This window comes from Gobio gobio (assembly GCF_949357685.1).
Source record: "Gobio gobio genome assembly, chromosome: 20".
Classification (NCBI taxonomy): domain Eukaryota; kingdom Metazoa; phylum Chordata; class Actinopteri; order Cypriniformes; family Gobionidae; genus Gobio; species Gobio gobio.
Window position 1 is genome coordinate 41,636,696 of NC_137113.1, and position 54,805 is coordinate 41,691,500.

At 39.0% G+C, this 54,805-nt stretch overlaps 3 protein-coding genes across 6 annotated transcripts; 1 reads left to right on the top strand and 2 right to left on the bottom strand.

Annotated features, from left to right (window-relative positions):
* Positions 1-236: 236 nt before the first annotated feature.
* pde6c (phosphodiesterase 6C, cGMP-specific, cone, alpha prime) lies at positions 237-23,470 on the bottom strand. 2 transcript variants are annotated; one of them, XM_079845414.1, is made up of 22 exons: positions 17,978-18,601; positions 15,676-15,828; positions 12,502-12,591; positions 12,284-12,424; positions 12,127-12,201; positions 11,986-12,050; positions 7,989-8,055; positions 7,638-7,685; positions 7,267-7,416; positions 7,038-7,181; positions 6,890-6,955; positions 6,655-6,801; positions 5,972-6,079; positions 5,780-5,889; positions 5,605-5,692; positions 5,425-5,525; positions 5,232-5,339; positions 5,083-5,146; positions 4,920-4,994; positions 4,742-4,825; positions 4,394-4,547; positions 237-2,411 (listed from the first exon to the last, which is right to left on the bottom strand). In XM_079845414.1, exons 1-22 carry the CDS (start codon positions 18,443-18,445, stop codon positions 2,356-2,358), a joined length of 2,562 nt encoding a protein of 853 aa, XP_079701540.1. In that variant the 5' UTR covers positions 18,446-18,601; the 3' UTR covers positions 237-2,355. The 2 variants fall into 2 exon arrangements, with proteins under 2 accessions (XP_079701540.1, XP_079701541.1); XM_079845415.1 differs by lacking the exon at positions 17,978-18,601 and adding an exon at positions 23,431-23,470 and having other exon boundaries at positions 238-2,411.
* A 2,915-nt stretch (positions 23,471-26,385) lies between these two features.
* Positions 26,386-28,767, top strand: rbp4 (retinol binding protein 4, plasma). 3 transcript variants are annotated; one of them, XR_013818680.1, is made up of 7 exons: positions 26,386-26,431; positions 26,508-26,627; positions 26,708-26,844; positions 26,931-27,037; positions 27,112-27,324; positions 27,502-28,161; positions 28,466-28,767. XR_013818680.1 is itself a non-coding variant. In XM_079846189.1 (6 exons), the coding sequence occupies exons 2-6, from the start codon at positions 26,526-26,528 to the stop codon at positions 27,519-27,521; spliced, it is 579 nt and encodes a 192-aa protein (XP_079702315.1). In that variant the 5' UTR covers positions 26,386-26,431; positions 26,508-26,525; the 3' UTR covers positions 27,522-28,766. The 3 variants fall into 3 exon arrangements, 1 of the variants encoding a protein (XP_079702315.1); XR_013818681.1 differs by having other exon boundaries at positions 27,502-28,299; positions 28,359-28,766; XM_079846189.1 differs by having other exon boundaries at positions 27,502-28,766.
* Positions 28,768-36,028: 7,261 nt separating this feature from the next.
* Positions 36,029-47,107, bottom strand: cep55l (centrosomal protein 55 like). The gene is made up of 9 exons (XM_079801760.1): positions 47,041-47,107; positions 46,658-46,860; positions 44,861-45,121; positions 38,851-38,895; positions 38,625-38,775; positions 38,263-38,525; positions 37,392-37,463; positions 36,758-36,883; positions 36,029-36,658 (listed from the first exon to the last, which is right to left on the bottom strand). Exons 2-9 carry the CDS (start codon positions 46,841-46,843, stop codon positions 36,449-36,451), a joined length of 1,314 nt encoding a protein of 437 aa, XP_079657886.1. The 5' UTR covers positions 46,844-46,860; positions 47,041-47,107; the 3' UTR covers positions 36,029-36,448.
* Between the last annotated feature and the right edge of the window lie 7,698 nt (positions 47,108-54,805).

Consider the following 54,805-nt stretch of genomic DNA (forward strand, 5'->3'; position numbering starts at 1 on the left):
ATTTTGCTCTATATTGTAAGATGCACCGAGAGAGAAAAGTCGTTCGTCTCGGCTGTCAGCCAATTACCTGAGCCTCTTTACCTGGGGATGATCCAGCTTTATTAGATAATCCACTGCATGATAGAAAAGTCATGAGAGCTTCCTGGCATGCCCTCTAAAGCAACCTGACAGAACTGTGCGGTCACCGAGACCTCAAATAAACAGCAGTGGTGGTCAAAGACTACTCGAAACTCCAGAAAGCTCTGAATAATGTGTTTATTTGTTCACATGACATCATTTACAGTATCGTATATGTGCAGTAGTATTCAGTAAATCAGAGGATCGGATATCAGTTCCACGCTCACGGCAAAAAATGCAGTACATATTATTATACACAAGCCTAACAAAGTGTACAAACCATTAACCTGAGATGAGATTTACTCACTTTTGGCCTCTTCCGTCTGATCTGGATTTAAAGGGTTTGACATTTTAAATGCAGTCACTAGTTCCAGTGAAGTTATTTAGACCGCCGTGGCCCCTGTGATTGGATTAAAGGCCTTAACTGATTTTTCTAACAAGCGGATGTTGCATAAGAATTTGATTTGTCAGGACATTTACTACATCTCTTCGGTGGTCATTTCATATAGGCTATATACACTTGTTTGGTTGGTCAAATCAGGAGCCTAGTATTTTTCCTAAAAGCAGAACGACATCAGGCGATATCAGTGTGCAGCTACCCGTCCATTTACTAGTTCAAATGTGACCGCCGTCATCAAATTCTCAAAGAAAAAGGAGACTTTGACCTTACGAACTGGGTTAGTGGCTTCTGCCAGAGGAGATATCTAGAGGCTTCAGCAGTCTGCTTTAAATAAACATGGTATTTAAAGATTAAAACTGAGTGAATCTCAGGAGCTGCTCCCCCATCAAACTCACTTCAAATCTCCTTATAGGTTTACACATGTTCAAGAACTGACCGTTCCCTCGTCGCAGCATATGATGTACTTTCTGTAAATATTCCCTGACATGTCGTACCTCTTGCTCGTGCCTCCATAGAATACCACTTAAAAGTAATTCAAACGTTTGGTATAAACAAATACCTCTATGTTATCAATTGATATTCTATGTAATACACTCAATGTTATACTTTCGATAATACATTATGGTTGAAAACTATGTGCAATGCTTAGGTATCAATAAATGGTTAAAGAACAAACATCAAAGTTCTGGTCATAAATGTTTCTCCACAGCTGGATTGTTCCTGAATACATAATCCATTGACCCACAATTAGACCGTTTCACCTTCTCAGCTTCATTTTCCTTGAAGAACAAAAAAGTAGAAAAGCGTTTGTATCTTTTAAGAATTCAAACGTCCCGTGTCATATCCATCCAAGCACAAATGCAACAAGTGGTTGACGATGTTTAGCGTTAGCAGTGCCATCGTCATTGTAAAAGACACTTGCTAATAAGCCATCGGCCACAACTTCTAAAAGCTCTTATTCAAATGAGTTGGTCCTTCACCTTTAAACTACTGAAAAACATTTGAATTGCTTTGTTTAGAGTTGAAGTGTGTAGTTTTATGGGATGTTTAATATGCAGAAAAAGGCTATAAGTTAATTTCACCAAAAAAAAGGTGCTATCAAAACAATAAACAGCCTGGCAACTGCACCAATGGCGTTTGTTTTGGGGGCAGGGCTATCTGTTTGACCAATTGCCGATGGGGGTGTGTTTAGGAAACTTGTTTGAAAACAGCAAATCTTCATTTGGTGGCACAGACATTACACACTTCACCTTAAAATGGTAGTGAATTCATCAAAATTAGAGAAAAATTCTGGAAAGATTCTGGAAAAGATTCTGAAATTATTTGAGAATTTTGCTGTTTTGATCAATTAGTTACTGTCAAGAAAGTTATTCATTTTGATTGCTCTAATTCATAATGCCACAACTGTTATGGACACCAAGTAAGCTCTGTGAACTACAGCACATTAAACATTCGTACAGAGTTGCGTTTCGGCCACCATTGTGTGGCAAATGTAGCGGTTGCATGCGCATTACTTCCTCCAGCGTAGTTAGATGTTAAAAGGTACAGTCAAGGTGAAATCAACGATTAGGAAAAAGCATGAAGTTGTCTATATGGTGAAAATTAGCTGGTGCTCTAGGCTGGCACCTCATCAGAAAGAGAATCTGACAGGTACAGTACTTCCATTTCTGGTGAATGCCTACGTGTTCACTTGGAGAAGGTACGTCCGAGGAAATGAGACGGAAAATGGAGGAATCTGGTGAAAATGTAGTGATCCTAGGAGCACGTTTCACCTCCCTCTACATGTTTGCCAGCTGGCCCAGACTTCTCTGTGGCTCTGAATTTCTGGCGGGTGAAGTTTAAAATATGGTGCAGGTTTTGGACTTTCCTCCCTCTCCAGGTTCCTCACCTCCGGCTTCAAAGAAAAGCAAAAAAAAAAAAAATAGGGTAAGAGAAAATTGTTGTAGTTGATGTAACAGGTTATGTTATACACAGGCTTTCAACCTTAGTCAGTATTGGTGAATTGACCTATCGGTAAGCCCCTCCCCTCGAATGCAGATGAGCCAATGGCAGTTGAGTATCAGTTGCACAGGGACCGGAACTCTGAAATCTTTAGGTTTCAGCGCCATAGAGAAACACTGAAAGATCTGAAGCTCTCATCGTTTTGATGGTGTGACTGGGGTAATGTAACACGGATTCCAGGTATCCTGAGAGGATTTTCTGGCTCTCATACTCTCATTAAGTTGCGATTAAAGTTAGTGAGTCCATGCTAACCTACAAACCTAAATAGCGCACTGTTCTCACATCATGTAACATTAACAGTATAGGTCAAAAATCACATATATGAAGGTCTACTTTTTAGTGCCTTTCCTTATTAAACTGGTTAAATGAAAAATTATTTAATCTTACCCTGCTGAGCCTGTACATGAACAGTGTAGATTCCGGATGTTGTCATCTGCGATCGTGATGACCGTAACATGAGGCTACTCCCACATGCATTGTGATCTAGAAACCCTCGCTTCCAAATGAATCTTGAAACCCACCATATTTATTTTAACATATTTTATATATCCCTCCATGGCATATTTAAGTCCCACTTGAATGCTCCTCGACTAGAGGTGGTCATTCTGTGTCCAAAAACATCTTGAGGTTTTCACACTGACAGCTGTCATTGTAAGAGTTATGCTGCGTCCCAATTCGCCTACTTATACTACGACCTAAAAGTATGTACTCTTTTTGTGAAGAAAAAGTACTTTTGAGTGTGTAAGCAGAAGAGTATGCAAGCTTTGGGAAATACTACTTCGTCATCTGTAACGGACTCTGATGCTTAGTTACGTGCATCCCGTCACCGTTTAAACTGCCCAGTCAATCATCGTCAAATTCAATAATGATGCATTTAAAAGTTAATGGCCAAACGTATCATTACAAAAGTTCACAATGCTGCTGCTGCAGGTGAAATATAATGTGGATAATATTGAATAAATATCTTTTCGTCAGGTAAAATACTGATAATTGCTCACTCAAACCCCTTTATCTAACCCTCTCTACTTAACCGTCGGACTCGCATAACCGTCATGTTTGTAGTTTTTTAACACTTTTTATCCGCGTTTGTAGTTCTAATCAAATCCTCGTCCATCTCGCAATGGGTTGTGGGCAATATCAGCCGTTAAGGCCTGTTCACACTGGAACGATTTTCGCACGCGTTTATCGCCGACGTTTAACGCCTCGGGACTAAACAATGGGCGCCAATGTGAGTGTGCACACCGACGCGCAAAACGGCAGGCGCAAAAACATCAGTTTTTAAAAAACGCCTCGGGTTCGTTTTTTTATTTTGACGCAGCTCGTCAAAAACTGGCCGACCAATGAGATCGGGGCTTTTGTTCACGTGCCTGGAGCTGCTGAAGTGACAGTAAAACACGACTGGGTGGCGCTCAAGCACAAAACGCTCTTGTCGAGCACACATTGATACGACGAAGAAGTAGTAAGTAGACAAAGAAGATGATGAGCAGCTAATGCTAAGCTCAAGACGCACTGAAAAACGTCACGAAAAACGCTGGCGATAAGCGCGCGCGATATTCGTCCCGGTGTGTTCAGGCCTTTAGACTCTTTTCAACATACTACGATTTGGGACATACTAATTCTTTTTTCGAATACTATTTAGTACGGATAGTATGCGAATTGGGACGCAGCGTTAGCAACTACATTTGGTTGTCCGAGTTAGCAACAGTAACTAAGGGGAGCGGGGCTTACCGATAGGTCAATTGTGTGCAGATGAAATCAAGGCTAGCTTTACCCTAGCAGACAATTCTTGCCATTTTCAGATCCGGTTCCCTCATCATTTCCTTTCCTTTATCTACTATCCCCGTCTATAAAAGTGGCAAAAACTGTCCTACGTACCTTTTTTAGCCTGCTCTTCTTCTAGTCGCTTTCGTTCGTTCTCCAAAGCGTCTACTTTTGCTTGCCAAATATCAGCCAGTTCCTTCCAGTGGACCCTGTTGTTGTTCAGGCCATCAAACATGGGAGTGATCTCTTTGTGGAACCTTGAAAATTCCTGTTTGAGAAAAGAGGCATGTTACTGCAAGCACTCACAAGCCCACCAGTAATTGCTGATCGATCATTCCCTGTCAGAACACTTTTGTAGGCAATTTTGTGCTGACATTCCAGGAAAAGCCATTATGGACAGTTGCCCCATTTTCTGCTTGCAAAAACCAAATTGATTCCAGCTTGACACTTTGATGGATTTACCTTGTACACAAACGAGCACACAAAGTCAATGAAACCACACTGCATCTTCGGAAGTTCGTCCGACTTGTTTCTGTCCATCATGGGCTGAGAAGAGATTCAAAAGATATATGTTCTTATTCAGGCACTAGTTTTCTTACAACGCAACCAATTGAATAAAACCAAAAACAAAGTATCTTACAATGGGTTGTTGATCTAGCACTGTCCTTTCCAGATCTCCCTGCTCCCAGAATTCAGCTGCCACCATGAGAGCCACCTTCAGAAGAAGAAAAAAAAGCGCCATTAGTTCACAATGACCCACGGACTGGATAATCCTGACCATGAATAACCACAGTTGCACATACTTTGCTCTGGACCTCCCATGGCTTGGTAATGGCAGACAAGTCGCAACCGGTCATCATCATTGCCCTGTTTGGAGTCAAACAACACGTCTTCAAATGCTCAATTCAATATTTTCTCAATTAGCATGGTACCAATGAGAAGTGATGCTTACATTATGATTTCCTTCCTAATGGGGTTGTTGGCCACATAGGCGACCATTTCCTTCTCATCAGTCATTGCTTCGGTGGCATCAACAATCTTCTGGAACATTGTCCTTTTTCTGTGTTGGGAAAGAAAATTGGACCATCATCAGTGTATGTTCAAGAGTGGCTCTACTCGAGGTGACGAGATGCTCGAGCGCTTACTTGAAATACAAGGCCAAGTCAGTCGCAATGATGCAGACATCGTGCAAGTGCTGCACGGTCTCAAACTGCCGTTTCTGCAGACTTTGGAAAATATTTACATTCTGTAAAAGAGCAAAACATAATGTTGGCCTGGTTACTGCATTAAACTCTGGAACACCTGTGCTTTGTGTCCCAACAAACCTCTTCTGCCATCAGCGTCTTGCTGTAGTCAAGATGGTGCCTTTCCAAGATGGAGGACCCATGAAGCTTGGCCAGAGGTGATCCGCTCCTACATTGGAAATGGATTGTGAGCAAAATGCCTTCCTTGCTTTATTGGAAAATGTTAGTCGTAAAAATGATATATATGCTAAATTACTTTGTCTGGTAGAGATTGTTGGTACCCCTGTGGTCAATATCGTGACAGAATGCAGCCGCTACCATCGCAAAGGCATCAAGGTCCGTGTAGTATCTTCTCAGCTTTCCGGTCTGTTAGCCGAGCAAACAATATTCAATTTTATGTCCTCTTTAATGGTAAATAGCATGATGTGAAGAAAAAAGAAAAACTCACTTGCAGGAGACAGAACATGGTCTGGCCCACATTAAACCCATGCCTCCAATTATGGTAGGTGATATCTCTGTAGCCCTTTCGTACGGTGTACATCCATCTGGTTAGGACCTGGTGTAAGTGTAGACAGCATTGAAGTAGTGAAGGAACATGCCACAAATCATGCACACGTGTTGCGTTCATATATGTTTTGAAGTCCAGGGAAATGCATGTATAAATGTGTGAATGGCGGACATTTGATTTCTGTGGAAATCTGCTAAGCTTTCTGTGTAGGTCTGGTTATTGCTAATCACTTGCTAAATAAACAGAGGCTTAAGTAATAAGATGAGTGCTAATTGAAAAATCAGCTTTCACACGACACTTCGCTCCATTCATCGCTTCCATTCATACGCATATGAATCCTGGAGACCGGAAACGCAAGCTCGTGGAGAAGTGTCGCATTTCGTAAAGTTCAAGTGTGGTGGACCAAAAGAATCTGAATTGAAAGAACACAAACTTTAAATCTGCAGCGTTGCAGGAAAGTGGAATAGTTTGTATATGTTTTCATTTTGGACTTTTGTTGAATTTATGTTTTTAACATAAGAGCATGACGCCATATCACGACCACCATTGCAGTGTCCGAAGAAATTGTGTGTGCTCAAAGTCTATCGTGTTGATGTGGAAATGCTTATAAAGTCCAGTCTCACCTCTGCTGGCACTTTGAACTTCTCCACCACTCCAAGTTCAAAGAAACAGCGAATACCACACTTGATGAGATCAACCTCAGTGAGAGGAAAGTCACTAAAACTAAATTCCAGCAGATCAACATCTTTGGCCACTGGTATGTTGGCTCTCTGTGTGTTAAAATACATACAGATATATTACAAATCAAACATCAGATGTTCACTATGATAATATATGTTTGGTTAGGGGGAGTCATACCAAGAGTTTGTACATTTCTTTCTGATCGCAGTCCTCTGGGATTTGGTCAAACTTCTCCTTTGTGTTCTAACAAGACACAAAATGTTTAGCCAACATGATAAAACAGACGGATAAACAGAACAGAGAATAATCTCGTACGGTGCCTCACCAGAATCTGTTGGACTTCAACTGGAGTGGCTTTGGTCTGGTACAGGACCATTTCCTGTGCGATTTCTTTTCTCCACTCCACCCGATTCAGTCTGTCATATGTGTCACAAACAAGTACAGACCATCCTAAGAATTGTGTTAGGGCCTGAAACAAAGTCCAAAAAACAGATTTTAGTGTTGCTGCGCAAGATTCTTGGAGCCAAAAGGATGGTGAGCATCTAAAGACTCACTTCAGTAATTTGTTCATCCTGCTCATCGAATGGCTTGCCATCTTTTCTATTGAAGAAAGTGGCAATACCAACAATTTCTTCTTTTTTGTTGACAATGGGAAGGGACAAGACGTTTTTGATGACGAAACCCAACTCGTCCACAGCTTCTTTCTGAAAAGTTGCAAAGAAAAAAAAGTCAAATTATAACAGGTTTTTTTTAACAGTGTGATGATTGGGGAAAAAATTGTCTCCGTGCCCGATTAACTAATCAAAATTAAGACTGTTTTCCAGCTCAGTTTAAATCTAGGGTAACAGGTTTGTGTCTATTTCAGGTGTGGATTAGGAATAATATGAGCTCTGGGAAGGATTTATCCTGGGATGGCTTACAGTACCTGGAATGTGAAGTAATCGTCAGCAGCAACATTCATCATGTTACAAATCTGCAGAAAGAGAAATAAGATTTTCCCCGTCAACATAGGCAAGAAGATGGTAAGCAGTCGGGTAACCCATTAAGCATCTCATCACGACCTGGGTTAAGTCGTTATTTATCCTGGTTATAAAACAACTTTCGTCTAAGTGCTTGCTTAAGGGCACAATGATGAAAAATCAAACCAGCCCTGAGCTCTATCCATTTTGCCACACTAACATTATGGAAACATGGTTTTAGGATAATGTACTTTCACAACTGCATAGTTGGATTTTGGATTGGATGAATTTTGTTGAAGAAAATGCTTTGGACTTACAAAGCCGTTTTCAGCCACGTAGGTGGGGAGGCCACTAACAAGTGCCCAATGGTCTACAGGAGGGGTCCTGAAAGCAGTAACATTCAAATGAGAGAGACTGCAAGCTAGTACATTATATGGGCAAAAGTATGTGGACACCCAAACACTTCACCCATATGTGCCTGTTGAGTATTTCACTTCAAAACTATAGGGAGTAATAGTGAGTTGGTCCTTCAGAACAGTTTTGACTAGACCACACTTGTCTGGACCGCACTTTGGGCCAGATTTACTAACCGCTTGCACCAACGCAAACTCTCCTTTGCCGTTAAAAAACTACACCCAGTGAAAAATGAGCACTGAAAAGGCATGGGTACGGTTATTTTTGCGGTTGAACTTATTGCATATGCATTTGTAGTTTGAGTTTCCCTTTCAGACGCAAAATTTATAGGAGAGTATTTAAATGAAAGATTTGCGCCTGTCAATTCACTGGTGTTTACCAGATGCTAACTGGTAGATTTATGCTAACTGGTAGATTGTGTTGGTCATTATGGAAATGATCCGGCTGCGTCTGTGTTCATTCATTTGCGAGTCGTCAGTAGATCATTCAGTAGAACTTTCCTCTTCCAAAATGGCTCTCTCGCACTAATTTGCCCTGTTTAGTAAATCTGGCCCTCAGTGTTTAAGTTAATTAGATATCAACCGATATAGTGTTTTATAACCAATCCTGATTATTTGTATGTCCGATAACTAATGTGCAGAAACAATATTTATTGTTGCACCTCTGTTTCTGCATAATTTCATCCAATGCCAACAACAAAAACAGCATTTTTAAAATAACAACAGCAGCAACAATATTAACAACAGGCAAACGAAAGAATAATGTTTTCAAATGGTGAACATAAATAAATCTATCAACTTTGCATAAATGTAATAATTTGTTTGAAAGTATTGGATGGAAACCCAAGAATAAGAATTAGTTCACTCGAGAGATTTGAGTGTTTTGGTTTGCCACCCGTGTCTCTAAAATGTGCAGTAACAAAGACTTTAGATACAAAGACGGCGCACTTTTATTACCATGAATGGGAGAAAGTGCAGCGCACAATATGGCGGAATAAGTCCCGCCTTCTAAATAAAAGAACCAATTGCTAAAAGGGATAGTTAAAGGGATAGTTCACCCAAAAATGAAAATTAGCCCATAATTTAATAGTAATATTACAAAAGTCGAGGTTAATCCAAGCATTAGAATTGGATTTATAGTTGCTCTGTTTTTGAAGTCCATAAAAAGTGCATCTGTCCATCAAATAACTGCTCCACGCGGCTCCGGGGTGTTAATAAAGGCCTTCTGAAGCGAATCGACGCATTTGTGTAAGAAAAATATCCATATTTAAAACTTTATCAAGTAAACTTTCGGCCGACCGCATTCTGTGGAAAAGTGTTGAATGTTGAAAGTGAAACTCAAGATGCGTACGTGACGTCATGACGAGCGGACCTGGTCACGTTAGTCTTTCGATCGATTGTTGAACTTTCAACAATTTTTCCATATATTGAACAGGGAAGGCGGTCGGCCGAAAGTTTACTTTATAAAGTTTTAAATATGGATATTTTTCTTACACAAACGCGTCGATTCGCTTGAGAAGGTCTTTATTAAAGGTGAACTATGTAAGATTTTTGCAGTAAAATATCCAAAAACCACTAGGCCAGTGTTATATATTTTGTTCAGTTGAGTACTTAGAATATCCCAAATGTTTCCAACTATTTGTAAATCGTGAGAAATTGCTATTTTAACCAAGGAACCGGGACGTGTGATCTATGCGTTTGAGGGAGTCGCCTGTCGATTGCGTCATATCTGCGTTACCCTCGGTTTCCGGTTTTATTTAGCAGAAACGCTGTACTCTCACTGCAGTGTGAACAAGTGTCATTGCAGCCGCAGAGCGAACGTCATAACTTAATTTTCAACACACTCAGATATATCTAATACGATAAACAGAGTTGTTACCTCACACTCATGACTGGAAAAGAGGAAGTGGCGCCGGCGACTGTGGCATAATAAAAGTCCCGCCGGCGACTATGCCATAATAACAGTCCCGCTCTTCAATCGCTCCAGCGGCCTTGCTCAGCTCCACAACACTCGGTACTGCTCTGCTTCAAACTACAGTAATGTTAATAATCGCATCCATGAACATGATTTCTGCCCGAGTCCTATCCTGACTCTTTTCCACCGGCTGTGAGGTGAAGACCACATGTCCCAAGATTCTGCGCTCAAACGTGGCATCATCAAATTATGCCTTTGTTTTGAACAGGCGACCTCTAGTGGACGGAAAAGTTACATAGTGTAGCTTTAAACGCGTGGAGCACGTTATTTGATGGGCAGATGCACTTTTTATGGACTTCAAAAACAGAGCAACTATAAATCCAATTCTAATGCTTGGATTACCCTGGACTTTTGTAATATAACTCAGATTTTATTCGTCTGAAAGAAGAATGTCATATACACCTAGGATGACTTGAGAGTGAGTAAATTATGGGCTAATTTTCATTTTTGGGTGAACTATCCCTTTAAGTCGTGTCACTGCAGCTGCCGTTAGGAGCTCAAACGGATTCAAATATGAAATTGAATCGGAAGATTGGTGTACAGCTTTGGAGAAGTTGATGTTTCTCCATTTAAAAAGATAGGAGCTGTACTTGCATGACTGACACAGCTGCCAAAGACTATAGATATAGAAATCACTCTTATTGCTTATGAATAGAAGAACCTGCAATCCGCAATATCTGCCTTCTTATTAAAAGAGCCAATCACTGATTGGTAAAGTTATTGCGTCACTGCAGCTGCCGTTAGAAGCTCCGGTTCCTATAGAAACCTGAGACTCGCACTTAGGACTGCACATGTGCATTGGCTCGTCTAGCCTGAAAAATAAGCATTTTTAACGCTATTTATGCATAAGGAACAACATTTATGGGACAGCTCACGTCAGATTTTGTTGCTGATTTGAAAAATGTAATTTAATTGAGAGTTCGGCAAGCAGTTTATGCTATTTCAGGATTCCCCCCATTCAAATAGATAGGACTTAGATGCCCTAAATAGCAGCCCGGAGGCGTTGCAAATATGGCCGCCAAGTGAAATGATTTGCCTTAAAGGGACTTTGGTTGTAAGCCTCATTGAGTTTAATAAAAGAGAGTAATGACTAAAATGAAAGAGAAAAAGAAATGCCCATGTGTCCCGGCTCTTTGTTGTCCTTAGAAGCAACAATGAAAACGAATTAGCCAATTCATGTTTTTGTCGCTGTCAAAAATAAGTTAGCACTTATTTAGCTTAGCACTATTTTGAGTCTTTTAAAGCAGGTGTGTTTGCAGCAAATGATACGTGCATTTCATAAGCAGTGCTACTCTAAAAAAGTCATTCATTACTAGTCACTAATTACATCTTCAACAGTGTAATGCATTACTTATAACAAATGACTTTTTTAGTTGAACAATACAAGAATAGACATGAAACTGCTCTTTTAATTCTTTCAAATAAATAATATAAAATGTCAAATTATTCTTGAACTGACCAAAGCATTTAAAAGGAGATGGTTACATTTCAAACATACATTTTAACATTAGATGATAATTCCACTATTGTTTTATATAGAATTGCTCTATAGTCTATACAGTATTTAATGCAATTACATCAGAAGTAACTGTAATTGATTTACAGTAAAATGAAGAGTAATCCCTTACTTTACCTTTTCAAGGGAAAGGTAATTCAATTACAGTAATTAATTACTTATTAATGCATTACACCCAACACTGCTCATTGTCACCCGTGTATTTAAACTCTCTGAAAAATGCGGGAAAATGATTGGTTGATCTCTACAGTTCATCCCAAAGGTGTCTGGTTTGGTTCAGGATTTGTTCTCACAGATATTACTCGATTAGCCAATCTCGCTACAAAATGGTGTCCATATAGTTTTGCCCGTGTGGTGTATGTGTGGCAGAATACGTGACTTTTCATAATACGAGTAAAAAAGATGCTTACGGTATGACTTTGATCTCTTCTTTGCCTTCTAGCAGATAATCAATGATCTTGTAGAAGACGACTTCCTGTTAGAAGAAACAAAAAGTTATAATAATACTAGACAGCACTGACTTGTTAACCGAAGAGAAAGAAAGTTGTTACCCTGCCGTCAGGTGTCTTCGGGCCTTTGTACGGTTCCACGTCTCCCAATTTAACCGGCCACTCATCGTAGAACTCCTAAACAATCGAAGCAAAGTCAAGCGTTTTATGAACCACTGCTCAACGACCAAATGTAGGATGTTCATCATATGTCACAAACCTTTTCTTTGGTCATGTCCAGGAGGCCGACAGAGTACCTCTCACACTGGAGGTAGATCCTGACGGTGTACAGGGCCTTGTGAAACTGTCGCTCAATGTCTGTCAACTCTTCAAACACTTTGCTCGCAGACCATAGAAGAACCTGTGGCGGTGCTTCAGTCAGAATCAAGTCTCAAATCACAGTCAAACATCATTAGGTGATGTAGTCCAAAGCATTACCTGGCTTCTTCTAGATTCCACATTAAACATGTATGTAGTGAAATGCTGTAGGGCGATGACTGTGGCAAAAGTAATGTACTTGGTGAAGAGCTGAAAAACATTCACATTTTTGTTATAAATTATTTATCTGTGCACATTATTATTGTATATACATTCATGTGCCCTCATAATCTTTAATCCAAATAACATCCCCTCCCTCTTGCAGCTATGTTTCTTCTCTTCTCAGATGAGGGCGGGGCAACCTGTCACTCACATGAAATCGACCAATAGCAAAGCACAACCATCCAATCAATTCCCGATGGACAAAATCAAGTCCCACCCTACATTTTTTCTTGTTTGACAAGTCGTTTCACTCATCACAATATGGAAGAAAAAAACTATGGCAACTTCTATTTCATGATGACTCTTTAAAAAGGCAATTAAAAAGGTTAATTGGATGCCCATTGTCAGTTAGCATAGAGATTTATGAAGCAATGTTCATACATTAGTCACACGATTCAAAAGCTTTCTTTTATACTTAAAGCTACACTGTGTAACTTTTTTTGTTTATTCTTAGCTAAAAACACTTAGTTCTTTCAAAAATATGTGCTCATTAATGTATATTTACTTCTTTCAAGTAATAAAATATTCTCGTAAGTTTATAATATGCCATTGAAAATACATACGGGTCAGGGGTTCGAATGTTGCCCCTCCATCTTGAAAGTACATAAGCCAAAGAGGGACATAACCGTAAATTCAAGCTTTGCCTTTCGTGTTTTAACACTCGATGGCACCGTGTCGAATGTTGACGAGGTCGAACTGGAAGCCATGTTAATCTTGGACTAAATCGGCCACCGTAGGTGTTGAAACGAAATCGGAATTGAGAGGAACAGAAACTAATATTCACTGGATGGTCATATACCTTTTCACCGCTAGATGGGGGAAAATATCACACAGTGTAGCTTTAAATATTTGCATGGAGAACTCCTTGCGATCGCATACATTTCTATCCACCTTTTTCCTACGGCCCATGACGAAGTGTAAAACCTTTAACAAATGACTTACAGCAGCCCCTGATAGCACACGTACATCTCAGAGACGTCCGTTCGATGTGCGTCTTTTCATCTGCAAGATGTCTTTTTCATAGCGTTTGATCATCTGCAATACGTCTCTAAGACATTTCCTGTCAGGTGTTCAATAGACATTTAGAAAACGTCTTTAAGATTTAGAATGTATGTAAAACTGACTTTTTAAAGATGATTATCAGATGTTTGTACACAGCAGATTAATTGCTTTTTAACAGACATCTTGGAGACGTACGTGTGCAAAGCTTGATTATTTCTGCAGCAATATTACGGACGTGTTAAAGATCTCTGTAGTACACCGTCTGGTGCTACTTGGACATGTCATCAGTGATGATCCCAGGATCAACAGTAGTAATACATGTCTGTATTATGTAACATACGCTGCCTTAATACAAAATGTTCATTAACTGGAACATTGAGGGATAATATTTCAAGTGATTTCTGTCATTTTGATGGACAATTAATTTTGCTTTAGAAACATTTCAGTAAACGCTGCTAATAAGTATTAGAAGTGAAAAGAGACACTTAGCCTATGTTTTAAAGCATCTGCCTGAAAACAAACCTGGAAAGTATGGAAGCTTGTTTCCGCCACGATTAAAACAATTTAAAAGATAATTGCGACTTTTTATCTCACAATTTAAAAAAAACTTTTTTTCGCAAATGATAATTCCCCATTCCCATTATACATTTCCTCGCAATTCTGACTGTATAAGTCCCAACTGCGACTTTATATCACACTATTCTGACTTTATGACTTGCAATTCTGACTTTATATCACACTATACTGACTTTATATCTCGCAATTATGACTTTATAGCTTGCAATTATGTAGCCTAGAAATCTAGACGCACCCTAGCAGCAGAAAATATAATTTGCAGCCAGGGTCGTCTAGCAACTCTCCATTGGCTTGCGAGCTGAAAAAACCAAACTCTAGTCAGGCCAATCACATCGTGTATAGAGTCGGTGGGCGGGATTTACATAATGACGGCAGAGTTGTGGAGATTCCGCGTGCTACTTGTAAACAAAGAAGCTGGCGAACAGCGGTCTTTCGAATCGGCTTTGGTCGCGACTCTGGAAGACTTGGAGTTAAGCTTTTCTTTAAGAAAAGAACAAAGAACGGCACTAAAGTCATTCTTAAGAAAGGAAGATGTGTTCAGAGTTTTGCTGACCGGATACGGCGAAAGTTTAATCTATCAACTAGCTCCGCTTCACCTTCTTCATTGCTCTGGTTGGTTGTAGCGCTATCCTATTGCGTGCAGAGGGAATTTGAAAGACAACTGTTTATCCGCCCCTCGGATTGAGCCCTGCCAATGGTGTGTTCCCAGACCCAACATCTTGATGTGGGTCTGGCTTGTCAGACTAGCAATTCTGACTTCTTTTTTCAGAATTGTGAGATATAAAGTCCAATTCTGAGGGAAAAAAGACAGTTTACATCTCACAATTCTGACTTTATATCTCGCAATTGCGTCATAATTGTGAGATATGGAGATGTATGAAGCAATGCTCACATATTAGTCACACACTTCAAAAGCTTTTCTTTCTTTTCTCAGATGCTCTAAAACATAGGCTAAATGTCTCTTCTAATCCCTATCAGCAGTTTTTACTGAAATGTTTCTAAGGCAATATTTATAGTCTGTCAGAATGTCAGAAATCACTTGAAATATTATCACTCAATGTTCCAGTTAATGAACAATTACCTTTTATATGTTTTAATCTCTAGTCTAGCGGAACAAGCTTCAATAGGAAATTGTGAGGATTTGGTAAGAAAAACAAGAGATTCTTAGTGCATTCCAGTGAATTAATCTATTGTAAATTTGTGGAGTTACTGTGGAATAGACTGGGTAAACCCAGCCTGATCTGCCGACGATTTGATTTCGCCCTGGCCTGCAACTCAGTCTGGAAACCTGTACATTCATTTCTACTGCTTCTGTTACACTTTTGTGGGAACCAATCACAGACAATTGGCGGGTTTAACACAATGACGGATAGAGAAGAGATGGGTCGTTGCCCGTTGATCACGCCTCTTGTGGTCTGATTGGTTGAAAGACTATCCAATTGCGTACAGAGTCATTTAATTTATGCTTGTTTATCACGCCTCTTGTATACTCACGTCTTCGTCTGCTTTGGAGAATTCATTTCCTCCAACTTTATTTATCGCCATAACCACACCGAGTACGTCCTTCCCGTTCATGAGAGGGGAAGTCAGCATGTTTTTAGTGGTGTATCCCGTCTGCTTGTCCACAAAGTCACTGAATTTGGAATTCTAAGGAGGAAAGTGGTATTAGTTAATGTTCAAAACAGACAAATTGGTTAAAATATAGATTGGTTAAAAACGATTTACTACGAAATATACATTAATCCCGCCGCCATTTTAAATAGCCTATAACGTTACCATGGCATTCATATGAAGACGCATATTTAGAGTTAAACATTATTTATTTATTTATTTCCACAGAATTGAATCTTTAGCATTTCCAGGGTATCATTTGGTTACATTTTAAAAGCTTATATGACAAAATAAATGTATTTTGAATAATAATTATATATTTTTAAACTTCAGTTCAGTTGTGAACAAGTATCTTTGAGATACATTTGAGAAGTGGCTCTTGTCACTGAAACTAATTCTGCCTAAATTTACACTTCTCTGTTATGTAGCCTAATGAAGGTTAATACATTTAACCCCGTCTTGGACACTTAAGCTGAGGTAACACCAGTGTGCCGTGATTAAACACTGCCTATAGCTTATGGAAGTATCTTTATGTTCATTTTTATCTTACTATTCACATAATACATAAGATCATGCTGGACGATGTCAAATGTATATGTCTCTTAGTGAAGTAGCTACTGCAAACTTATTTAGAAAGCATTCACTTTCACATTTTACTTTGAAAAAATTATGAACCTTAATTAAGTGAAAGTGACATGAAGGTCAAGTATGGTAACCCATAATCTCTGCATTTAACCCATCCAAGTTAGTGCACATATCAGTGAGTAGTGAACACACACCCTGAGCAGTGAACAGCCAGTTTTGCTGTAGCGATTTGGGGTTTGGTGCCTTGCCCAGTCATTTCCTGCTGTTATTGAGAATCAAACCCTCAACCTTTGGGTTACCAGTCTGACTCGCTAACCATTTGGCCAAGACTGCACCATTATAAGTGAACAAGTGCAGGCTAGCAGGAATACAGAAAATAAGCTGCTTTTCTGCAGGGGGTTGACTGACCTCAATGACCATGGGACAGAAAAAGTTTAATCCTTTGTCAAACTAAAGGTCGACGTTCAGGTAACAGACTCACCTAAGAAGCCTAAGAAGTTGTTTTGCCTACAACATGCAGTCTTTTTATAAATGAACGTGTGTAAAGCATATTACAGCTCTATAAAGAGTGGACTTGAGGAGCTCTTTCTCCCTGAACTAAAATTACTTTCACTGCTGTAACCTAATGCCATATTAATATTAAAATAATATTTTTGACTACAATAAAATCAGTTTTTTAGATGTTACCACATTAATAACAATGTGGATTATCTGCATAAATCTTCATCTATTAGAAATATAAAAATATTGCTTATTGGCCTTTAAAAAAATTAAAAACTTACATTTTGAACACAATTTACATATTACGCAAAAACATAAAACGCTAAACGATTTATAGGAAATTACAGTGGCTGGACATAAGAAATAAACGTTTTAATGCAAAACAAAGAAGTTGAATTTTTTGTCTAATAACAGTTTGATTATAGGCAAGTTTTTACACAAAAATAAAGTTGATACAAGATTTGTGGCATTTAAAAATTATTTGAAATTTAGCAAAAAGCGGCTGAAAAAAAAATGCCTTACACTCTCAGAAGTACCAGCAGTATATATATTAACCCAGCTACCAATAAGTCTAATAAACGTTATTTGTGAATGTTCTCTGAACGTTCAAAATGTCCATTTTTTTTTTTTCAAATAAAAAAGTTTTTTCTTGGTTATTCAGATTTTTGCAAACATTATGGGAACGTTACTTTTGAATGTTCTCTGAACGTCCTAAAAATAGTACTAACATAAAAAAAAATGTACAACTAAAACATTTCAAAGCGTTCCATGAATTATATAGATAATGTTTTTGTGCTAACGTTTTAAGAACATTATTAAAGACCAGATAACATTCTAAAACATTACTTCTGCCAGACCGTTCTGTTAGCCAGGACCCCCTTCATTTAAATTTATTTTATATGGAATATAAGTTTTTTTTGTTTTTAGTTGTTTTTATTAAAACATTTTTAAAGATATATAAAACTATATATATATCTTTCAATGTATGCTGCTTGGATTTATTGTGTTTGGACACATTTGTTTATTATTTGCAGAGTTTAATAAAGGTTTTAGGTTTTTTTAAAGAGCTATGGAAGACAGCTTTACGTCTTTTACTCACCTTTTTGACATCGGGAACATTAGCTGGTTTTTTGCTGGTTGCTATTTGGCCAACTATGCCAATGTCAGTAGGGAACACAATTTCCGACTGAGGGTTGACCAGGTTGGCCTCGTATTTCGAAGTAGGGGTGACGTCGAAAAGACATGTGGCGAGCTCAGGGATGCCGTTTCTCGCTCGGTGTATGAAATAGCTGCAGCGGTCAGCGTTCACCAGCATACATATCCTCTGCAGGACCTTGTGCATGGCCTTTTCCATAACGGTCTGCGAATGCATTTCTTTGATCATGTCAAAGATGATGTTGGCCTCCTGGATTTGGCTGACATCCTTGAACGAGGCCGGATCTTTGATGTCGAGGTTCTCGGCGAAAGCAGCGGCGAGGGCCTCGCATCGGATCTTCTTGTCAAAATACTCTTTGGCGTACTGTGGGTTATTCTCCAAGTACTTTTCCACACTATCCTTGTCTGCCATTTTGACGTGCGCTTCTCTGGCCGTCCACTCACAGATTCATTACTTGTGGGATGTCAGGATGAAAAGTGAAGCTTCTCAGTGGCCTCCTTCAGACAGGTGCATCCTCCAGTGCAGAGATCAGTGCTGGTCTCCTCCGACAGGCTGCCAGAGAATAGTGGCTTACAGGCTGAAGGGATCAAAGCGGCCGCTAATTAAAGTGACGTCATGACATTAAACCCCTAAGCTTTCTTAACCTGCAAATCCCCACCCTGATCATTTTATGTTAGACAATCCCGTCAGAGCCAAACGCCCCTGTTTTCTCCCGTGGAGAAAGTGTCAGCAAATGACACAATATTTGTCACATCAGTCTGTCGATTAGACTGATGGTGCTTCTGATCTAATACATCATCGCCGTCACCAGCGCTTGTGTGTTTATTGAGCCCAGTATGTGCACAGGGACAGAAGTTGCATGCTTTGATCTTCAAATGAGTGCTAAAATAATACGTTTGTGGAAATTGGGATTGGGATTATGGGTTATCATACTTGACCTTCATGTCACCAAATGAGTAGTTGATTTAAAATTTCAAGTACTTCATTTAAAACATTTTATTCAACCATTTTATATTATGTATACACACTCACCTAAAGGATTATTAGGAACACCATACTAATACTGTGTTTGACCCCCTTTCGCCTTCAGAACTGCCTTAATTCTATGTGGCATTGATTCAACAAGGTGCTGAAAGCATTCTTTAGAAATGTTGGCCCATATTGATAGGATAGCATCTTGCAGTTGATGGAGATTTGTGGGATGCACATCCAGGGCACGAAGCTCCCGTTCCACCACATCCCAAAGATGCTCTATTGGGTTGAGATCTGGTGACTGTGGGGGCCATTTTAGTACAGTGAACTCATTGTCATGTTCAAGAAACCAATTTGAAATGATTCGAACTTTGTGACATGGTGCATTATCCTGCTGGAAGTAGCCATCAGAGGATGGGTACATGGTGGTCATAAAGGGAAGGACATGGTCAGAAACAATGCTCAGGTAGGCCGTGGCATTTAAACGATGCCCAATTGGCACTAAGGGGCCTAAAGTGTGCCAAGAAAACATCCGACCACACCATTACACCACCACCAGCCTGCACAGGGGTAACAAGGCATGATGGATCCATGTTCTCATTCTGTTTACGCCAAATTCTGACTCTACCATCTGAATGTCTCAACAGAAATCGAGACTCATCAGACCAGGCAACATTTTTCCAGTCTTCAACTGTCCAATTTTGGTGAGCTCGTGCAAATTATAGCCTCTTTTTCCTATTTGTAGTGAAGATGAGTGGTACCCGGTGGGGTCTTCTGCTGTTGTAGCCCATCCGCCTCAAGGTTGTGCGTGTTGTGGCTTCACAAATGCTTTGCTGCATACCTCGGTTGTAACGAGTGGTTATTTCAGTCAAAGTTGCTCTTCTATCAGCTTGAATCAGTCGGCCCATTCTCCTCTGACCTCTAGCATCAACAAGGCATTTTCGCCCACAGGACTGCCGCATACTGGATGTTTTTCCCTTTTCATACCATTCTTTGTAAACCCTAGAAATGGTTGTGCGTGAAAATCCCAGTAACTGAGCAGATTGTGAAATACTCAGACCGGCCCGTCTGGCACCAACACCCATGCCACGCTCAAAATTGCTTAAATCACCTTTCTTTCCCATTCTGACATTCAGTTTGGAGTTCAGGAGATTGTCTTGACCAGGACCACACCCCTAAATGCATTGAAGCAACTGCGTGAATAACACTGATTATCTCTTCATCACGGCACCTGTTAGTGGGTGGGATATAATAGGCAGCAAGTGAACATTTTGTCCTCAAAGTTGATGTGTTGCAGGAAAAATGGGCAAGCGCAAGGATTTGAGAGAGTTTGACATGGGCCAAATTGTGATGGCTAGACGACTGGGTCAGAGCATCTCCAAAACTGCAGCTCTTGTGGGGTTTTCCCGCTGGTCTGCAGTGGTCAGTGTCTCTCAAAAGTGGTGAACCGTGACAGGGTCATGGGCGGCCAAGGCTCATTGACGCACGTGGGGAGCGAAGGCTGGCTCGTGTGATCCAATCAGATAGACAAGCTACTGTAGCTCAAATTGCTCAAGAAGTTAATGCTGGTTCTGATAGAAAGGTGTCAGAATACACAGTGCATCGCAGTTTGTTGCGTATGGGGCGGCATAGCCGCAGACCAGTCAGGGAGCCCATGCTGACCCCTGTCCCCTGCCGAAAGTGCCAACAGTGGGTACATGAGAACTGGACCACGGAGCAATGGAAGAAGGTGGCCTGATCTGATGAATCACGTTTTCTTTTACATCACGTGGATGGCCGAGTGCGTGTGTTGCTTACCTGGGGAACACATGGCACCAGGTGCACTATGGGAAGAAGGCAAGCCGGCGGAGGCAGTGTTGATGCTTTGGGCAATGTTCTGCTGGGAAACCTTGGGTCCTGCAATCCATGTGGATGTTACTTTGACACGTACCACCTACATAAGCATTGTTGCAGACCATGTACACCCTTTCATGGAAACGGTATTGTGGCTCTTTCAGCAGATAATACGCCTGCCACAGAGCAAAAATGGTTCCGGAATGGTTGGAGGAGCACAACAACGAGTTTGAGGTGCTGACTTGGCCTTCAAATTTCCCAGATCTCAATCCAATCGAGCATCTGTGGGATGTGCTGAACAAACAAGTCCGATCCATGGAGGCCCCACCTCGCAAATTACAGGACTTAAAGGATTTGCTGCTAACATCTTGATGCCCGATACCACAGCACACCTTCAGGGGTCTAGCAATAAAATATGCACACATATATTAGATAAACACAATTTTTTTATGTCAGATGCGATTAATCGCAATTATGTGTGTGTGTCTGTGTATATATGTATTTTAAAATGTAACTTCTACTTTCATTACTCCAGTCTTCAGTCACATGATCCTTCAGAAATCATTCTAATATGCTGATTTGCTGCTCAATATATCACAAACTGGAGGCCAAAATTATGATTAAAAATATTGAGAAATCACAGTCCCTAAAATATGCTTACAACACTTAAATGCTTAAAATCATGATATCGAATACAAAAAAGTTAACAAATGATATATCAACCACCCAAACGCAAATTATTTTAAGCATTGTCCTTCTTAAACCAAGCTTGCAAGCTCTCCAAGTAAGAAGAGAACATCTCTGAATCGGGCTATTATTAGCATTTGTGCACTTTCTGCACCAGGAATGATGATGCACACCAAGGATTTATTCCCACCGATAGAATCTGTCAGTCAAATAAAGGGATCTGTCTCCTTTTTCTTTTATATAAAGGAAGTGTCAGGTAGCAGGCATACGGTACATAAAAAAGAAAAGGCCTTGCATCATAATGTACCTGGCTTTGTAAATCCAGGATTAAGTAAAAGTGATTATCAGGATATCCTCTCTTGAAGGGAGAGAGCTCGGCTTGGCACGTTTAAGTTCACAGTGAGGAGCCGACAGACACCGCAATGCTAAATTTATCACACTCGTCATTCATTTAATTGGATGTTGATGGATAAAATATCACACAAGCAATGTTTTAAATAGCCAACTGTGTGTAGGGTCTGATACACCTGCAAACCAAAACAAACAAGTGCGTTCATGTATTTATTGAGTGATTGGAGCAGAGCAGTGGTGCACGGAGAAGGACTTGTTTTGAGATATCAGGCCTCAGGCTAACGGGAAAGTCTTGATTTGTTGACCCTCATATATTCAAGATAACGTCAGCAATCCATCATCGTCATCTTTGAGCCGGAACACAGCGCTGTCTGATATTTACCCCCTCATTCCCAAACAAACATCCAAAAAGAATCACCATTTGTGTGTCAAGGATTGTCTGCGGGACATCATTAGCCTACAAAAATCTAGATCTAATGAGCTGAGATTAGGATTAGTTAGCTTGATATCAGATCTGGTTTACTTAACTTGTATTAGTAATGTTGCCAATAAGGCATTGGAAGATTTAACAGTTTTTGTTTGTATGCAAATTGTCCATAAAAATAGTTCCTCAGTTATTAGTTTCCATTATAGTAATAACAGATAATGTACTGTCAGCCAGTCTCCTGCTTACTAAAATAAATGACATGTTGAATTGATTTAAATCATTTTATTGTGTGCACAACGGTGTCATAAAACAGACATGAAAGCCACGCAAATTGACCAATCAGAATCCAGTATTCCAGTGAGCAGTGTAATAATATTAAGTAATAATTAGTAGATTTTTACCATGACATTCAAAAGTTTGTGGACGGTAATGATTTTGAAAGATTTTGCCTAAATACACAATTCTGGTGTCATCATTGTACAGGAAACCCTTTTGAAGTTATATAAAACACTGCTAAAAGTGATAAACATGTAAGTATATGTTGTCTGAACTGTAATAACTTTGATTTTTTTTGTAGCACCCTGCAGACAGTTTGGGGTGTTTCCTAGATTCCAGAAAATACTGGAAAGTCCTCGCATCAGGTCCTTTTGAATAAATCTTGCATACAACATGATACAGACAAAATAATTTTTTCCAGTATTTTCTGGAATTGTGCATTTAGTATGTGAGTATGGGAAGCTTTTCAATTTGGGTAGGCCAAACCCAGGCAGAAATCCCAAAAATGGTCCCAGGGCGTTATTTTAATATATTATAAAATGATTTATTTCTGTGATCCAAGCTAATATGCTGATTTGCAGCCCAAACATTACTTGATAAAAATATGAATTATTTTACCTCATACTTTTAAATGTCATTGTAGGTCACCTTTACATGCTGCCATATGCGCCATCCACAAAAAAGAGGTGTTGTAACAAGTTACATAAGGAATTTAGGTTATGAAAACCCAGCTACGTAACTTATGTCAATGAAATACTCTACTACACAATCATTTAGTTCACTGTTATCAACAAGGATAAGCTAAAATTTTCATAACTTTCTTCGAACAGAAACAGAAATATACACTCACCGGCCACTTTATTATTAGGTACACCTTCATGGTTCCGGGTTGGACTGCCTTTTGCCTTCAAAACGGCATGGCATAGATTCAAGAAGGTGCTGGAAACATTCCTCAGAGATTTTGTCCATACATGATCACACATCACACAATTGCTCCAGATTTGTTGGCTGCTCATCCATGATGCAAATCTCCCATTTCACCACATCCCAAAAATGAGATCTGTTGACTGCGGAGGCTGTTTGAGTTTAGTGAACTCACTGACATGTTCAAGAAACCAGTTTGAGATGATTTGAGCTCTGTGATGGTGTGTTATCCTGCTGGAAGTAGCCATCAAAAGATGGGCACACTGTGGTCATAAAGAGATGGGCATGGTCAGGCTGTGGCATTAAAACGATGCTCAATTGATACTAAAAAGGCCAAAGTGTGCCAAGAAAATATCCCTCTCATATTACACTACCAGCAACCTGAACCGCTGGTTGAAGGCAGGATGGATCCATGCGTTCATGTTGCCTCTGACCTCTGGCATCAACAAGGCATTTTCACCCACAGACTGCCGCTCACTGGATATTTTCTGCTTTTTGGACACTTCTCTGTTAACCCCAGAGATGGTTGTGTGTGAAAATCCCAGTAGAGCTGCAGTTTCTTAAATACTCAAACCAGCCCGCCTCACCAACAACCATACCACATTCAAAGTCACTTGAATCACTTTACTTTCCAATTCTGATGCGCAGCTTGTAAACAATGTCATGTAACGTCACATTTACCTCAGAAAAACCATATCCAGTGTCCATAAACTCGTTAGTCAGCTGGAAAAATGAACTCCAGAGAGGAGCATTTTGATAAATATATGCACCATATTACATATTCTACATATTCTCAAAAACCACTAGGCCAGTGTTATATATTTTGTTCAGTTGAGTACTTACAATATCCCAAATGTTTGTGTTTCCAACTATTTGTAAATTATGAGAAATTGCTATTTTAACCAAGGAACCGGGACGTGTGAGGGAGTCGCCTGTCGGTTGCGTCATAGCTGCGTTACCCTCGGTTTCCGGTTTTATTTTGCAGAAACGCTTTACTCTCACTGCAGTGTGTCATAGCAGCCGCTGAGCGAACGCACAGAGTAACGTCATAACATCATTTTCAACACACTCAGATGTGTCTAATATGGTAAACAGAGTTGTGTTACATCATACTCATGACCGGAAAAGCTGAAGTGGCGCCGGCGACTGTGACATAATAAAAGTCCCGCTGCTCGCGAGGCGTGTTGTGTTCATCTCTCATTAACAATCGCTCCAGCGGCCTTGCTCAGCTCAGCAGTAACATTAATAATCCATTCCATGAACATGATTTCTGCCGGAGTCCTGTCCCGATTCTTTTCCACCGACTGTGAGGTGAAGACCACATGTCCCAAGAGTCTTTGTTTTGAATAGGCGACCTCTAGCGGACGGAAAAGTTACATAGTGCACCTTTAATGTTATTCAATATTTAATGCATGTATGAATAAATCAGTAACGTTAAAGTTATGACAGCCACCATTTAAATGTTTAGATTTTTAAAAAAAGGAATTGGAGTAGAAATATGATTATGTAATTGTACAGTTAATATTAAAACTAACTTTATTATTATTATTTAAAAAAACATGATATTTGAGTGTAATTTAATTGTTTCTATCCAAATCAGTACATTTTTACCTTCAATATTATAGTAGGCTACAACTGACTCCCATAGTTTACAGCATTAGTCAAGAGCTTAGTTAATTGAAAGTTAATTAAAAAGCTTGTGAATCAAAGTCGAATTGTTAAATTTGTGTAAATATCCAGCCCTTATACATACATATATATATATATATATATATATATACATATATATATATATATACATACATATATATATATATAAGTTGTTTGTGTCACGGTGGTTGCTGGAAGGCAGACACAGACGAAGATAGATAATAAAACCAAAATAAAACAGATGACCAGAGAGCAACACACACTTACTAAGACAGAAAGACTGAAAAGGAAGGACTTATATAGGGACACAAACAAGGTAAGGAGCAAACACAGCTGAACAGAATAGACCCTTTTCACATTTCCGGGTTTCTCAGAGCGGAAGTCGTCATAGTTGGGTTAACTATTGTAGAATGAGAGAAAAATATTTTTTGGGGGTACCCATTTGCTCAAATAACAAAATAATCGTTACCATCACTCCCATAGACATTGTATTACAAACACCCTCACAGCAGCGGTAACTTATTTTTTTATTGTCATTTGATGCAAAAGTAACACAATACAAAGTATTAGTGTTATAAATGTACATACATTTAAAAAAAAAATGAAAATACAAAAAAACGCTGCAGGATTTACGATATTGAGACAGTCTGTGAAAATGGTCCATTAACTAATAATGAAGGTAACCATGGTAACAAAGGAGTGGCGGGAAACTGAACAAAGAAGCAGATGAACAAATCAGAATACAAACAGAAAGTCCAAACAAAAACAGACATGTGACAGTCTGGTTACTTTTAAAGCCCAAACATTTTTCATTTTTATCCATTTTGTCTCAAAAGAATCAAAACCTCGAACAGAAACAGAGTATACATACATTAGCTGGAAAATATAAGTAGTTTGGTTACTATTACAAACCTGTAAACCTGAATGAAAACGTTCTATGTACACAAAACAAATGTTCCGTATTGAACAGGTTTCAGGGAACACAATCACCGGCATAATGTAGAAATGCACACAAGCTGGCATGTGCTAAAGAATTCCAGCTTCAGCTCATGCTCTTGCACAATCCAGCTGCAACCTGAGGAAAAACACACTCGGGGAGCAGAGGTCAACGCAGAGACCTGAAATGTTATGTTATGTAAAACCTTTTGTCCAATGACGGGGATGGAGACTGAATTTCTGGGCGTTGGGTGGGGCTATGAATATTGGCTCCCAGAATCTTGGCCCTATATAAATGCAGCTGCAGCAGTGCAAAAGTAACTTCAGATACTGTGATCAAGGTACGCACGTTAGGAATCGTTTGACGGACGGCTAATTTGTTGGTGTTTTCCTAACTGTTCTACTCATTTTTCACAGCTCGAGCACAGAAGCACCATGCTCAGGTTCTGCATAGCTCTCTGTGTCCTGGCCACGTGCTGGGCGCAGGACTGTCTGGTGAGCAACATCACCGTCAAACAGGACTTTGACAAGACAAGGGTAAGTCAGACAGTATTTTCCTTCAATCCGCAAGTCGTTTTGGAGCTTTCGTTCCTCATGCTTTCCCACTGACCTTGCAGTTTCAAGGAACATGGTATGCCGTAGCCAAGAAAGACCCCGTTGGTCTTTTCCTTCTTGATAATATTGTGGTCACTTACAAAGTGGAGGAAGATGGAAGCATGACGGCCGCCGCTATTGGCAGAGTCATCCTTCTCAAGTGAGTCTAATTGGGGTTTTATGTTGATGTTCTACACTTACGCAATGAAAACGATTACATTTTTGCATGTCGAAATGACTTTTCAGCAACTGGGAGCTGTGCGCCAACATGTTTGGCACCTTTGAAGAGACCGAAGACCCAGCCAAGACCAAGTTGAAATACTGGGGAGCTGCTGCGTATCTCCAGTCTGGATGTAAGTGCCGATTTATCCAGTGCAAATCGCATGTAAGGTCATCCGCTCACGATCTGTTTGTGACCGTTTCGCAGATGACGACCACTGGATCGTTGACACCGACTATGATAACTACGCCATCCACTACGCCTGCAGAGTGCTTGATGAGGACGGAACCTGCCTGGATGGTTATTCCTTCATATTCTCCCGACACCCTGAAGGCCTCAGGCCTGAAGACCAGCAGATTGTGACAGAGAAGAAACAGGAGGTCTGCTTCCTGGGCAAATACAGACGCGTTGCACACACTGGTAAGATGGTTGAGCCTCATGAATTATTATTATATGGGGGGAATTCAGGGTGATTGGGACACTTTTTGTCATTGAGATGACTTGGGAAAAGTGTCCCAATGTATTCATGATCAGACATTGTTCAGTATGCAAAAGATCTAAACGCGCTGATGTGTTTTTGCTTGTTTAATTGTGCAGGTTTCTGTGCCGCTGCCTGAAAGACCACTGCACAAAAGAGCTTCTGAGGATGTAATCTGTCAAGTTTTATAGTTCCAGCTGATATGTAAATACCAAAAATAAACATATTACTTAATAAAAGAGAATGCATAATAATTGTGGACAAGGCAAAAGTGAAAATGTGTAGTAATCATTTTTAATGCACAATAAGTGCATGGTGTAACTTGTTTTTTTTTTCCAAATAAACTTGAAAAAAACAAAACAAGTACGAATTAATGATTGAATTCAGTGATCGATCTAGTAAACCCGCTATCACCAAAGTTTTATCAAAGGTTCTTTCGAACTCATGAACCAACTATACAAACAGCACTGTGGTAAATCAATGCTTTTTGTTGTGTACCAACCAAAATGTTGTGCAACTTGGACCATGATACAGAGCAGCAGGTGTCAGCACACATTATATGTATGAGGAAAAGCATAAGAAAATATAATCAAGTTTTATATTTTTACTTAGCTGATCCAGCCATGCCATTGATTAATTTTCCTCAATTTTCTTTGAAACACTTTATAACATATTTATACTTTATAACAAATGTTTAATATATGAAGACTGGAGATGCAAAAGCCTCAAGTCCATCTGACATTTTTCTTTTAAAAATGGCCTTTTTGTCAGGCTTCTATGTAAAGGTTTGTACTTAAAAGGATAGTTCACCCAAAAATTAAAATTCTGTCATCATTTACTCACCCTCAAGTTGTTCCAAACCTGTAAGAGTTTATTTGTTCTGCTGAACACAAAAGAAGATATTTTGAAGAATGTTTGTTACAAAGCAGATAGAGCAACCATTGACTACCATAGTATTTTTTCCCTACTATGGTAGTCAATGGTTGCTCTATCTGCTTGGTTACAAACATTCTCCAAAATATCATCTTTTGTGTTCAGCAGAACAAAGAAACTCTTACAGGTTTGGAACAATTTGAGGGTGAGTAAATGATGACAGAACTATCCCTTTAAGTACCAGTACTTCTGAATGGGCTGAGGCTGGGGTTTAGTGGGTTTGAAGTGAAAGTATTTGATGAACGTATACTATATGCGGAGAGCATTCACTTAGTGTCGTTATCTCATTTTTGACCGAAGTGTCTTTTAGAGGCTTTTGCATCTGAACTCTTCATAAACATTCTATACATTTATGTAATGTTATCTATACAATATGTATAAACATCTGTTAAGAGTTATATCAACATACTATACTATAAAATAAAATGGCTACATATATTTATACACACACAATCTGGGCATCTCTGAAAGGTACTGGAAGGAGTCAGTGGACCTATATTCAAAACAGATTGTTTTATATTAGTGTGTGTGTGTGTGTGTGTGTGTGTGTGTGTGTGTGTGTGTGTGTGTGTGTGTGTGTGTGTGTGTGTGTGTGTGTGTGTGTGTGTGTGTGTGTGTGTGTGTGTGTGTGTGTGTGTGTGTGTGTGTGTGTGTGTGTGATTAATGGTTAAACAGTGTAAATTAATGGTGTGCTGGGCTAACTAGAGCTCTTCTTAAAACATACTTTGTTCTTATATTTTTATAAGAATATAGGCTATTCTTTAGGAATAAAATACAATACCGTTTTTATTTGTATGTATTTTCTACACTTCAGACAGTTGTCTGTCTGGATTTGTGTATAAATGCAAGACGTCACATTAGCACATTAGGCTATTCAATTTGTTTCATTTTGTGAAGAAAAGGATATGTAAATGTGAAGATGTGAACGTTTGTTCGTGGACGTGTGTTGTTTGGAGGATTCAAACGATTTGTCATTGCTTGCACAAGAGCGCATATGAGGAAAACACTCGGACAGTGTGTGAAATAGTATTATAATAAGGGAAAATTTCCTATAGTTACCAAATGACCGTTAATAGTGTTCAAATATAGGCATCATTGTGACACTTACCGCTACATGTTCTTTTCAGGGTGGAATTCTTGTATGCTGAGAGATGTCAGTTCGTTTTGGTGCACACAACATGCATCGCATTATGAAACTATTCTTTTTGACATCTTGGAGTGAAATCATAGACTGAACTTGAGGCCACGGGTGATCTACCTCCCGTAGCTCACACACATCTTCCTCTGCTTCGGCCATCATCTTCCGACGAAACGCGCGCTAATTATAAGCGGGTGATGCGTAGCAACCTCTCGCGAAGCAGCCTCTCCAACGTATCGCGAGACTTGCGAAAGTCATATTAACTTATTTTAAAATATATAATATAATTATTACCATTTGACAGTAACGGAGGAACACCACCGAATGTAACTAAGTAAAAGTACAGTTTTTTCACAAGAAATTTACTTGAGTAAGAGTAAAAGTACCCATCTTTAAATCTACTCTAAAAGTACAAGTTACCCAAAAAATGTACTCAAGTAAATGTAACGAAGTAAATGTAATTCGTTACTACCCACCTCTGCATATATATATATATACATAATAAATGTGTGTGTTAATTATATACGTAAATACACATAATATATGTGTATACATAATTAATGTATATATAAATACACATGTATATATTTAGAAATATTTGCATGCATATACTGTATATGTATATATATATATATATATATATATATATATATATATATATATATACACACACAGGTGCTGGTCATATAATTAGAATATCGTCAAAAAGTTGATTTATTTCACTAATTCCATTCAAAAAGTGAAACTTGTATATTATATTCATTCATTACACACAGACTGATTTATTTCAAATGTTTATTTCTTTTAATTTTGATGATTATAACTGACAACTAAGGAAAATCCCAAATTCAATACCTCAGAAAATTAGAATATTGTGAAAAGTTTCAATATTGAAGACACCTGGTGCCACACTCTAATCAGCTAATTAACTCAAAACACCTGCAAAGGCCTTTAAATGGTCTCTCAGTTCTGTAGGCTACACAATCATGGGGAAGATTGCTGACTTGACAGTTGTCCAAAAGACGACCATTGACACCTTACACAAGGAGGGCAAGACACAAAAGGTCATTGCAAAAGAGGCTGGCTGTTCACAGAGCTCTGTGTCCAAGCACATTAATAGAGAGGCGAAGGGAAAGGAAAGATGTGGTAGAAAAAAGTGTACAAGCAATAGGGATAACCGCACCCTGGAGAGGATTGTGAAACAAAACCCATTCAAAAATATGGGGGAGATTAACAAAGAGTGGACTGCAGCTGGAGTCAGTGCTTCAAAAACCACTACGCACAGACGTATGCAAGACATTGTGTCAAGCCACTCTTGAACAACAGACAGCGCCTGTAAATTTTGCATTTCCTTTGCAAATCAGGGCCCCAGAGTCTGGAGGAAGAGAGGAGAGGCACAAAATCCACGTTGCTTGAGGTCCAGTGTAAAGTTTCCACAGTCAGTGATGGTTTGGGGTGCCATGTCATCTGCTGGTGTTGGTCCACTGTGTTTTCTGAGGTCCAAGGTCAACGCAGCCGTATACCAGGAAGTTTTAGAGCACTTCATGCTTCCTGCTGCTGACCAACTTTATGGAGATGCAGATTTCATTTTCCAACAGGACTTGGCACATGCACACAGTACCAAAGCAACCAGTAGCTGATTTAAGGACCATGGTATCCCTGTTCTTGATTGGCCAGCACACTCGCCTGACCTTAACCCCATAGAAAAACTATGGAGTATTGTGAAGAGGAAGATGCGATAGGCCAGACCCAACAATGCAGAAGAGCTGAAGGCCACTATCAGAGCAACCTGTGCTCTCATAACACCTGAGCAGTGCCACAGACTGATCGACTGCATGCCACGCTGCATTACTGCAGAAATTCAGGCAAAAGGAGCCCCAACTAAGTATTGAGTGCTGTACATGCTCATACTTTTCATGTTCATACTTTTCAGTTGGCCAAGATTTCTAAAAATCCTTTCTTTATATTGGTCTTAAGTAATATTCTAATTTTCTGAGATACTGAATGTGGGATTTTCCATAGTTGTCAGTTATAATCAGTGCCGCCGCTCCGATTACGAGCATCACGCGCAGCACGTAGGGCACCATAAGAAAATGCTCTCTCTACCCCTACATTTGAATTAAATGTTGTTTGGCCAATATTAAACAAGAATTTGATTGTGCTGTAAATTGTAAAAACAATCTCCTTCTGCTGCCATTTTGTTAAAATGCGTAACATAAGTTGATTATATTTATATTATGTATTATATATCAGTATTGTTCAGTAAAACCAAATAATTATTTGCTTTTGATACTTTATTTAAACAAATTATAATTGCCTCATTGATATTATATATGGGTGATTCTATAATTAGAGATACATTTTGCATTTCAAAAAAAGTTATTCAGAATAATTCAGTGTTTGCCAAACACAAGTTACTTCCTTTGTTTAAATTTTAATGGGAAAAAAATATTATTTCGGTAACACTTTATTTTACAGTGTCCTTGTTACATATGTTACATGCAGTTACCATAGTAATAACAGTAGATTATGCATAATTACATGCAACTAACCCTTGTTTGAGGGTTAGTTATATATATAGTAAGTACAAGTAGTTAATTAATATTACTCTGTACTTAAATATATACAGTTACACTGCACCAATGACACCGTAAAATAAAGTGTAACCTAGATTGCTTTATAGCATTGTTTGTCAACTCTGTTACAGACAAATTAGGAAACATTGTTACACTACCTTGGTAACAGAATTTGGTGGTAACAAATTTGATGATTTTAAACTTTTTAGCCAAAAACTCCTCTTACTAGCATAAATGCTAAGAGCACTAATGAAATCATGATTAAAAGACTTTTAAACAACTCACGGTGTGATCAGTAATGCATTCTGTTTTCCTTTTGATACTGTGGACGTTTGACAAGATAACTGGTATAAGAACATTTTAGATTCAAATATTTTGTCAGAGAGAGCACACACACCTGGTGTATTGACAAGATTTATGGACACATATTTTTATAAGATTTAATGTTGTAGAATTAGGAGAATTACTGATTAGGGCTTTTAAAAACAACAACAAAAAATGAAATATTACCAAAAGAAAAGTAAAATAAAATATTTTGATTACACAATGATACATGACAAATCATGACTTCCAACTAAGCAAGACACTTAATACAGAAAATATTATATTGTTATGGGCTGTAACATCTTGTGATTAAAATAATAAAAAATATAACCATTTGAAAAATGACTTTAAACACCAAATGTACCTGCAATTATAGAATCACCCATATATATCTTAATTCATTTTGAAGGCTATTGTTCACTTAGGTATAGTTTAATTATTACCACAGAAAAAATATTATCAGATTACTCGATTAATCGTCAAAATAACCAACTGATTACCAAAATAATAGTTAGTGACAGCCCTAGATTAGTTAAAACATTTCAAAACGCAGCTACATTGTTTTGCATTTTGTGACTTTCAGATGAATAAAATACTTTTTCCACACTGAACTAAATTATAAACGCAACACTTTTGTTTTTGCCCCCATTTTTCATGAGCTGAAATCAAAGATCTAAGACTTTTTCTATGTACACCAAAGGCCTATTTCTCTCAAATATTGTTCACACATCTGTCTGAATCTGTGTTAGTGAGCACTTCTCCTTTGCCGAGATAATCCATCCACCTCACAGGTGTGTGCAGATTAGACAGCATGATTATTGCACAGGTGTGCCTTAGGCTGGCCACAATAAAAGGCCACTCTTAAATGTGCACTTTTATCACACAGCACAATGCCACAGATGTCGCAAGTTTTGAGGAAGTGTGTTATTGGCATGCTGACTGCAGGAATGTCCACTAGAGCTGTTGCCTGTGAATTGAATGTTCATTTCTCTACCATTCAGAGAGTTTGGCAGTACATTCACAACCTCAGACCACGTGTAACCACACCAGCCCAGGACACATCCAGCATCTTCACCTCCAAGATCGTCTGAGACCAGCCACCCGGACAGCTGCTGCAACAATCGGTTTGCATAACAAAAGACTTTTTGCAGAAACTGTCTCAGGGAAGCTCATCTGCATGCTCGTCGTCCTCATCAGGGTCTCGACCTGACTGCAGTTCGTCGTCATAACCGACTTGAGTGGGCAAATGCTAACATTCGATGGCGCCTGGCACTTTGGAGAGGTGTTCTCTTCACGGATGAATCCCGGTTTTCACTGTCCAGGGCAGATGGCAGACAGCGTGTATGGCGTCGTGTGGGTGAGTGGTTTGCTGATGTCAATGTTGTCAATGAGTAGCCCATGGTGGCTGTGGGGTTATGGTATGGGGCAGGCGTATGTTATGGACAACGAACACAGGTGCATTTTATTGATGGCATTTTGAAAGCGCAGAGATACCGTGACGAGATCCTGAGGCCCATTGTTCTGCCATTCATCCACGACCATCACCTCGTGTTGCAGCATGATAACGCACAGCCCCATGTTGCAAGGATCTGTACACAATTCCTGGAAGCTGAAAACATCCCAGTTCTTGCATGGCCAGCACACTCACCGTCACCCATTGAGCATGTTTGATATGCTCTGGATCGGCGTATACGACGGCGTGTTCCAGTTCCTGCCAATATCCAATACAGTAAAACTGCACATTTTAGAGTTGCCTAGTCAGCATCTTGATATGCCACACCATTGAGGTGGATGGATTATCTCGGCAAAGGAGAAGTGCTCACTAACACAGATTTAGACAGATTTGTGAACAATATTTGAGAGAAATAGGCCTTTTGTGTACATAGATCTAAGACTTTTTCTTTGAATTGGGGGCAAAAACAAAAGTGTTGCGTTTATAATTTTGTTCAGTGTAATTTGTCATCTCATTCTCATGAACCCAATATTGTGTATCGTCTCGTGAGCTATCATCACCGCAACAAAACTGTGGCCAGTGAAAATGCTGAGTGGCTAGTAACCTGTGTATATAGCCTAAATATATATTTTGAATATGTCAAGTGCCTTCACAGATGCCCAGGGATCTATTATTTTTCAGAAGGATTCTACAAATGTATTTCTTCTTGTTGCCAGTTATCATTAGTCAAATACACTCACCTAAAGGATTATTAGGAACACCTGTTCAATTTCTCATTAATGCAATTATCTAATCAACCAATCACATGGCAGTTGCTTCAATGCATTTAGGGGTGTAGTCTTGCTCAAGACAATCTCCTGAACTCCAAACTGAATGTCAGAATGGGAAAGAAAGGTGATTTAAACAACTTTGAGCATGGCATGGTTGTTGGTGCCAGACGGGCCGGTCTGAGTATCTCACAATCTGCTCAGTTACTGGGATTTTCACGCACAACCATTTCTAGGGTTTACAAAGAATGGTGTGAAAAGGGAAAAACATCCAGTATGTGGCAGTCCTGTGGGCGAAAATGCCTTGTTGATGCTAGAGGTCAGAGGAGAATGGGCCGACTGATTCAAGCTGATAGAAGAGCAACTTTGACTGAAATAACCACTCGTTACAACCGAGGTATGCAGCAAAGCATTTGTGAAGCCACAACACGCACAACCTTGAGGCGGATGGGCTACAACAGCAGAAGACCCCACCGGGTACCACTCATCTCCACTACAAATAGGAAAAAGAGGCTACAATTTGCAGCTCACCAAAATTGGACAGTTGAAGACTGGAAAAATGTTGCCTGGTCTGATGAGTCTCGATTTCTGTTGAGACATTCAGATGGTAGAGTCAGAATTTGGCGTAAACAGAATGAGAACATGGATCCATCATGCCTTGTTACCACTGTGCAGGCTGCTGGTGGTGGTGTAATGGTGTGGAGGATGTTTTCTTGGCGCACTTTAGGCCCCTTAGTGCCAATTGGGCATCGTTTAAAAGCCACGGCCTACCTGAGCATTGTTTCTGACCATGTCCATCCCTTTATGACCACCATGTACCCATCCTCTGATGGCTACTTCCAGCAGGATAATGCACCATGTCACAAAGCTCGAATCATTTCAAATTGGTTTCTTGAACATGACAATGAGTTCACTGTACTAAAATGGCTCCCACAGTCACCAGATCTCAACCCAATAGAGCATCTTTGGGATGTGGTGGAACGGGAGCTTCGTGCCCTGGATGTGCATCCAACAAATCTCCATCAACTGTAAGATGCTATCCTATCAATATGGGCCAATATTTCTAAAGAATTCTTTCAGCACCTTGTTGAATCAATGCCACGTAGAATTAAGGCAGTTCTGAAGGCGAAAGGGGGTCAAACACAGTATTAGTATGGTGTTCCTAATAATCCTTTAGGTGAGTGTATATTGCTCACCTGGCAGTGAAAGCATGCATGGCACTTCCTGGAATCGAACTGTTAATAAACTCGTTCTCCTCCGGCTACTGTGCCTTCACCTAATCCCATCTTTAAATAGTTTAATGCAGGATTTACACATGCGGTCTAATTCAAGACAGATTTGGTTTGCAAAGTCAGGACCGACGGATTGGAGTCGTTCCTAGACAAGTAACACTTCAGAGGTAAAAAGAGGATACAAGGGACACACAGGGTTATTTCTGTCTTTTTTCTTTTATTTAAGCAGAGTAAGACAATTCAGTGAATGACTGTGAAAAATTATTATTTTTTTAGGTACAACACTGATTGTTGAATATTGATTATTACTTATTGCATGTATGCAAACTGCATATAAAAAAGCAACCTGGTCACCAAAAGCGAACTAAGAAAATAACATTTGAATGTATAAATTAAAATATTTTTAAATATGCCCCATGTAAACAAATACTTTTATGAATACAAGAAAAGTCCCTTCAAGCTCTTCAAATTCAAGAATATAAAAATTTGACTATTAGTTTGTTCTTTAAAAGTAAAAAATTAAAAAATGAAACCAGTTAATATAGAATACTGAAAGATTTCTTTGGAATGGTGACAATAAAACCAAGTGAAAATCACTCTAAATAGTGAAGCTTATATGAAGAGTGGAAGAGTTTAGGCAGGTTCAGTTGAAGCAGTAGTCGAGGTGGGCGAGCAGCTCTCTGTGCTGGCTGGTGGGGTAGGAAGCGCCACAGTTCGGACACTCCAGGATACTCTCATCAAGTGTGTTATGGACTTTAGATGGAGACGTGGTTCGATCTTGAATAGTCAATCCTTCAAAATCCATCCTGTTACGTGAGCTGGGCTCAGAGAAACGAGACTCTCTCTGCGGTTTCTGAGGCACAATGTCAATACAGGCACATTATTACACAATATGATGATCAAAATGTCAATGATCATGTCGGAACGCATCAAGGAATATTTCAGAACTTACAGAAGACTCCAGGCGTGTAATCTGGTCTCTGGCCTTCCGCAGCTCTTTCAAAACTTTGTGCAGTTGGAGCTGTAAAGTTTGACGGTCTAGTCTTTCATTTTCGGATTCTTTGGCTGACAACTGGATCTGTCGGATGGTCATTGACAAATGAGGGTGATGATAATACACACAAACTTTAATAATCTAGTTTAAAGGGATAGTTCACCCAAAAATGAAAATTAGCCCATGATTTACTCACCCTCAAGTCATCCTAGGTGTCTATGACATTCTTTCAGACGAAGTAAAATCGGAGTTAAATTAAAAAATGTCGGAAGCTAGACATTTGACTTTATTAAGTTTTAAATATGGATTTTTTTTTGCCACCGCGGGCAATATTTCCGTAAATAAAGTGTTAAATATGTTGCGTCGCTTCATTAAATTGAGGTAAAACCGCTGGTGTCACATGGATTACTTTAATGATGTCTCTCCTATCTAGTTTTTCTTTCTTTTTTTTTTAGGTTCTTTGGCCGACAACTGGATCTGTATGACGGTCAATGACAAATGAGGGTGAGAACACCAGGAATGGAACCGATAAGCTGAATGTTTCATTCATAGCTCTACGATGAAAGCTAGTGTTGAAGGGTGATCTGAATACCTGTTGTTCCAATATAGCGATTATTTTATGGTCCTCCTGCTGATTCATCAGGGATTTCTGTAATTGGTTCACCTTTCGAAACAGAAAAAAAATTGCTCTTTTTAATCTAGCAAAAACAGTTAATATGTCTGTCAAAAGAAATGAGTAGACATATACCAATATAATCAACCAAAGATGTGTTTCCCAAAAGCATTGTAAGCCAAAATAGAAAGTAGAAACCACTGGCACCAATAGTCTCAAATGCTCCTGGGAAATGCAGCCTAAAGTTGGGCATTGACATCCATTTCACGATTTGATTCACAAGCTTGAAATTTGATTCAATTCCATTTAATATCGAATCATTGAAGTGTTCATTTCTCTAGCCACAAAGCGAGCTCTGGGCACTGAATGGCTTTCGGAGGTAAACATAACGTTACTAGACTCCGATTACTAATGAATGAGAGAAAGTGCAACGATAATCCCAATATGGCGAATACGCCCCGCCTTCTAAATGAAACAGCCAATAGGTGACTAGTAAAATCATCAAAAATCTGTTGTCAGATTTCAAATATGAAATTTAATCTGGCAAAACAGTTTTGGAGAATTTGATGTTTCCCCATTCAAAGAGATAGCATGCCAGAGCCGTTTCAAAAGATGGCCGCCGAGTGAAATGACTTGTCTTAAAGGGACTTTGACGTTACGTGACATTGTTTACAAGCAGTGTTATATATGATATATGTACATGACAGAATTGTGTTATATACATTATACGTACATGACAGAAATGCATTAAATTGGCATTAGAAGGACCTTTGGCCAGCCTGCTCTCCATACACTGGCAATTATCCATATTGATCGAACACCCAAAATGAGGTTAATATTTTATGTGTACCTGCATCAAAAGTTCGGACACCCTCTTCCTCTCGTCCTCCAGCTCATCCTGCAGTCGAGCAGTTCGTTCTGAATGACACCTCCTCTCCTCCTGCAGAGCCCGCCGGTCGCCTTTCCTCTCCTCCAGAAGCTGCTCCCGGGCCTGAGCCGCTTCCCTGCTCTTCTCCTCATACCTCCCTCTCAGATCATCAAGTTCCATCTGGATCTGGCTGACTCGGGACCGTTCGGCCTCTAGCTCACGCTGAGCCTCCTGCCCGGACTGGGCTGTGGGACAAGAAGAGAGAATGAATGGTGATACTGAGTCATATAGACCATCACAATTTTATTCTGGCAACTTTGAGTGTCTTTAAAGAGAGTATTTACCATCTGAACTGGCTTCTTTGTGCTGATGTTGGGGAGCTTGATTTGATTCATTTAACTGTTTCTCTAACTCCTTGGTCTTGGCTAAGACGCCCTTAACATAGGCCTCCCGCTGCTGGTCATATATAAGCCAGTGATGGTTCTTCTCTAGAGCCTGTACTCAAAAACAGAGAGGTGATGAACAGATGTGTCTAGCAGAAAGCAGCAGGAACGTCTTATTTGAACTCACATCTCGCAACTGCTCCTGCACCACCGCAAGCTCACCAGATGGAACCTGACAGGGAGACCAATGATACAAAGACGTCACAAAAATGCATCTCAAATTATAAAAGATTTTAAACTTTTCACATCTTCCATAAATTACTTTACTTATAAACTCTTCTTGGGTTTGAACCTCCAATTTATGGGTTATCGGTCCATTCTTTAACTAGTGACACATCGATATGGATCAATGCATCCATTAAAAGGTCCACTGTGTAATACTTAGGAGGATCTATTGACAGAAATGTAATATAATATACATAACTAGAATGAGCCATTTCTATCTACATACGCGGGTCCCCTTAGTCAACTTTATTTATATAGCGCTTTTAACAATGTAGATCGTTTCAAAGCAGCTTTACAGTGTTAAACAGGAAAATAATGCAGCATAATTTTACAGTGACTTTACAGTCCTTACAGTGAAGTCACCATTTTGCGCCGCCATGTTTCTACAGTAGCTCTAAATGGACAAACGCCTCTCTACAGTCTGACATCTCTGTCCTGTGTCGGCCACCGTAGCTTCTCTATGCGCTTCGAAAATGAGGGGTGAGATGCCGGTAAAACGTACACACGGAACCTTTAAAATGAACACTCCACTATTTTTGTAAATAGCTACATTTTCCTACTCCCCTAGAGTTAAACAGTTGAGTTTTACCGTTTTCGAATCCATTCAGCCGATCTCCGGGTCTGGCGGTAGCACTTTTAGCATAGCTTAGCATAGATCATTGAATCTGATTAGACCGTTAGCATCTCGTAGGGCTGTGCGAGAACACGATATTTGATCGTGGACGATCAAAATTACTGCACGATCCACTTTTTCAGAAAAATCGTTGTATCGCCATATATAGTGCGCAACACGTTATATCCTTAGCAGTTCGATAGACGGCGCCAGGTTAACAATCTCGTATATATGTTGCTCGTAAATTCAGTGAGATTAAGTGACGGAGTCCGTGACAATGGAGGGAAACACGGAGGAGTTGGTTCCTAAAAAAAATGCAACTTCTGTAATATGGAAATGGTTCGGATTTTTGCTAACAGCTCAAACAACAGTTATTTGCAAATGTTGCAATGATACGATTTGCCCGACGGATAGCAACACAACAAACCTTTTTAATCACCTCAAGAGAAAGCACCCGAAAGAATATGCAGAGTCTAATTTTAAAAGGACCCCACGCGAGGACATCACCATGTACAACCAAGCAGCCAGAAACGACAAGGCTTAAACAAACAACTCTAACGAAAGAAACATATCAGAAAGGAGCTCCGTATGAGAGGACGAGCAAGCGCTGGAAAGACGTAACTGATGATGCCGTGACATTTTACCTGACCAAAGACATGATTCCTATAAAGACTGTGGAAAATGAGGGCTTTAAAAGACTGTTCAAAGTCGTAGATCCACGTTATGAAATACCCAGTCGCAAATATTTCTCCTCCACTGCCATTCCACAGCTTTATTCAGAGTGCCGCAACAAGATTCAAAATAAAATTCAAAACGTAAAGTTTTTTGCTACAACGGCTGATTTATGGTCTAGCCGTACGTCAGAGCCGTATTTAAGTCTGACGATTCACTTTATTCATGAGTGGAAGTTGTACAGTGCGTGTCTAGAAACAACATATTTTCCACAAGACCACACAGGCGAGCTCATAGCGCAAGGTCTTAAGGACGCGCTTGAATGTTGGGGACTGAAAGAAGCAAACATGACCTGTATGACGACAGATAGATTTGTTAAACAAATGTTCATTTTGATGGTACAATAATTGTAATGCAAGTCTTGTTGAATGTTCTTTCTTTGCAGAATAGCAAATGCATTAAATCTTCACTTGATTAAAATATTCTTAAACATATATGGTAAGAGTATATTTTTTAAATGGGGACATTAGTTTGGTTGTATTGTACCTTTGTAATTTGCAAAATAGTCTTAAAAAACCAACTTGAAAAAGAATCGGGATAAAAATCGTGAATCGTGATATCCCCAGAAAAAATCGTGATATGATATTTTTTACATATCGCCCAGCCCTAGCATCTCGTTCAAAAAAAATTACCAAAGAGTTTCGATATTTTTCCCATTTAAAACTTGACTCTTCTGTAGTTACATCGTGTACCATGACCGACGGAAAATGAAAAGTTGTGTTTTCTAGACTGATATGACTAGGAACTATACTCTCATTTCTGCATAATAATCAAGGAACTTTTGAGCCCATTTTCAATTGTATTATTATTTTCAAAAATAGTGGAGTGTTCCTTTAAAGGGGCTATCGGATACAAAACATTTGCATGTAAATGGTGTCTTTGCAGTGTGTGGACACAACCACCCTACAATGATACAAATTAATTCACTCCTTTTTTTTTTTTTTAATCCTCAAAAAGCCTAAACACTCAATAATCAAGCCGTTTTAGTGATGTCATATTGCTCATACTCCGCCCACGACCACGGACGGACTGTCCCAAATTAGCATATCTGGTCCTCAGCCAGTTGTACACTGTCCACCAAGGCAGCACTTCACGCCCAAGCCTGTAGTGCTCCTGTCAGAAACTGAAGCTTCCGCGCCTCGATCGCCCCCCGTGGCTGGTCCCAGTATAGCTCCTAAACCCCATCCCTCCATGTATATGAATGGACACGAGACACACTAAACAATTCAATTACACTTCAAATAATTGGTTTCCTAAAGATGGTTTCTGTCATTTTAGGCAGTTTTTATTACGATAATTTCATTTCAAGTGTTCGTTTTTTAAATAAGTTTAGTTTTAGTGAGTTATGTGAAGCTATAAAAACGGGGTGTGTGACGTCATGATTGACAGCTGAGATTGACGGCTTCTCTGAGTGAAGTTGTCACTGAGGCACTAGCGGACTTTTTACGGGATTTTCGGGAGGAGATTGGAGCTTTAGCTTTCATTTCTACATTTTCATAACTGTTTATTTCACACCAACATTATAAATGGTTCTGCATCTGTGAGAGTGTGGGCGGGCTTTTGATAATCGCGCCTTTACTTCCTGCTCTCTACTGCGCAACTCCGGTCCCGAGATCACCACTGCGCAGACTCGGTCCCAAGATGTCAGCGCCGTGTACGGGCCTACGAAAGCTTCAACTATGGTCAGCGGAAGTCAATGAAGTTACGTCGTCCATATTTTGTTACGGTCTATGTTCACGTCCCACGGGAGAGAGGGGTGGGGTGAGCAGTAGCTCATTATCATTTAAAGAGACATGCATCGATAAGGTCGCTGTGAACAGAGCTGTTTTTGAGGAGGTAAAAAGGGGGTTTTACACAAACATTGAGGAATTTTAATCAAAGTATGTTACAGACTTTACATGAAGATCCTAAAGAATCAGACCAACTTGTGGAAAATGGGCATCCGATGACCACTTTAAATGACTAACAAACAATATGATGTATTAATGTCATGTGTGAAAAGATGTCAAAGTATAAAATGAGGTCAAATTGGCACCGAGCTGTTTGATGAGGTCATGTGCAACTTTTGATTTCTTACATTATATTTTGATGACATTTAAAATACTTTTGTTGTTGTTGTGGACGTTCCAGTTGAGATACAGCATTTGCAATTTTCATAGAGCTTGGTTAAATGTTCTTGTTATATTTGGTTGTTAAAAATGGGACTGATAGTGAAAGTTAATACCCATATATCGATCACAGGCCTCTGAATCTAATCAGAATGTAATGGTATCGCAGCATGTTTGGAGGCATCAGCAAATATGGTAACGCTGGCTAAGAGAACCAATGTCAGATTGTATGCTGATGAAATGGCAGATTTACACCCCTATAAACTACAACATCAATCTTGCACAGTGCAAACCGAGCACATTTTTGACCGATACCCTGCTGAGACCTGTCAAACTGATCAGAACAGGAACTTCAATCCACAGGCTGACAATCTCTTAAGAGGATGAATTGCTAGCATAATTTGTGAAGTTTACACTGGAAATGACATGACACAGAATTAAGGCCCACTGACTTCATTTTAAAAAGTGTTTGAGAATATTTGCGTTTAACATTCTAGTGTTAATGTATTCAAATGGATGACCCCAATGTGTGTGCTTTCACAAAGCTCTGAGAGATTCAAAAGAATCTGGATACGATCACGGAATTAAAGATTCTTATTGAAACTTGTTAATGTAATGCAAATATATTTGCAACCCTGCAGCCGATTACGAAGATTTCATTGGAATTCTTGTCAATCACTGTGCTGATACAAACCCCTAATCCGAACATTAACCCTAGTATAGTGTTGGTAGCGCATGATTTTCCTGAACTCTTCTTGACAGAAGACTGTGTGATTGAGTTGACCAATGATGGAGTTGGCTCAATAAAACTATTTAGATTCAAATATTATATTTGTATTATTTCATCACAAAAAAAAAAAAAAATTGTGTTGTGGTATACCATCATCACTCCTTCAGCACTAGTTAGGCGACTTCTCTGAGTAAGCAAATAGTCGTTTGAGATTAAATGCTGCCATCTAGTGTATGAACCTCATCATGCACTCATTTGCCTGGAAATACCCTGATGCTAAATCACAGGAAATTACACACTTCTATGAACTACTATCATGACTAATATATCCTGTCAATCCCTGACTCTGTGTGTGTGTGTGTGTGTGTGTGTGTGTGTGTGTGTGTGTGTGTGTGTGTGTGTGTGTGTGTGTGTGTGTGTGTGTGTGTGTGTGTGTGTGTGTGTGTGTGTGTGTGTGTGTGTGTGTGTGTGTGTACAGTACTGTGCAAAAGTCTTAAGCACGTTATTATTTTCACCATAAATAGCCAGTTATTTATATATTTTGCTGTAGTGTTAATAAGAAATATCGGTCTACATTTCCAAACATTCCTTTTGCCATTATTTGTATTAATCCAGTGAGATTTGAGTCTGACAACAGGCGGTATGCTCTACATAACTGGCATAAAAGAAATGATGTGTGTGTGTGCGTGAAAATACTAACGTGCCTAAGACTTGTGTTCAAATGTTTGGGATGGGTAAGCTTTTTAATGTTTTAAAATAAGTATCTTCTGCTCACCAAGGCTGCATTTATTTGATTAAAAATACAAAAAAAAAAAAAAAACGGTAATATTGTGAAATATCATTACAATTAAAAAAAAACTTTTATTTGAAAACATTTTAAAATGTAATTTATTCCTGTGATGGTGAATTGAGCATCATTACTCCAGTCTTCAGTGTCACATGATCCTTCAGAAATCCTTCTAATATGATGATTTACTGCTCAAGAAACAGTTATGATTATTAATGTTGAAAACAGTTTTTCAGGATTCTTTGATGAATAGTATTTATTCAAAATAAAAAGTTCAGGGTCAGTATTTTTTTGGGAAATCAATTAAATAAATTAATACTTGTATTTTGCAAGGATGCATTAAATTGACTGTAAAGCCATTTACAATGTTACAAAAGTTTCTATTTCAGATAAATGCTGTTCTTTTGAACTTTTTTATTCATCAAAGAATTATGAAAATTTTACACAACTATTTTCAACAACATTACTAATCAGAAATGTTTCTCGAGCAGCAAATCATCATATTAGAATGATTTCTGAAGGATCATGTGACACTGAAGACTGGAGTAATGATGCTGAAAATTCAGCTTTGATCACAGAAATAAACTACATTTTAAAATGTTTTCAAACTGAAAACAGCAATTTGGAATTGTAATAATATTTCACAATATTACAATAAAAAAAATTCAGCCTTGGTGAGCAGAAGAGACTTCTTAAAAATCTTACAGATCCCAAACTTTTGAAAGGCAGTGAAAAATGCTTCTACTTTCGGTCATGACCACGGTTAAATAAGAAATAAATATTATTATTCTTTAACCATAGTCATGAAAGTAGTTTAAATATTAAGAGACATTTTTTTAATTCTAATCTAAAAAAAATAATAATAAAATGATATTACACTTGTAAAATAAAATGAAAGAAAGCCATAATGCCATACGAAGGGTCTAAAGTCAACTTCCCTACCTTTTGTTTCTCAAGTGTGTTACACCTCTCAGAAACCACACCACACTTGTTTTTCAGGTCTTCTGTCTCCTTTGAGAGCGCCTGAAACTGTTTCTCTCTCTGTTCGGCTTCCTGTTGCTTCTGCTCCAGCTGGCTCTGCAGTGAAGACACCACCTCCCCGTGAGCGGAGCGCAGCTGCTGTCTGAGGACACCGATCTCCTGCTCCTTCACCAGCAGCTGCTGCGAGTTCCTCTCCCTCAGCGTCTCCAGGGCCAGAATCCTCTGGGACACAATGGAGTTTGAAAAATATGGTAGAGGAAATATAAAGAATATTACGTCACTCTACATATAAACTGGGGTTGTAGTACTCGGGACCGGTCTTAAGACCATTTTTTGAAGGTCTTGGTCTTGTCTCTGTGACTCTGTCTTACCTACATTTGTTCTCGGTGTCAGGATTTTGTTTCAAGACCACAACTGCTGGGATATTAATAAATTGCTGGTGCATTGTCTGATTTATTTTTTAACATCATTAATGCAATTGGATGTAAAAATGACTGCTTCAGATGCAATCAATAACTTATTTCTAATTTGATTTATTTATTGTGCAGGTTCGGAAAGAATGAGGGATCGTGTCAAAAATGTCACCAAAATGAATACAAATGCTCACAAAATTCAAGATATTTTTGCACACACAAAGTACTTGTATGAGATCTGGATTTTTATATTATAACGTGATATAATTAAGCAATATCGCATGAGAGCCGTTTTTCACACATTTGTCCATGACTGCAAACATGATATTGCTTTTATGCAAACATTTAATACGTTAAAAAAAATTGTCAACATTATTTATGCATTTGTAATTTACCAATTCAGATGCGTCTTCTGGACCACCTCTGCAGTGCAAAGATTAATTAAGTTATTAATGATTTCATTTGATTGGTAACAGCTCTATAAGCATCTTATTAGTGCTGCGCGGTATGACCAAAAATGTATATCATGGTGTTTTTCTAAATTATATCGGTTTCACGGTATATGACGGTATTTTTTTTTCCCTGTGCATGACCGGGTGTTCACCACATTTTCTACTAATTGAGAGAGGAAATACTGCAGTAGATTGACTAGAATGCCTTGTTTTACTGTCATGACGAGTGAATATTGTAGAAAAACTCCACACTAGAGTTAATACAGGTTTGCAAAGCCCCACAAAATGATGCTGTGGAGAGACAACAGAAAACACAGACCTGCAACAAGCTCATTACAGGCACATGAATATTAAAATATGACCACGGAGAGAAAAAAAAACTGAGTTGAGGGCACCTTAAGCATTTTAAAAATCTAACCTATATAACAACAAACTGACAAAACGAGGGAGAAACGCGGATATTTGCAATACATTTAAGAGCACTCTCTGAACAAATTACACACATCAGTTTAACACAGAAAGAATAAAGCAGTTACTTTTTTGCTCATTCTTCTTTGAATTGTCAGTCAAAATTCATATCATAAAAATAAATACCGGTATTCGGTATGAACCGGTATACCGCCTAGCACTACATCTTATTCTAATTATTATCATTGATTAAAAATAAGTCATTTCTCAGGTGGTAATGTGGATCTTTATGAATTTAAGGAGTGCTGGTCTGGTCTGGTCTTGGTCTTAACTCGGTCTTGGTCTGAACACACATTGGATTAGGTGGTCTTGAACATTTATAAACATTTATAGAATGACAAAAATCTTGATTTTGTTGTTGTTGTTGTCATTTTAAACAAAGTTCTATCAGATTTCAGGTATAAAGCAGGCATGAACGAACTCACCTCCAGTAGTTTGGCTCTGTCAGAGTCTGAATGTGTGTGGTGTCTTCCAGCTCTCTTCATGTCCTCCAGACTTTTCTTGAGCTGCTGATTCTCTCTCTTCAGTTTCTCCATCTCCATCTCCACTGACTTCGAGCTTTTAAATCCCAGTTTATTCACGAGAGTCTCCTTTGCCCCCTTCGCAGCCATGTCTGGAGTGATGATGTCTGGACATAACAGAGCTTGTTCATATGTGTAAAACGAACCATAACACAATGAAAATGAATAGGACCCGTGACTTCGACCTCCAAAGTAAAAGCAGCTACATCGAATGGTAAATAGCGAAAGTTCTGCTTGATTTAAAGGGTTATAAATAATCAGAATAAGACAAATAAGTGTTTACTTACGCACAAGAATAAGCGCTTAGGTGTTGCAGTATAGTTACATCAATCTGTGTGGAAACGGCTCTGTTGCACTTCCGTGATATTGAAAACAAGTTTAAATAGTGCGCGTCCTGCGTCATATCCGGAACGCCGTCGTCGGCTAAAGACAGATGGCGCACTGATTCTGTAACGTACGCGAACCTATGATTTGAACAAATATCTTGCAGTTTTATCTTCAGTCCTGTTTAATGTCTGTAAAATGAAGTATTGCAATAAAAAATAAATCTGTAATGTAATCCGTAGTGTATACAAACATTTAAAATAACAATATGCAACCAAATAAGGCACAAAATGTTAACAGCATTAATGATATGTTAATCATAACAATACATTTCCATTTAAAACACTAACGTTAAAGTTTGGGATCAGCTTTTTAACAAATTCTCTTGCTCACCAAGGTTGCAGTTATTTGATCATAATACAGTAAAAATAGTAATATTGTGAGAGATAATTACAAAGAACATGTCAAATATTTTTAAATGTAGGCCTAATCTCTTCCTGTGCTGGCAAAGCTGAATTTTCAGTATCATTTACAGAAATTATTATGCTGTTTTGCTGCTCAAGAAACATTTGTTGAACATGTTGAAAACAGCTGCTATTTTTGTGAAAGCTGCTTTTTCCAGGATTCTTCGAAGAATTGAAAGTTCAAAAGAACAGCATTTATTTGAAATCTGCATTATAGATTTACAGTCACTTTTGAATTTAAAGGCACAGTATGTAAGTTTTGCATCGCTTATTCAAAACAAAGGCATAGCTTGATGACGTTATAATGAGCGTGGAATTATGGGAGTTGTACTGTGTCTTGACTCTTCACCTTCATAGCCGTCAGAAAGGAATCCGATGTACTCGGGCAGAAATCATGAATGATTGAATGTATTAAAGTTTTATTAACGTTACAGTGGTATGAAGCAGAACGCGCCGAGAGTCCTTGTGAGCGAATGCTAATGAGAGAGACCTGTTGCGAAACACCGGTCTCAGAGCTTTTATTCTGCTGATGCTGCAGTCGTCGCTTCTGCTCTTGTCGTTGCATGTGTGTGGTAATGTGTCTCTGGTTTACATGCTACATGCTGGTAAACAATCACACTAAATACATTTGAGTGTGTTGAAAGTTGTGCTATAACGTTACTCTGTGCGTTCGCTCGGTGGCTGGTATGAGAGACGTGTTGCACTTTGCATTAGTCTAGATCAATATTAGAATATCATATTAATAAAAACAGGGTGACTAAATTACTGTTGCAAAATGACATGCAAATAATTAAAAAAAATATTGTATGATGGAGAAAGCTCTCTCTGATTATGCTGTGTTAGCCACTTGACATGTATATCCTAACAGCTGCTCGCCTGTCTAATAAAATACATACTATATTAAAGCGTCTTTGGTCCCTTATGGAAAGAAAATATATTTCCCTGTATGAATGATCAATATACTAAATGATATATTATATATAAAATGTATATATATATAATATATAAAATTATATATTAAATGATGAACGGTATATTTTCGAATAATATATTGTGTTCATATATTAAAATATATTGAAAAATACATAAGGAATTGCTGCTTTTCATATATTGAAAAATATGTGACTATATATTTACTAATATACCATAATGTATGTAATTTTATATTCAGTACACTTCATAATACAGTATATAGATGTACAGGTGATAAGATTTAGTAATGCGTGTGTATAATACATAGGATAAACACACAGAGAAATATATAATGTAATATATTTCTTATATTGTATAATTATTTACATTATAAATGTTTCATATTTTCAAGCCAATTAACAATAGCACAAGCACACCTGCATGTACTAAAGTATTTAGCAAAGAGACTATCACTGTGCTGAAGAGAGACTCTATTTTTCAGCAAAACTACAAAAATACCAGAAAACCTTTCACCTTTCTAAATAATAGAATATTAAACACTAACAGATCTCCCCCTATATTACTATTGAGCAAAACATGTGAAACAACACTTACTTTTGACATTTACTCTCCTTTAACAGTCAGAAGCAAAGCATGCTGGGAACTAAAATCCTCATTCCATGAATGTGAGTATATATATATATGTGTGTGTACAATACATTCACATTTATATGGGAACATGTTTGTGCAATATATGTACACTATAAAGGATACAACTTTAAGTTGGCTGGTAAAGTGGATCAAACTTTATGAATATTACATGTAATGCTATTTTTGTCTTCATTCCTAAATATTTTATATGTATCAATATATAGCCATACATGGTCAATGCATATTGCAGTATATTGAAAAATATAAGCACTAGTTTTCCATAAATGGAAATGTATTATGTAATATATTGCATTATATTTTGCAGTATATTCCCATATACAGTGAGGAAAATAAATATTTGAACACCCTGCAATTTTGCAAGTTCTCCCACTTAGAAATCATGGAGGGGTCTGAAATTGTCATCGTAGGTGCATGTCCACTGTGAGAGACATAATCTATGAAAATAAATCTAGAAATCACAATGTATGATTTTTTAACTATTTATTTGTATGATACAGCTGCAAATAAGTATTTGAACACCTGTCTATCAGCTAGAATTCTGACCCTCAAAGACCTGTTAGTCTGCCTTTAAAATGTCCACCTCCACTCCATTATTATCCAAAATTAGATGCACCTGTTTGAGGTCGTTAGCTGCATAAAGACACCTGTCCACCCCATACAATCAGTAAGAATCCAACTACTAACATGGCCAAGACCAAAGAGCTGTCCAAAGACACTAGAGACAAAATTGTACACCTCCACAAGGCTGGAAAGGGCTACGGGGAAATTGCCAGGCAGCTTGGTGAAAAAAGGTCCACTGTTGGAGCAATCATTAGAAAATAGAAGAAGCTAAACATGACTGTCAAATCTCCCTCGCACTGGGGCTCCATGCAAGATCTCACCTCGTGGGGTCTCAATGATCCTAAGAAAGGTGAGAAATCAGCCCAGAACTACACAGGAGGAGCTGGTCAATGACCTGAAAAGAGCTGGGACCACCGTTTCCAAGGTTACTGTTGGTAATACACTAAGACGTCATGGTTTGAAATCATGCATGGCACGGAAGGTTCCCCGTCTTAAGTTTGCCAATGACCATTTGGATGATCCAGAGGAGTCATGGGAGAAAGTCATGTGGTCAGATGAGACCAAAATAGAACTTTTTGGTCATGATTCCACTAAACGTGTTTGGAGGAAGAAGAATGATGAGTACCATCCCAAGAACACCATCCCTACTGTGAAGCATGGGGGTGGTAGCATCATGCTTTGGGGGTGTTTTTCTGCACATGGGATAGGGCGACTGCACTGTATTAAGGAGAGGATGACGGGGGCCATGTATTGCGAGATTTTGGGGAACAACCTCCTTCCCTCAGTTAGAGCATTGAAGATGGGTCGAGGCTGGGTCTTCCAACATGACAATGACCAGAAGCACACAGCCAGGATAACCAAGGAGTGGCTCTGTAAGAAGCATATCAAGGTTCTGGCGTGGCCTAGCCAATCTCCAGACCTAAACCCAATAGAGAATCTTTGGAGGGAGCTCAAACTCCGTGTTTCTCAGCGACAGGCCAGAAACCTGACTGATCTAGAGAAGATCTGTGTGGAGGAGTGGGCCAAAATCCCTCCTGCAGTGTGTGCAAACCTGGTGGAAAACTGCAGGAAACGTTTGACCTCTGTAATTGCAAACAAAGGCTACTGTACCAAATATTAACATTGATTTTCTCAGGTGTTCAAATACTTATTTGCAGCTGTATCATACAAATAAATAGTTAAAAAATCATACATTGTGATTTCTGGATTTTTTTTTTAGATTATGTCTCTCACAGTGGACATGCACCTACGATGACAATTTCAGACCCCTCCATGATTTCTAAGTGGGAGAACTTGCAAAATAGCAGGGTGTTCAAATACTTATTTTCCTCCCTATATAAGGGGTGTTTCCATGGTTTCTACGGAAATCAAGGGTAGTGGATGACGTCATTGATAATGTTTGGGATAATGTAAGTGCACAGGTCAACAAAATATATAACAGTGTTCTAGTGTTTTTTGGATATTTTAATCTAAAAAGCTTACATATTGGGCCTTTAAAGTCGATCTTATTTACTTTGTTAGCCCACGTTACAGGTCTTAGGGTGAACAATTCATCCGTGCAAGTTAATACAGAGAAAAAATTGTTTGCCGTGGTAATCTTTAATCAAAAGCTGAAAAGTAACTTCCGGTCTGGAATGGCGTTCCCTTTCCGATGATGACTGTGTGACGGCTTGTGTTTGAATATGCTTAACCACTCCCCTCCAACCGTTAGTCTGCTATGAGCGTGAGATGGAGAGGAGGAGCGCTGAAGTGAAACCCTGCCCTCTATTCAATATTCCGTTTCACTTGGAAATACGTCACAGCACTGAAATAAAATCAGTTGAAACTTCCGGTTCACTGGGACTTTAATGCTTCCTTGCTGAATGACTTATATAATAAGCTATTGAATCCAACTAATTTGAAATCACATGGGTCAATCAGATGACAATATAACTGTGGTCTTACTCTGTGAAAACGCTGGCTTGATGAAAATGTGTTTAAATACAAAAAGTAATTTAGCGGTGTCTATTTTGATATATTTCTATTATTTGGGTAAACCCAGCCTGATCTGCCGGCGATTTGATTTTGCCCTGCAACTTCGCCCTGCAACTAGAAATTCATTTCTACTGCTTCTGTTACACTTTTGGCGGAACCAATCACAGACTGACTTATCCACCTGGCGCGCTATTGGCGGGTTTAACACGATGATGGAAAGAGAAGGGATGGATCGATGCCCGTTGATCACGCCTCTTGTGGTCTGATTGGTTGAAGGTGTAGCAACAATGAGTTTCGGGGAATAATTAATTCAAATGGTATAAATATTCATGAGTCTATGAATATGATTTGCTTGTTGTACAGACAATATCAACGTATAACGGAACCTTTAATCATTTAAAAGTAACCTTTATCCAAATTGATTTCTTCATCAATTATCAATCTTACAAACCTTAAGAAACATTAATCTGCTTGATCAGGACAAATAATATCTCTTATGTTTGTACAATTTGTATCACTGAAGTAGTAATACAAGAAAATCAAGCTTAAATGGGTAGCTAAAATCTTACGTCTCATTGACTTTGATATTTGTGAGCAAAACAATACGGATTCACTTCAATGCAATCATTGGGTTTTAATAAAACAACTACAGTTTACAAAGCTACGATTCACACGGGGGGAAATATGCATATATATGTAGGAGAAAACAAACAATATGGTACAAACAAGGAAACATGAAACTTAACGAATAAGGGAAAAAGAATGATGGAAAGAGAGAATTAACAAGGGAGAGAGAGAGAGAGAGAGACAGAGACAGAGAGAGAGAGACAACTTCACAGTCCTGTCGCAAGAGCCCTCAAGAAATTAATATTCCTGTGAACGGGAATAATTCAGACAACCTTTTCCAAGCAGTTTGATTGTGAAATAGAATACTTGCATTACTACGGCTTCTCGTGTAAGTGTCTGAGTTCGAATCGTCGGGGAAGTTCGCTAAGGATTTGCGGGTCCAGGAGAATTTCTTTGAAGTTTAGGAAAGTCGCTCCAGAAGTCTGCCGGTTCCTCTCTCCGTGCGGGGAGGCCTTCTCTCAGGATTGGGAAGACCAGGGTTGGTTCCCCTTCATGGCGAAATGCCAAGAGGTCCGTTCCTTGTGGTGGCGAAAATGCAAAGAGTTGATGGTCGCTGCTGTTCTTATAGAGGGGATAGCCGACGCCCAAAGAGTTCAACGCTCCAATCTCTTGCGGCTACACGATGACGCCTTGGATCTAATCAGCGTAACACACAGGCCCTTTGTTTAAGTATGATTTGATTAGAAAAGTCATGAGGGCTGTGAGGTGTTCAGACTTTGGCCTTCCTGCCAGGCGACTGATTGAATCATTACTGTTACAAAGGACTTTCCAATTGCGTACAGAGTCATTTTAATTTATGATCGTTGATCACGCCTCTTGTGCAGTAGAAAATACAGAGCAGACTCCCCAGACTAATGTTCAATCTTAAATTGAGCTTGTTCTGGTGATAGCAAGACAACATAATGAAATCATCATCAAAGAAATCATCATTCGCCACTAGAGGTCACTCATTCAAAACAAAGGCAGTTTGATGACAACGAGCTGAGCTTTTATTATGCCACAGTCGCCGCTTCCACTTCTTCTGCCCATGCGTATGTGGGTAACGCAGTGCTGTTTTATCAGATTAGATACATTTGAGTGTGTTGAAAATGATGTTATAATGCTACTGTGAGACATTTGTTGCACATTGCAGTAAGCTAGATCAATATTAGACATCGTAAAACATGGCACATATTTAAACAACAAGACTAACTGTGTTGAGCTATATAATTAGTTTCTTTTGAAAAATGTATCCAAACAGTTGCTCACCTGTAAAACACAGAACAAAAATATAAACGCAACACTTTTGTTTTTGCCCCCATTTTTCATGAGCTGAACTCAAAGATCTGACTTTTTCTAAGTACACAAAAGGCCTATTTCTCTCAAATATTGTTCACAAATCTGTCTAAATCTGTGTTAGTGAGCACTTCTCCTTTGCCATTGCCGATATAATCCATCCACCTCACAGGTGTGTGATATCAGGTGTGTCTTAGGCTGGCCACAATAAAACCAGTCAGTATCTTGTGTGACCGCTCCTTCGCATAGAGTTGATCAGGTTGTTGATTGTGGCCTGTGGAATGCTGGTCCACTCCTCTTCAATGGCTGTGTGAAGTTGCTGGATATTGGCAGGAACTGGAACACGCCGTCGTATACGCCGATCCAGAGCATATCAAACATGCTCAATGGGTGACGGTGAGTGTGCTGGCCATGCAAGAACTGGGATGTTTTCAGCTTCCAGGAATTGTGTACAGATCCTTGCAACATGGGGCTGTGCGTTATCATGCTGCAACACGAGGTGATGGTCGTGGATGAATGGCAGAACAATGGGCCTCAGGATCTCGTCACAGTATCTCTGCGCATTCAAAATGCCATCAATAAAATGCAAAATGAGTTTGTTGTCTATAACATACGCCTGCCCATACTATAACCCCACTACCACCGCCAATATCTGGCAACTTCGCACAGCCATTGAAGAGGAGTGGACCTACATTCCCCAGGCCACAAACAAACAACCTGATCAACTCTATGCGAAGGAGCGGTCACACCAGATACTGACTGGTTTTCGGACATTTTAGAGTGGCCTTTTATTGTGGCCAGCCTAAGGCACACCTGTGCAATAATCATGCTTTCTAATCAGCATCTTGATATGCCACACCTGTGAGGTGGATGGATTATCTCGGCAAAGGAGAAGTGCTCACTAACACACATTTAGACAGATGTGTGAACAATATTTAAGAGAAATAGGCTTTTTGTGTACGTAGAAAAAGTCTTAGATCTTTGAGTTCAGCACATGAAAAATGGGGGTAAAAACAGTGTATTAAACGTCTTTGGTGTTTCCATGGTTTCTACTAAATAAAACTGTAAACCGAGGGTAACGCAGGTATGATTACTGAAATGTACTAAATGAGGGGTTGAAATAGCGCTCGTCTCTGATTGATACGCCTGGTCAGTGTCTGTTTAAATCTGATGATGTTGACTAATGAGGACAGTGTGAAAGTTTGTTTCTTTACTGTTGGTTGGTTCTGGCAAGGTCAGTGCT

Bases quoted from the DNA above. Each gene is read 5' to 3' on its own strand.
- pde6c (XM_079845414.1), bottom strand. From the start codon at position 18,445: ATGGCAGACAAGGATAGTGTGGAAAAGTACTTGGAGAATAACCCACAG. The intron at 12,202-12,283 runs GTTTGTGACATA...TCGATTGTTTAG, and splicing joins TGGACATGACCAAAGAAAAG to GAGTTCTACGATGAGTGGCC. The intron at 5,890-5,971 runs GTGAGTTTTTCT...CTCGGCTAACAG, and splicing joins CCATGTTCTGTCTCCTGCAA to ACCGGAAAGCTGAGAAGATA.
- rbp4 (XM_079846189.1), top strand. From the start codon at position 26,526: ATGCTCAGGTTCTGCATAGCTCTCTGTGTCCTGGCCACGTGCTGGGCG. The intron at 26,628-26,707 runs GTAAGTCAGACA...CTGACCTTGCAG, and splicing joins AGGACTTTGACAAGACAAGG to TTTCAAGGAACATGGTATGC. The intron at 27,325-27,501 runs GTAAGATGGTTG...TTAATTGTGCAG, and splicing joins CAGACGCGTTGCACACACTG to GTTTCTGTGCCGCTGCCTGA.
- cep55l (XM_079801760.1), bottom strand. From the start codon at position 46,843: ATGGCTGCGAAGGGGGCAAAGGAGACTCTCGTGAATAAACTGGGATTT. The intron at 37,464-38,262 runs GTACACATAAAA...CTGTTTCGAAAG, and splicing joins TGTCCGAACTTTTGATGCAG to GTGAACCAATTACAGAAATC. The intron at 36,884-37,391 runs GTATTCAGATCA...ACCATCCGACAG, and splicing joins TCGCTATATTGGAACAACAG to ATCCAGTTGTCAGCCAAAGA.